This window comes from Zea mays, chromosome 6, assembly GCF_902167145.1.
Source record: "Zea mays cultivar B73 chromosome 6, Zm-B73-REFERENCE-NAM-5.0, whole genome shotgun sequence".
In the NCBI taxonomy this organism is placed as follows: Eukaryota; Viridiplantae; Streptophyta; class Magnoliopsida; order Poales; family Poaceae; genus Zea; species Zea mays.
In genome coordinates, this window is record NC_050101.1 from 127,883,247 (window position 1) to 127,955,335 (window position 72,089).

At 44.9% G+C, this 72,089-nt stretch overlaps 1 protein-coding gene across 6 annotated transcripts; it reads left to right on the forward strand.

The window, feature by feature from the left end:
* The first annotated feature begins 32,213 nt into the window (after positions 1–32,213).
* On the forward strand, positions 32,214–49,457 carry LOC103629977 (autophagy-related protein 2). Of its 6 annotated transcripts, none has more exons than XM_008651077.3 (15): positions 32,249–32,655; positions 33,514–34,529; positions 38,617–38,765; positions 39,914–40,167; positions 40,278–42,952; positions 43,046–43,334; positions 43,420–43,532; positions 44,701–44,893; positions 45,408–45,521; positions 45,612–45,719; positions 45,934–46,066; positions 46,219–46,421; positions 47,336–47,532; positions 48,772–48,945; positions 49,037–49,457. In XM_008651077.3, exons 1-14 carry the CDS (start codon positions 32,470–32,472, stop codon positions 48,830–48,832), a joined length of 5,691 nt encoding a protein of 1,896 aa, XP_008649299.1. In that variant the 5' UTR covers positions 32,249–32,469; the 3' UTR covers positions 48,833–48,945; positions 49,037–49,457. The 6 variants fall into 6 exon arrangements, with proteins under 6 accessions (XP_008649297.1, XP_008649298.1, XP_008649300.1 ...); XM_035960149.1 differs by having other exon boundaries at positions 48,772–48,923; XM_008651075.3 differs by having other exon boundaries at positions 32,214–32,655; positions 40,278–43,334.
* The last annotated feature ends 22,632 nt before the right edge of the window (positions 49,458–72,089 follow it).

Below are 72,089 nucleotides of genomic sequence, written 5' to 3' on the forward strand. Positions count from 1 at the left end.
AGCCAAAGTCCCGGAGGGTTTGCCTCATCCAAACAGTTGCGCGCAATACTGTCCTGCGGCAACATACTCGGCCTCAGCGGTGGATAGGGCAACGGAAGTTTGTTTCTTAGAGCTCCAAGACACTAGGGATCTTCCCAGAAACTGACAAGTCCCTGATGTACTCTTCCTATCAACCTTGCACCCGGCATAGTCGGAATATGAGTATCCGATTAAGTCAAAGGTAGACCCCTTTGGATACCAGATCCCGAAGCAAGGCGTAGAAACCAAATATCTAAGAATTCGCTTAACAGCCACAAGGTGACACTCCTTGGGGTCGGATTGAAATCTAGCACACATGCATACACTTAGCATAATATCCAATCTACTAGCGCAAAGATAAAGCAAAGATCCTATCATAGACCGGTATGCCTTTTGATCAACGGACTTACCTCCTTTATTGAGGTCCAGATGTCCGTCCGTTCCCATCGGTGTCTTCGCGGGCTTTGCATCCTTCATCCCAAACCTCTTGAGCAAATCTTGAGTGTACTTCGTTTGGGAGATGAAGATTCCTTCCTTGAGTTGCTTCACTTGAAATCCAAGGAAGTAGTTCAACTCACCCATCATTGACATCTCAAATTTTTGCATCATCACCCTCCTAAACTCCTCACAAGACTTTTGATTAGTAGAACTGAATATAATGTCATCGACATATATTTGGCATACAAAAAGATCACCATTACAAGTCTTAGTAAAGAGAGTAGGATCAGCTTTCCCAACCTTGAAAGCATTAGAAATAAGGAAATCTCTAAGGCATTCATACCATACTCTTGGGGCTTGCTTAAGTCCATAGAGTGCCTTAGAGAGCTTGTAGACGTGGTCGGAATACCTGTCATCCTCAAAGCCAGGGGGTTGTTCCACATACACTTCCTCCTTGATTGGTTCATTTAGGAAGGCGCTCTTCACGTCCATTTGGAACAGCTTAAAAGAATGGTGAGCAGCATAGTGAAAGGGAAATAGGGTCAAACCTTTTCCTAAATGATTTTGGTGGTTGAATTGACCAACACAAATAATTGGACTAACTAGTTTGCTCTATATTATATGTTCTACAGGTGCCAAAGGTTCAACACAAACCAATAAAAAGATACGAGTTAGGGTTCAAAAGAAAGGAGCAAAAGAAACCGAAGAGAACCCTGGTCTGGCGTACCGGACTATCCGGTGTGCCACCGGACAGTGTCCGATGCACCACCGGACAGTGTCCGGTGCACTAGGGAGGATCGACCTCAAACTCTTCACCTTCGGGTTTCTCCAGGCGCACTCTGCTATAATTCACCGGACTGTCCGGTGCACCAAACAGAGCAATGGCTATCCGCGCAACGGTCGACTGCACAGTGCCCTGATAGAGCTACAGTTCGCGGCAGAAGTCAGAGCAGGCGCTGGAGGCGCACCGGACAGTGAACAGTGCCTGTCCGGTGCCCCAAGCTGTCAGAGCTCCAACGGTCGAAACTGTCAGAACCCTAATGGTTGGGTGATGTGGCTGGCGCACCGGATATTGTCCAGTGGCGCACCGGACTGTTCGGTGCGCCCATCGACAGCAGCCCTCCCCAACGACTGTTTTGGTGGTTGGGGCTATAAATACCCCCCAACCACCACCATTCAAGGTATCCAAGTTTCCAGCCATTTGCATTCAATACAAGAGCTCTAGACTTCACTCCAAGACACAAACAAGAGATCAAATCCTCTCCCAAGTCCAAAATCACTCCAAACACTTAGTGACTAGTGAGAGAGAGATTTTCGTGTTCATTTGATTTCTTGGCGCTTGGATCGCTTTTCTTCTTCCGCATTCTTGTTCTCAAGACACTTGTAATCAAAGCAAGAGACACCAATTGTGTGGTGGTCCTTGCGGGGTCTAAGTGACCCATTTGATTGAGGAGAAAAGCTCACTCGGTCTAGGTGACCGTTTGAGAGAGGGAAAGGGTTGAAAGAGACCCGATCTTTGTGACCACCTCAACGGGGAGTAGGTTTGCAAGAACCGAACCTCGGTAAAACAAATCACCGTGTCATCCGCTTCATTTGCTTGTGATTTGTTTTCGCCCTCTCTTTTGGACTTGGTTTTAATTCTAACGCTAACCCCGACTTGTAGTTGTGCTTAAAGTTTATAAATTTCAGATTTGCCTATTCACCCCCCCCCTCTAGGCGACTTTCAATTGGTATCAGAGCCCAGTACTTCATTAGAGTCGAACAACTCGAAGTGATGTCGGGAGGATCCACCAAGAGGGAGATGGAAACGACCACAAGCCACGGGAAGGCTCCATCAAGAGAGTCCAGCGACAAACGAAGGGAGGAGTCATCTCCCCGCGTCAAGTCACATCGGAGTGGCGATAAGAAGAAGAAGATGAAGAAAGTGGTCTACTACGAGACCGACTCTTCGTCACCATCCACCTCCCACTCCGACGCTCCGTCCATTACTTCTAAGCGCCATGAGCGCAAGAAGTTTAGTAAGATCCCCTTACGCTATCCTCGCATTTCTAAACGTACTACATTACTTTCCGTCCTATTAGGCAAACCATTGGTTTTTGACTGTGAAGATTATTGTATGTGGAGTGATAAAATGAGGCATCACCTAACCTCACTCCACTCTAGCATTTGGGACATTATTGAGTTTGGAGCGCATGTACCATCCGTAGGGGATGAAGGATATGATTCGAACGAAGTTGCCCAAATCCGGCACTTAAACTCCCAAGCCACTACTATACTCCTCGCCTCTCTAAGTCGAGAGGAGTATAATAAGGTGCAAGGGTTGAAGAGTGCTAAAGAGATTTGGGACGTGCTCAAGACCGCACACAAAGGGGATGAGGTGACAAAGATCACCAAGCGGGAGACGATCGAGGGGGAGCTCGGTCGGTTCGTCCTTAACCAAGGAGAGGAGCCACAAGCCCTGTACAACCGGCTCAAGACCTTGGTGAATCAAGTGCGCAACCTCGGGAGCACAAAATGGGATGACCATGAAATGGTCAAGGTTATTCTAAGATCACTCGTTTTTCTTAATCCTACACAAGTTCAATTAATCCGTGGTGATCCTAGATACAAGCTAATGTCTCCCGAGGAGGTTATAGGAAAGTTTGTGATCTTTGAATTGATGATCAAAGGCTCCAAACAAATCATCGAGCGAGGTGCCACCTCCACACCCGAGGTGCAACCCGTTGCATTCAAAGCGACGGAGGAGAAGAAAGAAGAGTCTACGTCAAGTAGGCTCCCCATCGACGCCTACAAGCTCGACAATGAGGAAATGGCGCTCATCATCAAGAGCTTTCGCCAAATCCTCAAGCAAAGGAAGGGGAGATACTACAAACCCCGTTCCAAGAAGGTTTGCTACAAGTGTGGTAAGCCCGATCATTTTATAGCAAAATGTCCTATTTCTAGTGACAGTGACAGGGCGATGACAAGAAGGGAAAGAGGAAGGAAAAGAAGAGATACTACAAGAAGAAGGGCGGTGATGCCCACGTGTGTCGAGAATGGGATTCCGATGAAAGCACCACCGACTCCTCCTCCGACAAGGACGCCGCCAACATCGCCGTCACCAAAGGCCTCCTCTTCCCCAACGTCGGCCACAAGTGCCTCATGGCAAAGGACAGCAAGAAAAAGAAGGTACAAGCTAGAACCACCCCAAGTGTACTACATCTAGTGATGAGGGTAGTTCTAGTGATGATGAAGATAATTTGCTTGCCCTTTTTGCCAATCTTAACATGCAACAAAAAGAAAAATTAAATGAATTAATACGTGCTATTCATGAGAAGGATGAACTCTTGGATAGCAAAGAGGACTTCCTTATTAAGGAAAATAAAAAGCATGTTAAGGTAAAAAAATGCTTATGCTCAGGATGTAGAAAAGAATAAAAAATTGACTAAGGAGCTTAGCATTTGCCATGACACCATTTCCAACCTTAGGAATGAGAACCATGATTTATTTGCTAAGGTTGAAAAATCAAATGATTGTCATGATTCAATTGTCAATCTTAAAAAGAATAATGCTAGTTTAATTGCTAAGATTGATAAATTAAACGAAACACTTGCTAGCCTTAAGATTGAAAATGATAAATTAATTACTAAGGCTAAGAATTTAAATGTTTGCAATGATATTGTTTCCAATCTTAGAAATGAGAATGCCATTTTACATGCTAAGATTGATGAATTAAATGTTTGCAAACCCTCTACATCCACTGTTGATCATGTTTCTATTTCCATGAGATGTAGAGATATTAATGTTGATGCTATTCATGATCACCTAGCTTTAATTAAACAACAAAATGTCCACATAGCACAACTAACTGGTAAAATTAATGAGCATGACATAGAAAATGAAAAATTTAAATTTGCCAGAAGCATGCTCTATAATGGGAGACGCCCTGGCATTAAGAATGGCATTGGCTTCCAACAAGAAGACAATGTTAAGCTTAATGCCCCTAAGAGATTGTCTAACTTTGTTAAGGGCAAGGCTCCCATGGCTCAGGATAACGAGGGTTACATTTTATATCCTGCTGGTTATCCCGAGCACAAGATTAGGATAATTCATGATAAGAAGACTCACTCTGTTTCCCATCATGCTTTTATGTATAAGAGTGAGGCTTCTAACTCTAGGCATTCTACCCATGTTAAAATGCCTAAAAAGAAATCTCCTATTGCATCAAATGAACCAAATATTTCATTTAAAACTTTTGATGCTTCTTATGTGCTCACTAACAAATCAGACAAAGTAGTTGCCAAATATGTTGGGGGCAAACACAAGGGTTCAAAAACCTATGCTTGGGTACCCAAGGTGCTTGTTTCTAATGTCAAAGGACCCAAGACCGTTTGGGTACCTAAGAACAAGGCCTAAACTTGTTTTGTAGGTTTATGCATCCGGGGGCTCAAGTTGGATCATTGATAGCGGGTGCACAAACCACATGACAGGGGAGAAAAGGATGTTCTCCTCCTACGAGAAAAATGATGATCCCCAAAGAGCTATCACATTCGGGGATGGAAATCAAGGTTTGGTCAAAGGACTTGGTAAAATTGCTATATCACCTGACCATTCCATTTCCAATATTTTTCTTGTAGATTCTTTAGATTACAATTTGCTTTCTGTTTCTCAATTATGCAAAATGGGTTACAATTGTCTTTTTACGGATATAGGTGTTACTGTCTTTAGAAGAAGTGATGATTCAGTAGCATTTAAGGGAGTACTCGAGGGTCAGCTATACTTAGTTGATTTTAATAGAGCTGAACTCGATACTTGCTTAATTGCTAAGACTAATATGGGTTGGCTCTGGCATCACCGACCGGGCCACGTTGGGATGAAGAATCTTCACAAGCTTCTAAAGGGAGAACACATTTTGGGACTAACAAATGTTCATTTTGAGAAAGACAGGGTTTGTAGCGCATGTCAAGCAGGGAAGCAAGTTGGTGCCCACCATCCACACAAGAACATCATGACGACCGACAGGCCACTTGAGCTACTCCACATGGATCTATTCGGCCCGATAGCTTACATAAGCATGGGAGGGAGTAAGTATTGTCTAGTTATTGTGGATGATTATTCTCGCTTCACTTGGGTATTCTTTTTGCAGGAAAAATCACAAACCCAAGAGATCTTAAAAGGATTCTTGAGATGAGCTCAAAATGAGTTCGGATTAAGGATCAAAAAGATAAGAAGCGACAACGGGACGGAGTTCAATAACTCTCAAATTGAAGGCTTTCTTGAGGAAGAGGGCATCAAGCATGAGTTCTCTTCTCCCTACACACCTCAACAAAATGGTGTAGTGGAGAGGAAGAATAGAACTCTACTTGACATGGCGAGGACCATGCTTGATGAGTACAAGACTTCGGACCGGTTTTGGTCGGAAGCAATCAACACCGCTTGCTACGCCATCAACCAACTCTACCTTCACCGAATCCTCAAGAAGACATCCTATGAACTCCTCACCGGTAAAAAAGCCCAATGTTTCATATTTTAGAGTCTTTGGTAGCAAATGTTTTATTCTTGTTAAAAGAGGTAGAAAATCTAAATTTGCTCCTAAGGATGTAGAAGGTTTTTTACTTGGTTATGACTCAAACACAAGGGCATATAGAGTCTTTAACAAGTCCACTGGACTAGTTGAAGTTTCTTGTGACATTGTGTTTGATGAGACTAATGGCTCCCAAGTGGAGCAAGTTGATCTTGATGAGCTAGATGATGAAGAGGCTCTGTGCGTCGCGCTAAGGAATATGTCCATTGGAGATGTGTGTCCTAAGGAATCCGAAGAGCCTCCACAAGCACAAGATCAACCATCATCTTCAAATCAAGCATCTCCACCAACCCAAGATGATGATCAGGCTCAAGACAATGAAGAAGATGATCAAGAAGATGAGTCACCTCAAGGGGAGGACAATGATCGAGGGGGAGATGAAGTTGATCAAGACAAGGAAGATGATCAGGGTCAAAGACTGCCACACCCAAGAGTCCACCAAGCGATACAACAAGATCATCCCGTGAACTCCATCCTCGGTGATATTCATAAGGGGGTAACCACTCGATCTCGTGTTGCTCATTTTTGTGAACATTACTATTTTGTGTCTTCTATTGAGCCATACAGGGTGGAAGACGCATTAAGGGATTCAGATTGGGTGTTGGCAATGCAAGAGGAACTCAAAAACTTCACGAGAAATGAGGTATGGCATCTTGTTCCACGTCTTAATCAAAATGTTGTAGGAACCAAGTGGGTCTTGCGCAACAAGCAAGATGAGCATGGTGTGGTGACAAGGAACAAAGCCCGACTTGTGGCCAAGGGATATTCACAAGTCGAAGGTTTGGATTTCGGTGAAACCTATGCACTCATAGCTAGGCTTGAGTCAATTCGTATATTACTTGCCTATGCTATTTACCATGGCTTTAAGCTTTATCAAATGTATGTGAAAAGTGCCTTCCTCAATGGACCAATCAAGGAAGAGGTCTATGTTGAGCAACCCCCCCCGGCTTTGAAGATAGTGAGTACCCTAATCACGTGTACAAACTCTCAAAGGCGCTTTATGGGCTTAAGTAAGCCCCAAGAGCATGGTATGAATGCCTAAGAACTTTCTTATCACTAATGGCTTCAAAGTCGGTAAAGATGATCCTACTCTCTTTACTAAAACCATTGCAAATGATTTGTTTGTATGCCAAATTTATGTTGATGATATCATATTTGGGTCTACTAACAAATCTACTTGTGAAGAGTTTAGTAGGATAATGATTCAAAAATTCGAGATGTCTATGATGGGGGATTTGAAGTATTTTCTAGGATTTCAAGTGAAGCAACTCCAAGAGGGTACCTTCATCAGCCAAACCAAGTACATTCAAGATATACTTACCAAGTTTGGAATGAAGGATGCCAAGCCCATCAAGACACCCATGGGAACCAATGGGCATCTCGACCTCAACACGGGAGGTAAATCCGTAGATCAAAATGATAGGATCATCACTCTATTTATGTGCATCTCGACCGGATATTATGCTTTCCGTATGCATGTGTGCAAGATTTCAAGCCGATCCTAAGGAAGTTCACCTTAGGGCCGTAAAAAGAATCTTGAGATATTTAGTTCACACACCTAAGTTTGGCCTTTGGTACCCCAAGGGATCCACTTTTGATTTAATAGGTTATTCAGATGCTGATTGGGTAGGGTGTAAAATTGATAGGAAGAGCACATCAGGGACTTGTCAGTTTCTAGGAAGATCTCTAGTGTCTTGGGCTTCAAAGAAACAAAATTCAGTAGCTCTTACTACCACTGAAGCCGAGTATATTGCCGCGGGCCATTGTTGCGCGCAATTGCTTTGGATGAGGCAAACCCTTAGGAACTATGGCTACAAACTAACCAAAGTCCCTCTCCTATGTGATAATGAGAGTGCAATCCGCATGGCGGGTAATCCCATTGAACACAGCCGCACGAAGCACATAGCCATTCGGTATCACTTTTTGAGGGATCACCAACAAAGGGGGGATATCGAGATTGCTTATGTTAGCACCAAAGAACAATTAGCCGATATCTTTACCAAACCACTAGATGAGAAAACCTTTACCAACCTTAGGAATGAGCTAAACATTCTTGATTCTTGGAACTTTGATTGATACTTTGCACGCATAGCTAATTTATATACCTTTGATCATATCTCTTTCATGTGCTATGACTAATGTATTTTCAAGTAAAATTCTTATGCTAAGTCATTGATTGAAAACGAAATGGAGTCTTCGGCGAAGACAAGGCTTCCACTCCACTCTATCGGTATTATTTACTCTTCGTCGTCACTCCGCACCGCTCTCCACTTTGGTATAATCATCACTCATATTCATTTATACCATTGGGGAGAAAGTAAAAAGGGCTCTAAAGACTCCATTTTTGGCGATTAATGCCAAAGGGGGAGAGAGTATTAGCCCAAAGCAAAAGGACAGCACCACCACGTCAATTTCAAAAAAATTCGAAACAAATTTTTTAATGTTTTCAATTGGTATCTTTCAAATTAGTTATTCCTCTAAGAAATTCTATCTCAATTGGTATATATATTTTAAGGAGGAGTTTTTTAAAAAATTGGTATCTAAAATATATGATCTTCTTTCAAATGGTAAAAACCCTCTTGAACACTAAGAGGGGAATTTCATTAAGGGGGAGTTTTGGTTAGTCAAAGGAAAAGCATTTGAAACAGGGGGAGAAAACTTCAAATCTTGAAAATGCTTCTCGAAATCTTATTCATATACCTTTGACTATTTGAAAAAATACTTTGAAAAGAATTTCCAAAAGAATTTGCAAAAACAAAACTAGTGGTGCAAATGTGGTCCAAAATGTTAAAGGAAAGAAAGCAATCCATGCATTTCTTATGAAAGTATAAATTGGTTTAAATCCAAGCAACCTTTGCACTTACCTTATGCAAACTAGTTCAATTATGCACTTATATATTTGCTTTGGTTTGTGTTAGCATCAATCACCAAAAAGGGGGAGATAAAAAGGGAAATAGGGTCAAACCTTTTCCTAAATGATTTTGGTGGTTGAATTGACCAACACAAATAATTGGACTAACTAGTTTGCTCTAGATTATATGTTCTACAGGTGCCAAAGGTTCAACACAAACCAATAAAAAGATACGAGTTAGGGTTCAAAAGAAAGGAGCAAAAGAAACCGAAGAGAACCCTGGTCTGGCACACCGGACAGTGTTCGGTGCACCAGGGAGGATCGACCTCAAACTCTTCACCTTCGGGTTTCTCCAGGCGCACTCCGCTATAATTGACCGGACTGTCCGGTGCACCAAGCGGAGCAACGGCTATCCGTGCAACGGTTGACTGCAAAGTGCCCTGATAGAGCTACAGTTCGCGACAGAAGTCAGAGCAGGCGCCAGAGGCGCATCGGACAGTGAACAGTGCTTGTCAGGTGCGGCACCAGACTGTCCGGTGCCCCAAGCTGTCAGAGCTCCAATGGTCGAAACCATCAGAACCCTAACGGTTGGGTGACGTGGCTGGCACACCGGACTGTCCGGTGTGCCCATCGACAGCAGCCCTCCCTAACGGCTGTTTTGGTGGTTGGGGCTATAAATACCCCCAACCACCACCATTCAAGGTATCCAAGTTTCCAGCCATTTGCATTCAATACAAGAGCTCTAGACTTCACTTCAAGACACAAACAAGAGATCAAATCCTCTCCCAAGTCCAAAATCACTCCAAACACTTAGTGACTAGTGAGAGAGAGACTTTCGTGTTCATTTGAGTTCTTGTCGCTTGGATCGCTTTTCTTCTTCCCCATTCTTGTTCTCAAGACACTTGTAATCAAAGCAAGAGACACCAACTGTATGGTGGTCCTTGCGGGGTCTAAGTGACCCATTTGATTGTGGAGAAAAGCTCACTCGGTCTAGGTGACCGTTTAAGAGAGGGAAAGGGTTGAAAGAGACCCAGTCTTTGTGACCACCTCAACGGGGAGTAGGTTTGCAAGAACCAGACCTCGGTAAAACAAATCACTGTGTCATCCGCTTCAATTGCTTGTGATTTGTTTTCGCCCTCTCTTTCGGACTCGATTTTAATTCTAACGCTAACCCTGACTTGTAGTTGTGCTTAAAGTTTATAAATTTCAGATTTGCCTATTCACCCCCCTCTAGGCGACTTTCACATAGGCCAATAATATTCGAATTGATTCTAGCCTAGCTACAGGAGCAAAAGTCTCCTCAAAATCCAAACCTATGACTTGGGCATAACCTTTTGCCACAAGTTGAGCCTTATTTCTTGTCACCACATCGTGTTCATCTTGCTTGTTGCGGAACACCCACTTGGTTCCCACAACATTTTGCTTCGGACGTGGCACCAGGCTCCAAACTTAATTTCTCTTGAAGTTGTTGAGCTCTTCCTACATGGCCAACACCCAGTCCGGATCCTGCAATGCTTCTTCTACCCTGAAAGGCTCAATAGACGAAAGAAACGAGTAATGCTCACAAAAATTAGCTAAACGTGAGCGAGTGGTTACTCCCTTACTGATATCACCCAGAATCTGATCTACTGGATGATTTCTTTGAATCATTGATCGGACTTGATTTGGAGGAACTTGTAACACATCTTTCTCCTTATCATGTTCTTCATGTGCTCCCCCTTGATCCAACCCTTCATCTTGAGCTACTTGTTCCTCATCTTGAGTTGGGGGATGCACCAATGTAGAGGAAGAAGGTTGATCTTGCTCTTGTGGTTCCTGCGGTCGCACATCACCTATCGCCATTGTTCGCATTGCGGCCGCCGGAACCTCATCCTCATCTACATCATAAAGATCAACTTGCTCTATTGGAGAGCCATTAGTTTCATCAAATACAACGTCGCTAGAGACTTCAACTAGTCCTGATGACTTGTTGAAGACACTATACGCCTTTGTATTTGAGTCATAGCCTAGTAAAAATCCTTCTACAGCTTTGGGAGCAAACTTCGAATGCCTACCTTTCTTCACCAAGATGTATCATTTGCTCCCAAATACACAAAAATAGGAAACATTGGGTTTGTTGCCGGTTAGGAGTTCGTATGATGTCTTCTTGAGGAGGCGATGCGGATAGAGCCGGTTTATGGCATGACAGGCTGTATTCATAGCTTCCGACCAAAACCGCTCAGGCGTCTTGTATCCACCAAGCATTGTCCTTGCCATATCAATTAGCGTCATGTTCTTCCTCTCTATCACTCCATTTTGTTGTGGTGTGTAGGGAGCGAAGAACTCGTGCTTGATGCATTCCTCCTCAAGATATTCTTCGACTTGAAGGTTCTTGAACTCAGATCCATTATCGTTCCTTATCTTTTTCACCTTTAGCTCAAATTTATTTTGAGCTCTCCTTAGGAAGCGCTTTAGAGTTCTTTGGGTCTCAGATTTGTCCTGCAGAAAGAAAACCCAAGTGAAGCGAGAAAAATCATCTACAATAACAAGTCCATACTTACTTCCCCTGATGCTGAGATAAGCAACGGGTCCGAAGAGATCCATATGTAGAAGTTCTAGTGGTCTTGATGTTGTCATCACATTCTTGCTTTGATGATTACTTCCTACCTGCTTCCCTGCCTGGCATGCTGCACAAGGTCTATATTTCTCAAAACAGACATCGGTTAGTCCTAACACATGTTCTCCCTTTAGAAATTTATGAAGGTTCTTCATCCCAACATGTGCTAAACGGCGATGCCAGAGCCAACCCATATTAGTCTTAGCGATTAAGCATGCATCTAGATCAGCATTCTCTTTTGAGAAAGCAACTAAGTAGAGCTTGCCGACTAATACACCCTTAAAAGCTAATGAACCATCACTTCTTCTAAAGACAGTTACATCAATATTTGTAAATAAGAAATTATAACCCATTTGACATAATTGGCTTACAGACAATAAATTGTACCCGGGCAATTCAACTAGAAACACATTTGAAATCGAATGCTCGGTTGTGATGGCTATTTTGCCTAAGCCCTTAACCTTGCCTTGGTTCCCATCTCCAAAGATGATAGTGTCTTGGGAATCTCTATTCTTGATGTAGGAGGTGAACATTTTCTTCTCCCCTGTCATGTGGTTTGTGCACCCGCTATCAATAATCCAGCTTGAGCCCCTGGATGCATAAACCTGCAAGGTAATTAAGCTTAGGTTTTAGGTACCCAACTCTTGTTGGGTCCTACAAGGTTAGTCACAACAGACTTTGGAACTCAGATGCAAGTTTTGTCTCTTTTGCACTTAGGTCCCAAACTTCTAGCTACTTTATCATTTTTGCATATAAGGACAAATGAAGCATCACATGTTTGATAAAGCATAGTTGGCCCATTTGATGCTCTCCTAGGCACATGAGAAGCAATATGATGGCGCCTAGGTCTATTCCTACCATGAGCATATGAAGAGCTAGATGCAAACATGGCATGAGAACTAAATACAACATCATGACATACAGGAAAAACAACATGATTATGAAACCTATCATGATGAGCAACATTAGTAGCTTTCTTATCATAAAGATAAGCATGGTTCTTTTGAGAACTACTAGCCATAGGAGCCTTCTCTTTCCCTTTGTTGAGACTGGAAGTCCTTTGACTTGTTAAGTTCTTGGTCTCCTTTTGGAAACCAAGTCTATCCTTAATAGAGGGGTGTCTACCAATGGTGTAGGCATCCCTAGCAAATTTTAGTTTCTCATAATTATCCTTGTAAGTCTTAAGTTGAGCATTAAGACTTGCAATATCATTGTTTAACTTAGGAATGCTAGAAGCATGTTCATTATAAGTATCAATATTAAAATCTTTGCATCTATTGCAGATAACAACATGCTCTACATATGAACTAGCCACATTAAATTTTTCTAGCTTTGTATTTAAATCATCATTCAAAGTTTTGAGACTAGAAATAGAATCATGGTAGGTAGATAGCTCAGAAGACAATATTTCATTTTTCTTAATTTCTAGAGCAAGAGATTTTTTGAACATTAATAAATGTATCATGTTTGTCATACAAAATATCTTCTTGCTTTTCTAGCAACCTATCCTTTTCATTAAGAGCATCAATCAATTCATTTATTTTATCTACCTTAGTTCTATCTAATTCTTTAAATAAATCACTATAATCTACTTCATCGTCAGAAGATTCCTCATCGCTAGAAGAAGTGTACTTAGGTGTATCTCGTATACGTACCTTCTTCTCCTTAGCCATAAGGCACATGTAGCGTTCGTTGGGGAAGAGGAAGGATTTGTTGAAGGCCAAGGCAGCTAGTCCTTCATCATCAGAGTCGGATGAAGAATAGTCGGAGTCCCATTCTTTTCCAATGTGTGCCTCACCCTTTGCCTTCTTGTAGTTCTTCTTCATTTCCTTCTTCCCTTTCTTTTCTTCTGCCTGGTCATTGTCATTATCGGGACATTGTGCTATGAAATGATCAGACTTACCGCACTTGAAGCATGAGTGCTTTCCCCTTGATTTGTTCTTGTTGGAATACTCCTTGTGTCCCTTCAAGGCGGTCTTGAAGCGCTTGATTATAAGCGCCATTTCATCCTCGTTGAGCCCGGCAGCCTCCACTTGTGCTACCTTGCTAGGTAGCGCCTCCTTGCTCCTGGTTGCTTTGAGAGCAACGGGTTGTGGATCATAGAGAGGATGCAGTTCGTTTAAAGCATCATCCACATACCTCGCTTCCTTCACCATCATGCTCCCGCTCATGAATTTTCCGAGAACTTCCTCGGGCGTCATCTTGGTGTACCTGGGGTTCTCACGAATAAGATTTACAAGATGAGGATCAATAACGGTAAATGACCTTAGCATGAGTCGGACGACGTCATGATTTGTCCATCTTGTACTCCCATAGCTTCGAATCTTGTTGACCAGGGTCTTGAGCCTGTTGTATGTTTGAGTTGGCTCCTCTCCCCTTATCATGGCGAACCTCCCTAGTTCACCTTCCACTAGTTCCGTCTTGGTAATCATGGTGGCGTCATTACCCTTGTGAGAGATTTTGAGGGTATCCCATATTTGCTTGGCATTGTCCAAGACACTTACTTTGTTGTATTCATCCATGCATAGAGATGCTAGCAAAACAGTAGTAGCTTGTGTATTTTTATGTATTTTCTCATTGATAAATATAGGATTGTTAGTGCTATCGAAATACATTCCATTTTCAACAATTTCCCAAATACTAGGATGGAGAGAAAATAAGTGACTATGCATTTTATGACTCCAAAATGAATAGTCCTCTCCATCAAAGTGTGGAGGTTTTCCAAGTGGAATAGATAATAAATGGGCATTCGAATTATAAGGGATGCGAGAATAATCAAAAGAATAGTTTTGATTAATCGTTTTCTTGTTCGACGAAGAGTCTTCGTCGTCGTCATCCCTTGGTGAAGAAGAGGAGGCGTCGTTGTCGTAGTAGATGATCTTCTTTATGCGCCTTTTCTTCTTTCCATCTCTCTTCTTGTGACTTGAGCCGGAGTCAGTGGGTTTGTCATCTTTTGGCTCATTGACGTAGAGGGTCTCCTTCTCCTTATCATTGATCACCATCCCCTTACCTTTAGGATTCATCTCTTCGGGCGGTTAGTCCCTTAATGAAGAGTACGACTCTGATACCAATTGAGAACACCTAGAGGGGGTGAATATGTGATCCTATAGAAATCAACTTTAAATGGCAGAAACTTGGTTTATGAAATGTTAGTGAAATCAAAACCAAGGTGTTATGACTAGAGAGAGATGACTTCTTCACTTAATTGCTCTTCACAAAGTGAGTATTAAACTTAGAGCAATTATCAAGTGATTAGAAGCAGAGAGAATCGCACAAGAATAACAATAGGTGACACATCGATTTTTATCTCGTGGTTTGGCCAAGTAGAGCACTTGCCTACTTCCACGTTGTGGCATCCCAATGGACAAGGGTTGCACTCAACCCCTTTCAAGCGATCCAATGATCCACTTGAATGCCACAGTTATCTTCCTTATAGTAGATGTTCCCTTTGTGAGGAATCTCCACAAGTTGGAGTCTCTCACCCTTACAATATTGATCTCAATGAAAAACACAAGAGTAAGGGAGGGAAAGAAACACACACAAAAGCTAGAGTCGCAGCAACGACACGCACACAAGTCAAGAGACGAGCACACAAACATAGCGCAACGAATTCACAACTCAATAAGTGCTCAAATCTCAATCACAATGATCCGGATGGGTGCTTGCGGAATCTAGGCGTCTTAGGATGTTCAATGGAGGCTTAGTGTTCTGCTCCATGTGCCTAGGGGTCCCTTTTATAGCCCCAAGGTAGCTAGGAGCCGTTGGATCTCCATTTGGTATGCAGTTCTTGCCTTCTGTCGTTTGGCGCACTGGACAGTCCATTGCACCACCGGACATAAACAGTGCATGATTTCTTTCCTTCTTTGGCAAAGCCGATCGTTGAGCCCTTAGTCCTCTTGGCACACCGAACACTGTCTGGTGCACACCGGACAGTCCGGTGCGGCCTAGTGGCCGTTGGCTCAGGCCACGCATCGCCTGTTGATCGCGCTACCGACCGTTGACGCGGTCGTTGTTGGCTCACGGGACAGTCCGGTGAATTTTAGCTGTGGCGTCCTCGGCGATTCCTGATAGCAGAGAGTTCATCTCGGAGCCATCCAGGGCACTAGACAATGTTCGGTGCACACCGAACAGTGTCCGGTGCACCCGCAGCTAGTGCTCCACTAGCTGTTTCAGCTGAACTCCTTTTGAACTTGACTTAATTGAGTTCCTGGACTTAGACAAGCATGTTTAGCACATAAAATAATTGATTGAGTGTCTATAACTTACCTTCACTTGATCCATCTAGATATTCCTTCGCTCAACATTATGTTAGTTCGCACATAGTGTGTTGTGCATCTAATCACCAAAACAATATAGAAATAGCCCAAGGGCACATTTCCCTTTCAATTGGCACTTAAAAAAGGATTCTTGCTATGCGTCTCATTGATTGATCCCACTCTGGCAACAACATTGCAGAGAGGATTTATGCAGTTGTTGAAGAATATGAATTAAATAATAAGGTTTTCTCCATTACCTTAGATAATGCATATGCTAACACAAGATAAATGGACCACCTTACACCTTTGCTATCTGGTTATGTTGGTCCTTTGTTATTACATCAATGTTGTGTATGCCATATCATTAACCTTGTTGTGCTTGCCACATTTGAGGAAATAAAACCTTACCTTGAAGATTTTAGAAATGCAATCTCTTTTTTGAACTCATCCAACTAAAAAATTGATGCATACAAAAGTTTTTGTGTTCCTATGGGAGTAAGACCTCATAAGTTTTTGTGTTGCTAGGTTACTCTTTTCCTATCTAGGGTTTCTCATGAGGTGTGAGTTTTACCTAGATAAGTTTTTAATGAGGCATCCATTGCATCAGCTCAAACTTATTAATATGTGAACTAGTCTAGGATGACGTGATCTATAATCTAAGATTTTATTGTGGACCGTGATGTGTAATATGAGATTTTTATTGTGATATGTGATCTTAATCTATGAACTGATGTGTAATATGTGATTTTAACTATGAATAGTTGAAAGGGAAATGACCTTAACCATTTTCTATAATTAGTTCTGGTGCTTCGTTACCATCACAACCTTATGGGCTAATTAGTTTTCCTAGTCTTTGATTCACAGGTGCATAAGTACACTCAACTCAGTTCAAAGCCAGAAACATCTCAAAACCAACCAAAAAGGGGTAAATTTTGAGAATGTAAAGAATACCTAGTTTCACACTTTGGATAAGTTGCATACACCCCCTAGGAACTTATTTGACACGTCTAAGGTGGTTGGAAAGCTCAGGTTTACATAAACACAGTTTTGGAGCGAAGTTTGAGTTAAAACAAGTTTTTAAGTTGGAGAGAGCAAAAAATTCAAAAACCATGACTTAGAATAGTTGGATTGTCACGACATATGTTTGTCTAAGTCATAGGAACACCCTCAAAGATAGCTAAAAAGATTTGAAGAAATGAGGGAAAATGGGCTGCTGGGCAGAAGCTCACTGGATTGTCTGGTGGTGCACCGAACCATCTGGTTCAAGGACTTGAACTCAACCAGTGATAGTCCGGTTCCTGTTGGCACACCGAACATGTACTATTCACTGTCTGCTGGCACACCAGACCATTCAGTGTGAATTATAGTGAACATGCTTGCTTCGGGAAAATTCGGCATGGCAAACTGGACCGTCTGGTGGCGCACCGGACCGTCTAACAGGGGACCAATGGCTACCTACAGATCCAGAACGGTCACCTGCACACATACTGTTCACTATGCAATGTCGACCAGATAGGTAATGTTCACGATCCCATGCACTACCCGGCTAAGCAGTTTTGCCAGCTTTTCTCCAATGGCTATTTAAGTAGTTGGGGACTATAAATACCTCCCAACCAGCACATTGAAGACACAAGACCCCTCCCAACCTACCAAACATTAAAGGGCAATATCTGCACACATTCAAAGCCATTCCTGCACCACATTTCATCGATTTGTGATTGAGAGACATAGCGGTTAGCGCATTCGAGTGTTGCAAGGTCTTGTGATCATTTGAGCTTTGATTGTTCTTCTCTCTTTCTCTTTCATTCTCTTAATTGTAAAGTGAGCTAAGAGGCTCTCATGCTTTGTGTGGAGGCCCTCGCAGGAATTGGTGTCATCGAGATAGTGAACCAAGCTCAACTGGTCTCCGTGACAATTTAAGAGAGGGAAAGGGTTGAAAGAGAGACATCCTTTGTGGACTTCTCAATGGGGACATACACTCTTAAGGGTTGATTTGGTGACAAGGGGATCGTGGGGGATTGGAGGGGATTGAGGGGGAAATGAACTAATTTCCCCCTCAATCCCCTCCAATCCCCCCGTGATTCCTGGTCACCAGATCTGCCTAGTGGTGGAACCTCGGGAAACAAATCACCGTGTCTTTGCATTGATCACTCTTTGCAATTTGCTTCTTCCTGTCCCCTCTCTCACTAGTTCTCTTGCTTGATATTAATTTTGAGTTTGCTACCAAAGTTATCTGCATGGATTGAGCATCTCATGGCAAGAAGACCTATCTTCTGCACTCCGATTTCATAAATTCTCGTTCTAACGCTAACTTTCGGTGAAGTTTGTGTTCAAAGTTTATAATTTTTAGGTTTCACCTATTCACCCCCTATAGGCGACTCTCAATTGGTATTAGATCCCAGCACTTCATTAGAGTCTAACAAATTGAAGTGATGTCAAGTGAACACGCCAAGAACGAGAAGTTGACATCGGGACCCAAGCTCGAAGACAAGGTGACATCGGGTGAGATCAAGATTCCACGACAAGCACAAGAACAAGGAGATAAAAAAAGAGTCCAACGGTTCCACCATGTCACATAAGAAGAAAGGCGAGAAAAAGAAGAAGAAAATGAAGAAAGTGGTCTACTACGAGACTGACTCCTTAGCGCCATCGACATTGGATGCTGGATTAGCCTCCTCCAAGAGCAACGAGCGCAAAAAGAGTAACAAAATTCCATCCCGTTACCCTTGCATTCCAAAAAGCACACAATTACTTTTGGTTCCATTAGGCAAACCACCTCAATTTGATGGAGATGATTATGCTATGTGGAGTGATAAAATGAGGCATCATCTAACCTCACTCCACAAAAGTATTTGGGATATTGTTGAGTTTGGTGCACAGGTCCACAGGTTGGAGAGGAAGACTATGATTCAAACGAGGTCACCCAAATCTAACATTTCAACTCTCAAGCCACCACCATACTCCATGCTTCTTTGTGTAAGGAAGAGTATAACATGGTGCAAGGATTGAAGAGCACAAAGGAGATTTGGGATGTGCTCAAGACGACATACAATGGTGAAAAGGTCACCATGATCACCAAGAGGGAGATGATTGAGGGAGAGCTCGAACGGTTCATCCTCACAAAGGAGAAGAGCCACAAAGCATGTACAACTGGCTCAAGATGATGGTGAACCAAGTCTTCAACCTCTAGAGCACCAAGTGGGACGATCATGAAGTCATCAAGCTCATTCTAAAGTCACTGGTTTTTCATAATCCGACACAAATTCAATTAATTCGTGAAAATCCTAGGTACGAAAAGATGTTTCCCGATGAGGTGATCAGTAAGTTTGTGAGATTTAAACTTATGGTAAAAGACTCCAAGCACATTAGAAACATGGATCATGGTGTTACCCTCATTCCTGAGCTACCACCCGTTGCATTCAAGACAAAGAAGGAAAAGAATGACGAAACCACACCAAGCAAGGGGCTTCAAATCGACACCTCCAAGATTGACCATGAGGAAATGGCTCTAATCATCAAGAGCTTTCGACAAATCCTTAAGCAAAGGAAGGGGAAGGAGTACAAACCCCATTCCAAGAGGGTTTGCAATTGGTGTTGTAAGTTTAGTCACTATATTGCAAAATGTCCATATGCTACTGATAGGGACAAGGACAAGAAGGGAAGAATAAGATGGAGAAGAAGAAGTACTTACACAAGAAGGAGGGTGGTGAGGTGCATGTTGGGAGAGAGTGGGACTCCGAGGAGAGCTCCACTGACTCCTCCGACGGATTGCTTCCAGGATCTGGCTTTGATACTACTCCTCCTAGTGACCTTGCTCTATGTCTTGAGCTTGATCTTGAGCCTTATAACTTACACCACATAACCATAGATGTTACCTCATTGGTTGTAAGTCATGTCCTTAGATAGTGATTCGTGATGCACCATATCTTTTCTCAACTCGATCAATCCTTGACTTTGCAAGTCTTCTTCTTCACCCTTGGCTTTGGGTTCCTCGGCTTCCTTGACCTTCTTCCGTGCACTCGATACCTCAAAGATCTTCTTGCCTCCATCCTTGTCTTGAGCACTTGTTTCCAAGATATGCACACCAAGTCTCACATAGGCAATGTTCTTCACTTGTGATGTCCACAACCATAATCAACTAAACCTTTGGACCATCACTCTTGAACACTTGTGTGAACTTTACAAGCTTTACACTAAGCACATGTCCAACACTTAACACATCTATCAGTTCTTTAAATGTGTTGTCATCCAAACCACCAAAACCAACAAGAGAGCTTTCACAAGATCTAGGGTTCTTTCTGCGAAGAAGACGCTCTGCGCCGTTGTGGACCGTTTGGCCCTGCGTGCGAACCATCCGACGCCGTGTAGAAAGGAGGCGCTCGTACAGTGAGGTCACTGACCGTCTGGCTCTAGGACGTGGAACGTCCGCGCTCCCACAGAGAGCACTGCTAGGAGGTTCACCCCTAGTGTTTGGCCTCGAATTGGAGCCAACACACTTTTTGATGACTCCGCTGAGGACAAGGGTGTCTATATCTACTAAAAATCGACCTCCTAAATAGCCGGTTCTAAAGATCACACCAAAGTTTCTCCAAGCAACATCATGAAGCCGACTCTAGAGAGTACGTCGACTGAAGATCAACAACAATTTGAAGATTACATAAAGCAACGACAAGCCCAGGAGCGTGAGGAGGCAAAAAATATATGGTGCACTTCAAGGTAGACCGACACTAGAGGATTGTCCAGCAAGGGGAGATCGAGATGACATATCTCCTACCTTCATCGCAAAACCCTAATGTGAGTAAATCTAACGACATCCAATCCCTTAAACAGTACATAGATTTACAAGGAAATCAATTACAACAACGCATAGGGGTAATAGAGGAAACTCACACATACAATAGAAAATATGTTGTTTCTAGTTTCCCATCACACAAAGTCGTGGTCAAACCTACCTCACCAAAAACATCGGCTGCAAAGGGTTCTCACAAACTCCATTGTATGGTATGCCGATGAACATGTGCGCAACATCATTATTGGGGACTTGCTCTCAAATGCTATAAATTGAGAACAAGACAACACCAAAAACAGGTTACTTGTTAATGCCCTTCGTCCTTCGAAGCATTATTTCCCCAAGGATATAATGATCTTCGGACGAAGGTCATGAAGGACATACCTTCATGATCTCAACATACATATATGTATAAAATTTAACAATGAATGGAGCATGTAAAGCATAAGAAACAGTATAAACAATAGCATTATCACATATATTTCTTAACATATAATCGCAAATTAATATAAGAACAATATTGAATTACATTTGATATCTTCGGCTTGACAGAAAGCAAAGGTACGAGTGTGACGCAAAAGCAAAATGCCAAGTAAGCATGAACAGTACGGGGGTATTGTTCATCTATTTATAGGCACGGGACGTAGCCCATGTGAAATTACATCTATGCCCTTTACATTTGCTAATGACTATAAGGTAATTCATGGAGGTCTAAATAGCCTTTTCCCCTTTAAGTCGGTTCACTTTCCTGCTGTCATGCCGAAGCTCCCTTGCGCGTAGCTTCGGCGCTGCATCAACCTTCGTATTGTTCGTGCTTCTCACACTGTGGTTCTGATCCGAGTCCGAAGGTACCTGTTCAGGTATTACACTCCGGAAACATTGTTAAATCATGTTTTTGAGGACCTTCGAAAGACGAAGGCCCCCCAACAGTAGCCCCTCGCAATATTAATTTGTTAGAATAACGAATTCAGATTGCGATATGGACGAAGGCCCTAAGCCGAAGGTCCGAAAAAACACCTTCCCTTTGCTAGAATAGCAATAGTCAATGACAAACGGGACCCTCCAACTTGGAGCGCGTCGATCGTATAAATAGGAACTCACCCTGAGCACATTTGGTACGCTACTTGCCACTTGTTTTGTTTACTCAGTTTTTAGCTCTTGCTTGCCACCGCCTGCTTAGTTTCTCAGACTCCCTTAGCTTCGATTTTAAGGACGTGTTTTCATCATACCCGAAGAAAAGATGTCTCAAGATAAAAAAGTTGTTGCTGAGACGAAGTTGAGCGAAGAGGAGAAGCTCCTTGAGGAGAAGACTGCCGGATTCATTGAGTCAATTGCAAAAACAAATACAGAGAAGATAACTAAAGAGATACTAGAAGGCTTATCTGAAGACACTGATGATAGCGACAGCTATGATATGGAAAGTGGATGCGAAGACTCTAAAAATCGGCCCTGGCGACCAAGTCATGCAGTCTTCGGGAAATCAACTATCAAACAGAGTCATCTTGATAATATAAGAGGAAGGTATTTTCGAGATAAGTCTATTGTGAGGGCTGATGTAGACAAACTCGTTCCTGCTCCCGAAGAAAACGAAGTTGTAATCTACTGAAGCTTCTTCAAAGTTGGACTTCGGTTCCCGTTGAGCATATTTGTGGTTGAAGTTTTAAAGACGTACCAGATTTTCCTTCATCAGATTACTCCCGAAGCAGTTATTAGAATGGGGATCTTCGTCTGGGCTGTGAGGAGTCAAGGTCTAGAGCCAAGTGCAAGATGTTTTTGCAGCATGCATGAACTTTCGTACAAGATGAAGCCCTGGGGTAAAGAACAATATCATAACAATTTTGGATGCTATAGCTTCGTTGCTCGCTCTGGCGCAAGCTACCCGGTGCCAACGTTTCGGAAGAGGTGGTCCGGGGCCTGGATGGAAGAATGGTTTTACGTGAAAAATGATTTGAAGGCGAGAGAAGATGTTAAAGAAATCATCATGCGACCCACCTGGTCCCGCTTCGGTCTCCGAAAGCCGAAGGTAGAAATTGATGAGGCAGCCGAAGCATGCCGAAGGGCCTTCAGCACAGTTTGCTCTTTTATTGGGACAAGAGACTTAGTACAAGAGCATGTAGCCTACAGGATATGGCCACTGATAGACAGCTGGGAAATGCCAAAAGAAACAATCACTAACCCTAGCGAAGGTGGTTTGGTTCGATTGAAATACACCTTCAGGTTTGGAGACCAGTTTGTCGAACCAGACGATGACTGGCTGAAGTGTGTTGAAAATACTAGTGATGAGCTACTTGGAGCATACTCCAAGTCTGAAGATAATGCACTATCTGTGGCCTTTGGGAGCCGAAAAAAGAAAAGACTAAATAGGGTTTTTGATGCTATTGGATTTGTGTACCCTGACTATCGCTACCCGTCGCGGGGGTAGAAAAGAAAAGGTGCAACTTCTGGAAAGGTTGCTGCTTCGGCTGCTCCAAGCGAGGCTGCGCTGAAGAGGAAAAATTTTAAGGTCCTTACCCACCGACCGCGTTACATTGAACCGGCCACAGTGCCTGAGTTTGGCGGGGAAACTTCTGCAATTGTTGAAGTTAAAGAACCTACTCCTCCTACACAGAAAATTGAAGAGCTGGCTGCAATGCCAAAGGCACCCTCAGCCAAATTAGCTGAGCCGAAGACTGATAATATTGAGGAGACAAGAGTCGAAGGGACAAAAACATTAAAAGTTTTAAGCCCTTCGGTAGAAGTAACAATATCGCAGGCACAAAAAGGTCTTGCGGTGACCCCCAAGAGAAAAAGGATGGCCAATGTGCTAGATGTGCTGGAGACGATAAAGGCTTCAAGTTCTATTCCTTCAGGGAAAATTGCCGAGGCTTCGAAAATACAAATCGAAGCCGAAACAAGACCGGCCGAAGTTGAAGGTGCAATGAGCCAAGCTAGTGTCGAAGCCGGGCCTTCAGTGCCTGCTGATGAACAACCTTCAGAATTCGAAGAGAAAGCCGCTGAAGAAGAGGTTACAGAACAGAGTTTGCCTGAGAAAACTCCCGTGTCTGGTCCCAAAGCTTTGAAAGAAAATATTGAATATATCATCCGTCATGCTTTGGGGAAAAAGCTCTCTAAATAAGAAGAACGAGAAGCTCAACACTATGCCCAGAAGCTGAAATATCCAAAGGGGACATTAGTTTTCAACGGCAGCGGAGAAGAGGATTTCTTGTATTGTCTCCCAGACAGCAAGGAGATATATGTCTGCCGGGAGATGAGCAGAAGCTTCGGATTCTCGACATTAGAAGATAGGCTTTCAGTACTGTCGAAAGATGAATTGGCCGACAGTTTAGCATATAACAGCATAAAGGTGTGTAAATCAATTTTTGTATTTTAAAAAATGAATTATTTCATTTATTTGTACTTAATACTATGCTTCTTTTGCAGGGCTTGATCCTTAGCAATGCCCTCAGGGCACAGAAAAATATCGAAGACGAAGGATGCACTATAGCTCTGAACAACCTTCGTTCAGAAGTAATTGAACTAAGGAACGAAGGTCTTGAAAAAGATAAGATATTAATTTCATTAGTGAACAAAATAAAAGAAGACGAGGCTACTTCCAAAGCCCAAGCTGAAGCTCAGAAAAGTGAAATTGAAGACCTTCGGAAACAGCTGGCTGAAGCCAAATTAAAATGTGATGTTGCCGAAGCCGAACGAGATGCCAGTGAGTACTGAAAAAATTATTGTGAAAAAACAGTTGCAGAACTTCGCTCATCGAAAGAAAGATTTTTTGAAAAATCTGTGGAATGTGTAAAAAAGATAAAAACTAGCTTCACCAACGTAGGCGCGTACTCAAGTGAAGACAACTTCATACTGGGCGATCCTGAGGGCGTAATTGAGTGGATCAGCGGTGAGGCCGAAGCCTTTGAAGAAATTTTGAGTGACCGCGGGGACGTCTGTGCCTTCTCTGGTGCGAGGGGAGTTGCATCTATTTTGGAGAAGGCAGGGTGCGAATATGTTAAAACTTTGGCCCAAACCGAAGCTGCCTTCTCTATTGACGATACGAAGGACCCTTCGGCCGAAGCAAGCTCAATAGGTGGAAAACTTTTCACTGATATCTGGGAAAATGGCGGCCGAGGGATGGTCCATGAAATAATGAAAAAGAGCGAAAAAGATATTCATGACACTCGAGAAGCAGCCAAAGCAGCTGAAAAAGCTGCGGAGCTCGAAAGACGGATAGGTATTACTTAATGACTTTTAACTTTGTTGTCTATTTTTGTGACTTCGAACTAATTTGTGTCTTCTACCGCAGCTGAACTATCTCCTCCCCTAGAGCCATTCAACCCACTGGCCAACCCAGAGACAAAGAAAGCAATAGAAATTATTAATATGGCCGAAGCTATTGTAGACGAAGTTGTCACCAAATTACTAACCGAAGCTGCAGAAAAGGTCCTGAAGGAAGAAGATTAGCTATTTGTAAAAACATTTCTAGAATATTAATGTAACATTTGCTGAACTATGTTTGTAATATTTGGTGCTTATAAGTTTGAATGTAATATATGAATGGTTTGTAATTTAGTTCTTTGTGATGCATGAAACTTTTATGTACATACCGTTTTTGAGCCTTCGGCGAAAAAACACCTTCCCTTCTTTTCATGCTTCGTAAAGAAGAGCTTTTATGCTTCGTAAAAAATCCTCCAAGCGTCGTAAAAACATTAATGCTTCGTAAACAATAGATTTCTTCCTCCACATCAGAGCTGATGAAGTTGTACTTCTTCAAAACTTATTTTGTGCCTTAGCACAATTTCACTTTTTCGAAGCATTCTCCGAAGATCAACATTGTATCCCCTTCTTGTGCCATTGATGCAATATGATGTATGATGTTATGTTATGCGAAATGATATTTATGTCGAAGACACACACTGACACCCCCATAGTGGAATACACAATCTCTTTGCCGCTTATTTTTCGGCTTCACCGCTTATTTTTCGGTGTATCAGCGCTGACTTTTCGCTGTAAGTTCTGCATTCACTAAGGAACATCTTTTGAACTTCTTCGCCTTCTATTTCGGCGGTATTCGCGTTGACTTTTCGCGCTTCGCCTTATATTTCGGCGGTATTTGGCTCTGCATTCCCTTTGGAACGACTTTTGAGCAGAAAACTTACACTGCGCTCCCTTAGGAACGACTTTTTGTAGCTTCGGCAAACTTACGCTGTGTTCCTTAGGAACGACTTTTTTGTAGCTTCGGTGGTACTTGCAATGTGATTTTTAGCCCCGCGTTCCCTTAGGAACGACTTTTGAGCTTCAGCGATTTTTGGACTTCGTGAGTCTGTGGAGAAGATATATATCACTGTGGCAAGAACGAAGCTATTACAAGAAATTGAAAATGGCAAGAAAACTAGGTTTACAATAATTGTTCCTTATTAAAAAAGAAAATGACAATGAATGTAAAAACTGTTTCAGGGGTAGGACATCTCTCAATAGATATGTTTCGATTCTGGCACAGTACTGTTGATTGTGCGAGCTTCGGACTCCTCCGTGAAATCTCGCTGGTGATTGGTCTGTTGGCTCCCTTCTAGCTGCTGGCCTCGTGAATATGCAGGTTGTAGTGGTGGCTGAGGTGGAGGCTGTGGCCAAGATGCCTGTGGCTGGCTAGCCGAAGCAACAGAAGCTGCAGGATGGTTACCCACATACTCTGGTATGTAGGGTGAGTGATACGAAGCAGTATGCATGACCTGCTTCGGCTGGTTCTGCTGAGTTGCGGCTTCTGCTATTTCCTTTTGTTTCTGAATGGTGACATGGCACATCCTTGTAGTATGGCCCTTGTCCTCACCATAGAATAAGCAATAAATTTTTCTAGGCTGATCCCCAAACCTTCCTCCGAAGCCCCTGGCGCCTCTGCCTCTTGGAGCTGGCGGCCGAAAAGAGCTTTGTTGCTGCCCTGAAGCTTGCGAGGAATACTGTGGCCTCTGTTGTTGACTTCCTTTGTCATCACTCTGAGTAGAGTTGTGAATTGACCTGGTGGATTCTTCCTCCGAAGCCCCTGGTCATTTCAGAGAACCTGTATGCTTCCTCCCTTCTTTGGCGGAAGTCATTGTCAGCTCGGATGTACTCATCCATCTTCTGGAGCAGCTTCTCCCAAGTCTGTGGAGGCTTTCTAGCAAAATACTGGGCAGTAGGTCCTGGACGAAGCCCCTTGATCATGGCCTCAATGACAATTTCATTGGGCACTGTAGGCGCTTGTGCTCTCAGATGCAAAAACCTTCGAACGTATGCCTAGAGATACTCCTCATGATCTTGTGTGCATTGAAACAGAGCTTGAGCTGTGACTGGCTTCATCTGAAAACCCTGGAAACTTGTCACTAGCATATCCTTGAGCTTCTGCCATGAAGTAATAGTTCCTGGCCGAAGAGAAGAATACCACGTTTGGGCCACATTCCGAACTGCCATGACAAAGGACTTGGCCATGACAGCTGCATTGCCTCCGTATGAAGATATAGTTGCTTCATAACTCATTAAAAACTGCTTCGGGTCTGAATGCCCATCATACATGGAGAGCTGAGGTGGCTTGTATGATGGGGGCCATGGGATAGCCTGCAGTTCTGCTGCCAAGGGAGAAGCATCATCAAAAGTAAAGGTATCATAATTAAAATCATCATACCATCCATCATCGTTGAACAAGCCCTCTTGATGAAGTTCCCTGTGTTGGAGCCTTCGATCTTGCTCGTCTTGAGCAAGATGACGTACTTCTTCAGTGGCTTCGTCGATTTGCCTTTGAAGATCAGCCAGTCGGGCCATCTTCTCCTTCTTCCTTTGCACTTGCTGATGGATTATCTCCATGTTTCTGATTTCTTGGTCTAACTCTTCCTCTTGGAGTGTTGGACTAGGGGCCTTCCTCTTCTGGCTTCGGGCCTCTCGAAGAGAAATGGTCTTCTGATTTGGGTCCAGTGGCTGCAGAGCGGTAGCCCCTGTCGCTGAATCTTTCTTTGGTGGCATGACAAAGGTCAGTGCTTGCCGAAGGTGGTCGAAAAGGGTTCACTGGAGGTGGGCGTCAATGTTGGGGACTTGCTCTCAAATGCTATAAATTGAGAACAAGGCAACAACAAAAACAGGTTACTTGTTAATGCCCTTCGTCCTTCGAAGCATTATTTCCCCAAGGATATAATGATCTTCGGACGAAGGTCATGAAGGACATACCTTCATGATCTCAACATACATATATGTATAAAATTTAACAATGAATGGAGCATGTAAAGCATAAGAAATAGTATAAACAATAGCATTATCACATATATTTCTTAACATATAATCGCAAATTAATATAAGAACAATATTGAATTACATTTGATACCTTCGGCTTGACAGAAAGCAAAGGTACGAGCGTGACGCAAAAGCAAAATGCCAAGTAAGCGTGAACAGTACGGGGGTACTGTTCATCTATTTATAGGCACGGGACGCAGCCCATGTAAAATTACATCCATGCCCTTTACATTTGCTAATGACTATAAGGTAATTCATCGAGGTCTAAATAGCCTTTTCCCCTTTAAGTCGGTTCCCTTTCCTACTGTCATGCAGAAGCTCCCTTGCGCGTAGCTTCGGCGCTGCATCAACCTTCGTATTGTTCGTGCTTCTCACACTGTGGTTCTGATCCGAGTCCGAAGGTACCTGTTCAGGTATTACACTCCGGAAACATTGTTAAATCATGTTTTTGAGGATCTTCGGAAGACGAAGGCCCCCCCAACAATCATCATAGTGACCACCGCTCGCACCTAGCACGCAACCGCCTCTTAGCACGATCGGACTATTTGCGCCTTATCTTGGACCGTCTGGCCACTACAAGGACTGTCTGACATCCTTTGCCGGACCGTTCTGCCCCACACCAATCTACACGCAAAGCCCTCTAAGTGATGCCATATGCGGTCGGACAGTCCAGGTATAACCCTAGACCCCTCAACCCAGGCTTGGGCCGTCCGACGACACACGCCAGACTATCCGAAGTACAGATAGACTGTCTAGTGCAATATCCTAGATCGTCCATCTATGTGTATGTATAACATTGAGATACACCTTACCCTCAATTTTCACAGTCATCTTAGGAATTTTACGCCACTTTGTCTGCGATACATTATAGCCACACGATGCCACCTCCCATCACCAAGTTAGAATACTCTTCGGTCCCCAAAGAACTAGAGAGATACAGGTCTGCGAAAGGTGACACCGGTCACACTCCAAACACGCACTTAAAAAATACATGGGCTAGAGGACAACATAATGAAACCCGACCACCTACACCTTTAGGCCAAAGAGTCGATGGGCTCCCATTGGCTGCTATTGACATATTGAGAGAAGAAATAGCTGGTCACACGGGACAATGTATCAAAAGCCATACGATAGCGATTTGACAACATCCCATACCCACATGGGACTAGAATACCAGAATTTGCAACGTTTTCTGCGAACATGGCAAAAGCACGCACAAGCACATATGCTAGTTTCTAGCACAATTAGGAAAACTGGCCGATAGGGAAGCGTCCCTCATTCACATATTTTCATTGTCCCTAACTCGTACTTTTGCATGGTATGCCACCTTGCCACCTAGAACCGAAATTTCATGGGGAGATCTAGAACCGAAATTTCATGAGCACTTATTTTCAGGGAATACGAATTAGAATTGGTTGATTTAGCAACACTGTGGTAAGGGCGGAATAAGTCAGTTAATAATTACATCCGAAGGTTCCGTGATACCAGAAATCGATGTTTCTAGATCCATGTAACCGATAAACAATTGGCAGGGTTAGCATTTAATGGGATGTGTTCATATCTAAAAGAAAAATTAGAAGGCATCCAATCTTTTACATTAGCTCAATTGCACTAGCGGGGACCAGAACTTTGGTAAATGGTCTCCAAGTTCGGAAGGGCCTTATAGAGTTACACATGTGATTTCTGGGAATGCATACATATTACAAACATTGCAAGGCGATGAGTTGCCCAAGGCATTGAATGTCGCTTTCTGAAGTAATATCATATTAGTGTATGGCAAGACATTTAGAAAATAGATGAATTTATATTAAGTTATTTATGGCTTGTCCCATGTGCTTTTGGTTCACTTAAGCTTACCCAAAAGGCAGGGGCATATGTTGAGCACCATATGTGGTACCTGAAAAGACCGGACGGTTCGACCATGAGGCCCCGATGGTCCGTGACCCGAACAGTCCGCGATAGGATAATTCAAGCAATAAAACCCTTTTCCATGTGTGCTTATCCAATTAATCACGCAGATTCTATTGGGGAATGCCTAGGAACAGGTCCAAACCCCCCTATATGTATGAAGGGGTACAACCGATTGCGCGCACCTACAATTGATCCAATTAATTAATATATCATTTCCTTTACTTTCTCGCCCTAGGTGTAACAGTAATTCCTTGACCTATGTGTTCATCTCTAGGCGACCCTACGCCGTCTAGGGATGCCCCGGGTGGCCTGCTAACCCCGGAGCATCCCCTAGAACTCTCCTCCCCGACGGGGTCCCTATTGGAAGGCAATATCTGGGGTTCTTCGCCGCGAAGAAGACACTTTGCGCCGTCGCAGACCGTTCGACGCCGTGAAGAGAGGAACTGCTCTTGCAGTGAGGTCACAGATCCTCCGACCTTAGGCCGTGGACCGTTCACGCTCCCATAGAGAGCACCACCAATAGATTCACCTCTGATGTTTGGCCTCAAATCGAAGCCAACATTAGACCTGGATCGGGCTCGTGCCGGGCCGAGGCCATACCGTCCGTTTGTCCATCTATACTTACAAGATATGGTGATTTTCAGGTTCTTTGTTTGACTTGTGGATTAGGATGGTAGACATGGAGGGTAATATTTATAGGGTTAGTTCCGTTAGTTATGAGACCCATTTTGAGTCATAAATCTAATATCTTCCACCTCCATAACCCGCGTGACCTTGACCCCCACAACATGGCCATCCCCCACCCTAAGGTATAATCAGATCAAATACAGATGATATTACTTGTTCCATATTTGTTTCATATTTTCTCTTTAGATTCATATTAGATACAGAAATTATCAAGTTATGTTGGATAATATTTAAATGGATATCAACATCTTAAACATCCAACTTTAAGTATAAGAATATAGATCGGATATGAATCAGATACTGAATACCTAGACTCGCATACAAATCGAATCTTAACCATCTTAAACAAATCAATTTCGAATACGAATAGGTAATAAGATTGTCCGCATCTGATCGTGTAAAATAGGAGATTTGCACTATAGATTATACTGTTTGTAGAGTAAATTTTGAAATAAGAGATGTGATAGGGGATGTGATAGGATAGCTGTTGAAGACAGTCTAATCGTACCTTTTACATCCCTATATATCCCACTCAGCCACCCCCACCACACCACGTCCTTTGCGGGACGGGCTAACGAGAGGATGTGCACCAGGGATACAAATCCCGCTCGGGATTCGACGAGATTCGCCATCTTTTCCTGTTCTCGCTACTAGGCGAAATCGAAATCCGGTGAATATTTCAAAGAATCCGTTTCAAAATTTGAAATTAAAAAATTTCATAAAAATTAGGAAAAATATGTAAAAAAGACTAGAGGGTCCCCAGAGCTCAAAATATATTTGAAGTTCAAATATCCATCTTTTGACGTGAAAAAATAATTTCGTTTGGACCTGTTAACCTAAAACCCAAACCCATTAAGAAAATGGATACATGTGCTTGCCGAACCCTCCACAACTCCACTCTCTCTGCTCCACTCTCCCTCTCGTGACCAGGTAAGGACCAGGTAACGGAGACATGCAAACCATAAAAATAGGATCCAGTGGATTTGCAGTAGTTGTTTCAGTTTGTTCATTGTTGTTACATTACTTAGAAATTACATAATGTTCATTGTTGTTACATTACTAGTTCCATAAGACTTCATATGTACTTGTATGTTACTATTGTAACCTTCTATAGCTTTGTGTTGCATTGGGATTGCATTTTCTATTTGGATTAATATGTTTTATGTGATCTTGGACATTACATTATTTGTATGTATATATTATTAGGCACCGTGCAACATGATTTTAACAATTTATAAACATATCTTGCCAAATTTTTTAATTTTTTCTAAACCGGCGAAATCCGCCGAGAAAAAAACGAAATTCCCTGACTCAAAACTTGAAATCATAAACCGTTCGAAATCTATGAAATTGGAGGGAAGTTCGCTGATTTTCCGTTCTCAGGTGGCGAGAAACGAGTGAAAGAATGAGACCTGATACGCGCCGACACGAACTTGGGCGGGACGGGTAGAGACTAGGGGCACGTTTGCGACCTTGGCCCGCTGGTCTGGCTGTGCTCGCGGGATGTAACGTATGTGTTTGTGTGGCTTGACTTGTTTTGGAGCTCGGTTCTGTGCGTGCAAAAGTGACTCTTCAACCTGCCTCCTAGGAAACGAAGGCAGGCTCCGTTTTTTGGAGCTCGGATGCCGGTGGCGCAAACCAGCTCCTCGTGGCTGCTTCCAAGAAACAAAAGTGACTTTTAACCTGGCTATCTACATGTGGCAAATATCAGCTCACTTGAACTAGACTTATTTGTTACAATTGCAGAAACAAATATGTTGTATCAGTTAAGACCGGCTAACTTCGGCCTGGTTCACCCGACCCGACTGAGCCGGCCTCGTACGGGTCGCAAACACGCACTAGAGAGCTGCGCCGCGCCGTCACCCGTCATCATCCTAACCGGATTGGACCCCACTTGTCTGGCCCCATCCGACAGTGGCACAGATTTCCTTTGCGCGAGCATAAATAGGCGATTTCCCAGGGTGTGCGATACAAGTATGCGGCAACTCTGACAGTCTGCTCCAGTGCTCCTCCAGGGTCTAATACGAAAAAGCCGACTTGTTATCAATCGAACCAAGCAACTATCGCTTCCGTCGCCGGCGAGCCTCCTTCTCCGCAACCACCGACGCCGCCGCGAAAGGGGAAGCGATGGGGTTCTTGGACGGCTTCCGTCCCGACACGCTGCTAAAGCGCGTCTGCAAGTCGCTGCTCAAGAAGCGGCTGGGGGATCTGATCCTCGGCGACCTGGACCTCGATCAGTTCGACATCCAGCTTGGCCACGGCACGCTGCAGCTCAACGACCTCGCTCTCAACGCTGAGTTCATCAACCGTAAGGTGCGTTTTCTTCCCTCCCGCTTGTGTATTGTTCTCCCCTGTATATTGGAGCCGTCGCATGTGTATTGGAGCCGTCGCAGTCCGCTTTCAATAAGGCGCAGGGGAGGCTAGGTTTTGCGATAGTTTCATCGCCGATTGCCACACCCTGTTTTCTGGATGATCGAGTTTTGGCGTGGGGAAGCCCAGAACTTGGTACTGAAGATAGGAATAGTTGATTTGATTGCCGGGTGGGTTTAGTTGTTTGATTTTAAATTCTGATCATGATTGACCACTATTCGAAGTTTAGTTGGTATTGAGGCAGGGGTTTTGGCTTTTTTATGCTGGAGCTGAAGATTGGTGCCGAAAAGAAGTTGAGCTGTAGAATTTTTTTTGATTAATGTCTGTGTCAATTTTGACTAATCCCATTTTGTTGTTGCATGGTATGCTTCAGTATTTTTTTATTAGGTTAGTTTGTACCTAAAAGTTTACGGAATAGCAACATAATAAGATCTTGGGGGCAGGAGAAGAGGCTATGCACCTTTGTTGTAGTTCATTCATATGAAGCATCTTAAATTGAAATACATTACAATGTAAAGTTTGCACACACTGAAATGCCGAGTGTGGCTAGTGTTATATTCAATTTAGCAGAAAGCATCATGTGACCAGTTAGTCTATGATTTTACTTGCTGTTCTTTGTAGCTTCAATACCCTTTGCTCACTATTTTTTCTTCTAATTTGATTCACTGTTGTACTTAGCACACCACAATCATTTCTTATTTGAATGCCCCCACCAAAAAAAGTTGTGGAACCTGCGGAAGTGAAATTGTTTGCTTCCTGTCTTATAGTGAAATCATCAGTTAATTTTCTGCATTATTTCAGTTATCAGGATCCCCTATTACGCTGAAAGAAGGATCAATAAAATCCTTGCTAGTAAGATTCGCTGCTAGCTGCGAGATTGTTGTTGAAGAATTGGAGCTTGTGCTTTCTCCATCTGTTGCAAGTGAAGTTGATGATGTGCATACTGAATGCTCTGTCTCTGGTAGTACTAGTGACACACACACTTTAGTCAAGATCCAAAGAAATGAATCCGATAGTAATCAGTGTTCCACTTCTGTATCTCGAGATGTGGATGATGGTGTAAAGAGAATTGCCAATGCCGTCAAACGGTTTCTGACAAGCTTTAATATCAAGTTAAAGAATGCCTATGTCATATTTGATCCTCAAACCAGTTTGAGTAGTAGATTTCCAGAAACTAGTCGATCTCTAGTTTTCCGAATTAAAGAGTTGGAATTTGGAACCCAACTTGGTCTATTTAAACTGGACAACTTTTTAACTTTCCGTGAGGCAGTCATTGAGTTTTTGAAGATGGATGATGTCGACACACTGCTTCAAAATGATCTAAATAGAGGAACAGCTGACATTTCAGCACATCATAGTACTACCGCAGTCTTAACCGGTCCCATTGGTGGATTCTCAGGGAAACTCAATTTAAGCATCCCATGGAATAAGGGTTGCTTGAGCTTTGAGAAAATTGATGCAGATGTATCAGTTGATTCATTAGAATTACGTTTACAATTCAGCAGCATCCGGTGGATCATGAATGTATGGGATTCTCTCCAAAGAAAGCCAGTAGACGAACAGAGTTGTGTTCATAATATTGCAGATATCTCTATTAGTGCTTCGAGCTCTGCCTACTGTCCACCTGCTTCAAGCTCTTTGAAGCCATGTTCAGATTCTGTGATAGCCAGTGACTACATGGCACAGAGCACATTTTCTCAAAACAGGCAGGATAAAGTTCAGGATTCTTTCCTTACAAGCGCACACGTGATAACAGACTGGATGGAGCCTGTTGCTCGTAAGGATCTGTGTGACCCTGATTCAGATTGTGATGAAAGGTTTGTTTCTGCCCTGCATTTCATTCCTTGAAATTCTAGTAACTCTCGTAGTGCACCACGGAATTGATTTTGTCATATTATTGTCAATGTTGCTATACCACAATTTGCTTCTGTTTCTATCTTTTTGTGAATTTTAGACCAACTATAATGTCTTCAGAATTAGTCCATTTGTTTGTGCATGTTTTTCAACTGTAAACACTAAACAGCTTTTGTTATGGCAAGTAGAGTGCCGAACAAATTATATTGGTTTGGTTTGTTAAGACACTTGGTGGTGGAACGAAGATGTCCAAAAGGCTATCAAGGAGAAGAAAGATTGCTACAAACGCTTACATCATGACAAGTGTGCAGAAAACATAGAGAAGTACAGGATAGCGAAGAAGTCTGCAAAGCGAGCGGTTAGTAGAGCCCGGGGTCAAGCCTATGACGACCTTTATCAACGGCTGGACACAAAGCAGGGAGAAAAGGATATCTATAGGATGGCCAAGATTCGTGAAAGGAAGACAAGGGATGTCAACCAAGTCAAATGCATCAAGGACGAAGCAAACCAACTATTAGTGAAGAGTGAAGAGATCAAGAACAGATGGAAGGAGTACTTCAACAAATTGTTCAATGGAGGGAATGAGAGTGCTACAATAGAATTGGACGAACCATTCGATGACAACAACAGGGGTTTTGTACGAAGGATACAAGAATATGAAGTTAAGGAGGCGCTAAAAAGGATGAAGGTAGGAAAGGCGATGGGCCCTGATGGTATCCCTATCGAGGTATGGAGATGTCTTGGAGACATAGCGATAGTATGGCTGACTAAGCTTTTCAACACCATCTTTCGGGCAAACAGAATGCCCGACGAGTGGCGGCGGAGTACATTAGTACCAATCTTCAAGAACAAAGGAGATGTTCAAAGTTGTACTAATTACCGTGGAATTAAGCTCATGAGCCATACAATGAAGCTATGGGAGAGAGTCATTGAACACCGCCTGCGAAAGATGACGAGCGTGACCCAAAATCAGTTTGGTTTCATGCCCGGGAGATCAACTATGGAGGCCATTTTCTTACTAAGACAACTTATGGAGAGATTCAGAGAACAAAAGAAAGACCTGCATATGGTCTTCATAGACTTGGAGAAGGCTTATGACAAAGTACCTAGGAGTGTAATGTGGTGGGCCTTGGAAAAACACAAAGTAGCAACAAAGTACATTAATCTTATTAAAGATATGTACACTAATGTTGTGACAAGTGTCCGAACAAGTGATGGAGACACCGATGACTTTCCAATTAACATAGGACTACATCAAGGGTCGGCTTTGAGCCCTTATCTTTTCGCTTTGGTGATAGATGAGGTCACAAGGGACATACAAGGAGTTTTACCGTGGTGTATGCTTTTTGCCGATGATGTGGTACTTATTGAGGAGAGTAGGAGTGGTGTTTCTCAAAAGTTGGAATTGTGGAGGCAGACGCTGGAAGCAAAAGGTTTTAGGCTTAGTAGGTCTAAAACAGAGTATATGAAGTGTGATTTCAGTGCCATGGGGTATGAGGATGGCGATGTTAGTCTTGATGGGCAAGTGGTACCCAAGAAAGACACTTTTCGTTACTTAGGATCAATGCTTCAAAAGGAGGGAGACATCGATGAGGATGTCAGTCATAGAATTAAAGCCGGATGGTTGAAGTGGCGACAAGCTGCGGGTGTCTTATGCGACCACCGGGTGCCACGCAAACTAAAAGGCAAATTCTACAGGACAGCAATCCGGCCGGCTATGTTGTATGGAGCAGAATGTTGGCCCACTAAAAGACGACATGTCCAACAACTAAGTGTGGCAGAGATGCGTATGTTGCGCTGGATATGTGGCCACACAAGGAGAGATCGAGTCCGGAATGATGATATACGAGAGAGAGTAGGAGTGGCGCCAATTGAGGAGAAGCTTATGCAACATCGCTTGAGATGGTTTGGACATATCCAACGAAGACCTGAAGAGGCACCAGTGCATATCGGAATAATTAGGCGTCCCGAAAATGTGAAGAGAGGTAGAGGTCGACCAACTTTGACGTGGACAGAGGCTGTGAAGAGAGACCTGAAGGAGTGGAATATTGACAAAGAGCTCGCCGCAGATAGGAAGGGGTGGAAGTGTGCAATTCACGTGCCAGAACCCTGATTGATAGTTTCGCTTTTCCTCCTTAATCGTTTGACCTTTTCTTGTGTCCATTTTTAGATCTTGCTGGTCCTTGTGGGTTTTATCTCTTTTATGTGTTTCCCCGTTTCGTTGTTTTCGGTTCTCCTTTGCCTTTGTTTCCCTTTTCTGTTCTTTGGGGGTTGAGCTCTGAGGTTTTCATACGGGGTTTCATCTCTAGCCTACCCCAACGTGCTTGGGACAAAAAAAGGCTTTGTTGTTGTTGTTGTTGTTGTTGGTTTGTTAAGAAAGATAGATTAGATTGGTTTGCTTTGTTAGCTTGTTAGGAAAGAGATACGTTATATTGATTTGGTTAGGATAAGGTAAGAGATAAGTTAGATTGATTTATGTAGTTAGGATAAAGAAAGAGATAAGTGATATTGATTTGGTTAGGATATTCCCTTAGGGGTTAAGTAAGCCTCCTTACATAAGGAGAGGAGATGTATCAATCAAGGTTATTAAAACGACAAAACTTTGAAACGCTCATGGGTGAAGTTTTGACTTTTAAACGAAGTTTAAACGTAGTTTTAAACAACATAGGAAAATTTCAATATATCATACTTTCAGACATACCATCATGCGACCAAGGTCTGTTGTCCACTGTCAACACTCAACAGATGCAGAGCAGCAGAGATGCAGACACTGCTGGCCGTCCTCCAGAGCACCAGTGACCCAACGTGGCGGATGCTGGACTGCTAGAGCGGCGGTGCAGCGGCGGCCTGGAGGACGGGGGGACGGGCCGATGGGCAGGCGGACGGGAGGACGACCTGGACCTAGAGCGGCGGCAGCCTGGGCCCAACGTGGCGGATGCTGCTGGCCAAGGTCTGTTGTCCACTGTCAACACTCAACAGATGCAGAGCAGCAGAGATGCAGACACTGCTGGCCGTCCTCCAGAGCACCAGTGACCCAACGTGGCGGATGCTGGACTGCTAGAGCGGCGGTGCAGCGGCGGCCTGGAGGACGGGGGGACGGGCCGATGGGCAGGCGGACGGGAGGACGACCTGGACCTAGAGCGGCGGCAGCCTGGGCCCTGGCCTGGTGGTGCGGCGGACGTGAGGATGAGCCACGGGAGGACGGGGCACGACAGACGGGAGTGCGTGGCGGCCGGTGGTCTGGAGTGTGGCGGTGTCGCGTGCGTGCACAAAGTGTGCGGCGCCGGATGGAGCACGACTCTACAAGGTCTGATAACAGAGATGGTTGCGGGCTGCAGACGTTTTCTCAACTGGGCTGGGCCCAATTCGATGGCTGGGGCGCTGAGCAGGAGTAAAACGTGAAAACCGTGATGTTTAAACTACAAAACGTGGCGTTTAAACGCCAGAAAACAACGTTTTACATCAAGTTATAAAACGTTTCAGCGTTTCAACACCCTTAGAGCGTTTTGTCGTTTAAACTATGTTTTAACCTCGTTTTAATAACACCGGTATCAATCTAATCAAGCAAGAATTAAAAAGAAAACTCTTCCCTCTTGCTCGGCCATGGGTAAGGCCCCCGGCCGCCCCCAACCCTAGCCGCCACCCAAAACAACCTTTTCTTTTATTTCTTCTCATTTGTGGTCACCACAGAACCCAATTATTGCTATTTTCTTTCTCGATTTGTTCTTTGCTGCATTCTTTGAAGTCCTGTATTTATAATTTATAAAACAGGGCAACTTGCAGAGGGCCATTGACAATTTGACATTATTTGCTTGAGTATTTCTCTGCAGCTTTTGATATATATCGAGGAGTTTTAGTGGTCAAATGCACTAGTTCTCTTCTTTGGCTTTAGCATAAATTTCCCCTTGCTTTGGCACTTAAGTAATTCTTCCATAAGAGTTTCTTGCTGTTTTATAAGTTTCATTTATTTATATTGTTGTGGGAAGCATCCTATTTTTTAAAAGAATTTTTTGGGCTGTCTAATTACTAATCCCTTGTTATTTCTGACAGCATTGATCAGTTCTTTGAATGTTTTGAGGAATTGAGGAACTCCCAGTCAAGTTTAGGAAACAGTGGTATATGGGACTGGACGTGTTCAGTATTCAATGCCATAAGTTTTGCATCCACTTTAGCTTCTGGATCTGATCAAGTTCCTAAAGGTATTCATTTTAACTTTGATGTATCACTTTCAGTTTACTAATGGTTATGCCATACCTTTCACTAATGGTTTTGGTTATGAATGAATAATGTTGCTTCTTCATCTGCCAATTTCTTTGACTCTTGAAACTATCCATGTTAAATAGATTGTTTTCCTTAGGAAAAAATGGCTTCCTTTACATGAACAGTCTCCAAAACACAGCTTTTCCCATCAACTTCTGTTGATGTATATGTTCTGAACCAATAAATTATGATATCATGAAAGCATTTGTCAAGCTGAATCTGTACATGCTAAACTCTAAACGTTCATGGAGATAAAGCTTAAAGTTCATTTAATGCTTGTGTTCCAAAGGGCACTTTTTTTGTGACTGGAATATATATCAGATTGTTAGAACCTAAGTATATTGATGATGGACCAATGCCCTGAACATCTGATTCAATTGATGGTATTGTTAAAAAACGTTTTTTTCTTTTCAAATATAAACTGAAAACATATTTTAACTAACAGAGGTAAACTAGTTGACTGAATGTACTGAAAAAGCACCCTTAACGTTGGACGCAGCTCTCAATTCATGCAAAAAACATTGCATTTCATCAAAATCTTGTGTACCATGTTCTAAGTTTGTCCATTATGGTGTTGGCCACACTTTATTATGAATAGCAACAGAAGTGACTTAAGAAGAATAGCTTACTAACACTATCATGGCCATCTGTTAGTACCACAGACATGAACAAAACCGTTAGATTTATTTCAGTTTTTTATGTTTTTGGCCTCCGTAAGGAGTCCCTTGTATTGGGTCTGATCTTTTTCAGACCTTTGTTTCCTTCCTTCTTAGGGGGTGTTTGAATGCACTAGAGTTAATAGTTAGTTGGCTAAAAAATTGCTAGTAGAATTAGCTAGCTAACTAGTAGCTAATTTGCTAAGTAGATACTAGCTAAACTATTAGCTAGACTGTTTGGATGTCTTCAACTAATTTTAGCATCTAATTATTAGCTCTAGTGCATTCAAACACCCCCTTAATATAATGAGTCACAACTCTCCTGCGTGTTTGAGAAAAAAACCATTTGGTTGTAGTATTTTACTATGACATTGAAATTATCAGATCATCCATATATATGACTATACTTTTTACATTTCATTTGGTAACAGAACCAGTTGTCGAGAGGACCTTACGAGCCTCCATCACCGAGATATCTGTTCTTCTTTTGTTCAGTGATGACACAGATATAAAAAATTCCAGTGTTCCTATCAGTGCATTGGATGATATGAGACATTCTGAAATGTTTTCGAGCTGCCTTTCCTCTGAGCATTTTGAGAAATCAATTATATCTCCTGCTACAGCTTCCAGCTTAAATATGCATCATCTCAAAGCCAAGTGTGAGAACATTCATCTTGATCTACAGGTATTCATTTTGTCTGTACTGGTACTGGTACATCAGGGCTTCTTAGTCCATGCATCATTTTAGTTTCACCAAGCTTGGTATTTGATATTTTTTCTTGTTGATATCTGCAGACTTATCCAAAAAATGTAAGGCTCAAGGCATCAATTGCCCAAATTAAACTTGATGAATACTACCACGCCGGAAACAATATTTCAGATGATTCAAACCTTGGTAATCACTTCTTGAACAATAACTTGCGGCAAGGAGTTCAAGCTTCCCTCCCTCAGTGCCTGTTTGCTGTTGGAGATCATTCGGTGGAAACCTATGAATTTTGTGGCAATAGTTCAACTGAATTGACTAGAGTTGAATTGCTAAAAACTTTTGGCGAGTGCACATTCTGTTATGATGTCAGTACCAAAGATCAAGATGGCAATTTAGTGAGCTCAACTTCCATGTCGATCTATTTGGCTCCTTTGCTTTTATGGGTGCACTTTCATACAATATACATGCTACTGAGTTTTGTAAGTAATGTTGAGTCTGATTTGTCACATGGAGAGCATAAAATTCAAAAGCATGGTGACGAAAAGGGAAGCAGATTGACTACCAGCACAACCATGTCCTCAAGTGGAAGTCTAAAAGTTCAGATATCCCTAGCACAGGCAAGAATTGTCCTGTGCTTTCCATCTGAGTTTTCATGGGATTTGAGCCACCCATCTGTCCTGGATAAGTTCCTGGTGATCGACCATACTTCATGTCTGAACATGGTAGAAACTGCATCACACCCTCAAAACGAAATGCAAAATGAGGTTCATCTTAGCAAGTCGTGTACCTCAATACATTTGGCTGTAGGGGACATAGATGTATATTTGGTTAAGCCAGTCAATAATGTATTGGTTGGTAGAATCTGTTCTTCAAGTAGGCAAACTTTCTCTGCAATGAAAATTCTTTCTGTTACTGGATCCAGTTATAATGACTCTGGCATCACACTGATCAGGAGAAAGTATCCTGTAACTGGCCCTGAGATTTTGAACAATGCTTGGAGTTTGCCAAAGATGCATGATGAAAAGATCACTAAAAATCAAAACAGCAAATGGGCTGGCATTTCCCCTTCTTCAAATGATCTTTTAGAGACAGGATCTAGTATGCGCCAGGAGCTCCTTAAGAGCACTGAGCTCTTATTTCATGTTCAACTTTCTTGTGTTTCATTACGACTTAGTAAAAAGGATTGTGAGTTACTAAATAAGCTGCTAGATCATGTCATTAAGGGGATATCAAATGAACAAACAAGCATTTCTGGAAATTCCAAGGACCAATCTGTTCTGATCAATGATACCTTCATTCAAACGTCTGTCCTTTTTGAATGCAGTATATTGGAAATTTGCACTGAATTGAATGAAACAGTGGAAGTTGGTCCTTTATTACAGGCAGAACTAAAAGGATCCTGGAACTCTGTTAAGTTGAATGTTTCAAAATTTTGTCTTTTCTCCTGTTCAAATGTTGGAGGCCTCAACAATGCCAGTTTTCTTTGGGTGAATCATGGTGAAGGTGAGCTTTGGGGTTCTGTTAGTGCTAAGAATGATAAAATCCCTGGAGAAAGTAAAGATTTTCTTATAGTGGCTTGCAAGGACTCTGCCTGCAGGCGGGGTGATGGTGAAGGTACTAATGTGCTGTCTATTGGTGCTGCTGGCTGTTCTGTGACCCACATCAGGAACCCAAAGCTAAAAGAGAATTACACTTCTGTTGATGTTCGTTCTGGCACAATTGTAGCACCTGGTGGCCGTATGGATTGGATCAATGCGATATGCCTGCTGTTCAGTTCAGGCTCAGATAGAACTGAAAAGTCAGATGATAGTAACACACCAAATAGCTATCAGTCTGGTGAACCTTATTCATCATCTTTATTTATCGAGTTGGCTGATGTTGCTGTTAGCTATGAACCTCATTTTAAACATTCCACTCTCAGTGCTGGAGCAGCCGACCGCAAGTTTTTCTCATGCCTTTTAGCTGCATCATCATTTAAACTCCATAATAAATCTGCATCAGCCTCTGCAGCTACTGATTTTGATATCCAATTACGTGATCTTGGAGTCCTCATTTCTCAATCATCTGGTTCAACAAATGGTACTTGCAGTTATGGTGTAGATTACCTTCGTCAAGCAGGTTATACTAAGGTTGTCCAGAACACATTCATTGAAGCTTCTCTAAGATTAGATTCTTCCTTTTGGAAGCTTGAAATATCTGATTCCCAATTTGACATTGGTACATGTCATGACACAACTTATGGTCTTATTGGTTTGGGATCTCAACTCCAGCAGCTATATGGTCCAGATATGCAGGATGCTTTAGATCATCTGCAGTCTAGGTGGAATAGTGTTCAGCAAGCAAACAAGCAAAATATGGCTGCTGATGCATCAGACAAGTCTGAGAGCAGTTTGGAGATTTTGGTCGATTCTGGGGATTACCAGTCAGATGGACTTCTTGATGATATTATTGAGAATGCTTTTAACACAGAGGATTGCATGGACACCAATTTTTGGGAGAACAATTACCATCACTTATTTAGTAGCAGTGAGACGGATGATGGATTTGAGCTGAATGCGGCCACTTCACATGTATTTCCTATATCTACTCCAGAAGGCAATGTTACTCAAATATCACTAGAACAGAACGTCTGTCCTGATCAAATCATTGATTCATATTGTGTGCCTGAATTTCATCAATCATTATCAACTCTATGTGATGAAGAGCATAAATGTACATCTGGTGACAATTCTCATAGAACCCTGGAAAGTGAAGATGCTGGATGGTATAACAATGTTCCCTTAACAATAGTTGAGAATCATGTTTTGAAAAAGAAAAACGAGCAAGTACTTCAACACAAAGTGTCTTCTGTTTGCAGTTTGAATCCTGATGAATATTGTAATCTGAAAGGAAAGGTTCATATTCATGATATAGATGTAAAGTGGCGGATGTATGCTGGAGATGACTGGTTATTACCTCAGAAAGATTTGACTAGCTTAACATGCACAGATGGAAGAAATAGGAGCTCTTCACTGGAATTTACTGTGAGAGGGCTCAATATCCAAGTTGACATGTATCCAAATGGGGATGTTTCTATATCTAGGCTATCTGTAGCTGCTGAGGACATAACTCTTTGTGATCAAAGTATCCATGCTCCATGGAAACTGGTATTTCTATATTACGAAGTTATATTTACAAACTAACTTTAGTTCCATGGCTAATGATTTGTAATCTTCTCATCCTTCTAAAAAGGTTCTTGGATGTTACAACTCAAAGGATTACCCAAGAGAGTCATGCTCCAGTGCATTCAGGTTAGAATTGGAGTCTGTGAGGCCGGAGCCACAGGCTCCTTTGGAAGACTACAGGTAAATGAAGTATTACATTTCGACATATGATTGGATTCATACGATGAAGAAAGACCCTTAGCTTGTTTCTGCTAATCCATAATTCCATACCGAGTTTTGACGTACTCAATTGATTCAAAAGATTATTTATGCCATTCATACCCATAAGAAAACTTTCTTTGGTGAAGTAAATTGTAATTGAAAAACCTATGTAGTGGCTGCAAATCAGTTATGGAATAAGGTAGGATGCCCTTGCTAATTTACCCCTTTGCATAAGTGAGTAAACATAAATGGTAGAGCCTATGCATCACAGGCTCTAAATGGGTCCCACTGGAGTTTGAGGCATAAGGCATTTGTATCCACTACCCAGATGACATTGGTGGTACTTGGTCTGTCATGGCAAAGGGTTAGGCAAGAGGCAGTGTTATGAGCAGCAAATGGCTGCGAGGGTTTGAGGGCGACAACTAGGGTTAGGGGCGCTGGGGAGGCTGGCCGCAGGGCTTTGCCCACGGCCAGCACGGTCGGCAAGAGAAGTGATTTTCTTCTAATCTCTTGCTTACTTTATTTCTCATCCATTTACATAAATAGGCCGGCTGGCCGGCTCCGCCCCTATCTAGCTAGAGATCTCTTTAAAACTCTCCTAAAAACTCTCAACAAACTACTAACTGATAACCTTATTAGATAATCTCAACTATCTCCTAGATAATCTCAACTAATCTTATCCTTTGACCTGCGCTCCTTGCTGCAGCCCCCTTGGGCCCTGACAGGTCCTGACAGGGAGGGAGGGTAATAGGCATTTGAGGGTGTAGGGAGCCTTTGGGAGACTTTTATTGCTTACTCTACAAGTTTGTTGTAGCTTAAAAAGGGAGAAAATAAGGAGACATCTGAAATTGCTTGAAAGGTTGACAAAAGGCCACCCAAAAGACGGCTCTCAAATGTACCGGTGGGTTGTTGCCAGTTGCCACAAGCTGGATCTTAATCCATACTTAACAGTTGCCAATGTTCAAGCCCTGGTTCGTAGCCTCACGACTGGAGAACTTAACCACCATCCTACAAGCATGTTTTCAGTGTGCTTATTTAAGAGAGTTCTTCATAGAAACAATATGAAATAACCTTTCTCACTTTTGTGCTCTCTTGATATTACAATTACAATCAACTCTCTTCTATTGCACTATCCTAATTTTTTCAGGCTCCATCTTGAGATTTTGCCTCTACAGTTGCATCTTGATCAAGAGCAACTTAACTTCCTAATAAATTTCTTCAAGAATGATTCATGTAACAATGATCCTCATTTGCATTGCGAAAATGATACTGTTGATGTGAAGAGCACAAGCAATGGAAGCAATATGGTTGTGGATGAGGCATTACTTCCTTTCTTTCAGGTATTTCCATGTTCATCACCACATATTTTAACAGACTGCCAAGTGAACTACAAACACAATCGTTAGATTTTGTCGTATTTGTTATGGTCTCTTTGAATTAATCTAGGCCATTAGGTGATCTTAAAGTCTAACAGTGTTGGAGTTCTGGCTGGCCATGTGAGGCGCACAAGCGTCTCGGGCCCACCTGTCATTAGGTGGAAGGGACAACATACAAAAGAATCGCTCCTGTTTTTAACAGTAATAATATTATTATATATAATATTATTGTTATTATTAGATTGCACTCAATGAACTGAGACCTGAGTGTAACACTAGCACACAATCATGTTGTCACAAGTATTCTTTTAAGTTAGACATTTCAGGTTAAGCTAGGAGGACAAAAGGCCAAGCTACTGCTAATTTTGTTTGATTCATGTGACAAACATCAATCATATATTATATCATTGTAAACTGCATGGCCAATGTGTCTTCAGCATATAACATTGTGATCTGTTTTCTCTCTCTCTGGTACCAGAAATTTGACGTAAAGCCACTTATTCTGCACATTAATTATATACCCCGTCAGTTTGACCCGATTGCCCTAAGCAAGGGAAATTACGCAGAACTTCTCAACATTCTTCCATGGAAGGTAAATTCTAGTGAAAGAAACACATTTTAGTAGCAAAGAAACTTTCTGACGATTATGTATAACAACCCTGATATGAGATTTATTGCACAGGGAATTGATTTGAAGCTTAAGCATGTTTCTGCAATGGGCATTTACGGATGGAACAGCATAGGTGATACGGTAGCAGCGGAATGGTTGGAAGACATTTCTAAAAATCAGGTCCTTATCTCCCCTTGTGCACCTGTACTCTCAGACATGTATGCTTTTGCATGAGGGACACGGAACATGTAAAAACTTGATAGCAGAAAAAGTATAAAAGAAATATATATATAATATTTTGATTTGCTTGTGCAAATACAGAGAAAATACTATATTTCCACTTGATTTATGAATTAATCCCCCCTTAGTCTGAACTGAAGTATCTGTTGTCTAGGTGCACAAATTGCTAAAAGGGCTTCCTCCAATAAGATCACTAGTTGCTGTTGGTTCAGGGACCAGAAAGTTGGTCTCGTTGCCCATCAAAAGCTACAAGAAGGATCGGAAATTGCTCAAGGGAATGCAAAGAGGTAAAGATAGATATATAGTGTAGAAAATATACAAATTATGTCAGCTAGCATTTCTGCTGGAATTGTGATTATGCAGTGGTACTATGAACTGTTTGATGGTGACACCATCATCCATACCACTAACAACGACAGTTTCATTTCTTGTTTGACAGGCGCAGTTGCTTTTATTAGAAGTGTTACCATTGAGGCAGTAGGGCTTGGAGTCCATTTGGCTGCAGGAGCTCATGATATGCTTGTGAAGACAGAATGCGCCCTTACAACTGTTCCACCACCTTTAGCCTCATGTGAAGTGAAACGAACAAAGCACAACATTAGAGCTAACCAACCTGAAAGTGCACAGCAAGGAATGAAACAGGTACTGAATTCCTCTGCTTTGCAGATCTTAAAAAAACAATTTGGATCTTTGATAATTACTTACATTGTTCTTGTTTGGGATTGCTTTTAACTCTTTGCATCACTAAGAACTATAATTTATGATTTGGAACTAAGTTTGAAATATATTCCCAATGACTCTGAATTCTGAACTTTTAACAGCCCTAAGGCCTAAGGGCCTAACAACTGTCACTTTTCTTGTAGTGCTTAAAAAAACTCCGTCGGTAGGGGAAAGACCGCTCGGCGCTCGCACAGTATTATATTAAGAAGCTTAATCGAAGCCCCAACCAAGAAAGGTTACGAAAGCTGCCCCCCTTGCAGCATGAGGGTCCGTCCCCTATAAGGGCCTGTTCGTTTGTTACGGTTTGAAAACAGGCCCGTCTTTATTACTGGCCCAAATAGAGTGGATCCAGGTGGTTCACTCAAACCTGGTGAAATTGTGTTATCATGGCCAGGATTCTATCCGGAGGAGACAACACAAAGCTTTGTTCCGGGCCATGGAGGGAGGGGAAAGTTCAAACCGGGCCTATTTTGCTTCCAGTTCAGGCCTAAACGAATAGTGGAAATGGCCCCAACTGAATTCCAAACCGGACCAATTTATTCTACCTGGAAGGAGCCTGGAAACAGGCCAATCCGGTCGATACGAACGGGCCCTAAACCAGATCTTTACTCATGCTTTGAGCCCATAGGTCAGTCCATCTCGTGTGCAAACAACCAGGGAAAGCAGCGAGTGACCTATTTTAAGCAGTGAGTGACCTTTTTTAACCTGAACTTAAAATTCGCTCTCATTGAGATTCGAACTCAGGACTTGAGGAGTGCTATTTAGACCACCTAACCAACTCAGCTAGAGGCTATTACACGCTTTATTGTTATTAACATTAATTAAAAAATTTGCAGGCATATGAAAGTTTAACTGACGGGTTTGGAAGAACTTCCTCTGCTATCATTGGCAATCCTATTAAAGTTTATAACCGAGGGGCTGGTGTCGGATCAGTTCTGGCTACTGCAATCTGTGGAGCACCAGCTGCTGCAGTAGCTCCAATCTCAGCATCTGCTCGTGCTTTACATTATGCACTTCTTGGGCTAAGGAACAGGTCAGTTTTTGCACATTCTCAACCCATTCTGAAGTATTTGTTCTATTGTAATTTGGACACTATCCACGTAATACATGAGTACCAAAGAGCTTGGATCTGTCAGCGGAGATTTTAAACACCACACAAGAAATTACATGTGCATGCCATATTTTACATAATGGAAACATAGTCCGACCTTGGCCTCAAACAAGGTTGCAGCCAATTATTACAACTGAAGGCAGCATATTGCCATGACCCATCAGACGACCTCACCTAAAAACACCAACTACTAACTCAAAGCTACTACAAAGTTAAACGCAACGAAGATCCCCATCCAAAATTGCTAAAGAACTATAGTAACATCACCTCCACATGACGACATGAAGACTTAATTAATTTTTGGTCCTCCCTTCTAGGTTGAAGCTGTGTTTAGAAGCGGCACCAATAAGTTGCCTTGAAGGTTACCTGCAAACAAGAATTGGGGGGGACGATTTATTGAAAACCACACCATTCCTACTTAACCAAATAGCCCAACAAATTGCCGATGCAACGGTTAATAGTAAGTTGCATGATCTGGGGAACAACCCACTCGCCCAAACCCCAAACAAATCATTAGCATTCCGAGGAGGTCTCAACCCCATACTTATTTGTAACAAACGCCAAATGAAAGACGCATACAAACACCTGAAAAACAGGTGTTTCACTGTCTCCGGTCCGCTACAAAAGCAACATGTCTTATTACCGTTCCAATTCCTCCTATCCTTTGTTAGAATTACCTCTTTTTAGGTACCACAAAAAAAAATTATTTTCAAAGGAATCTTTAGTTTCCAAAGGTCCTTGTTACCCATTCCCACCCCATTGTTGAGAGATGCCTGATACAAGGACTGAACAGTAAACAATCCATTGGTAGTCAAGTTCCATCTGAAGGAATCCCTATTAGAATTCAAATTAGTATGCGCTACCAGCGATACCAGTTCAAACCATTGGACCCTCAGATGGTGAACCAATCCTCTAGGAAAGGATATGTTTAAGGGCATGCCATATAAACTTGATATTCTACCTTTAGTCTGTTAAAATAATTCAGCAGCAGAAGTGACTAATTCAACGAAGTGGAGTAATTTTGATGTTTTTTTTTTGGTTGTAATCTGGCTAACCGAGAAACATATTTTTGAAGGATCAATTGTACCTTGACTTAGTGAAAGGAATCATGTCTTTGCTGCTAATTTGTGTTAGCAAAACTTTTCTTTTACACATTTGCAGCCTTGATCCTGAGCATAAGAAGGAATCCATGTACAAATACCAGGGACCCTCCCAAGCATAGACGTCATTGGTGGTCGGTTCATTCTTTGGCGAGCCTTACACCATCTCCCTGAAACTGGTTTTAGGAGCTCCTTTGCCAGTCTCGTCCAATGGTGAGGTGCAAACTTGTACAGTGTAAGCGAGATTTGCTATTGCAGAAATTTAATGCCTTTTGAAAATCAGTATTATCTGATGTTCTTACTGACATTTTGATCCATCTGCGCAGGTGTACAGATCGTAAGACAGATTATATTTGGCATCAAAGCCACACACTAAATTGACACATAAGGGTTTAATTAGCACTCATATTTTGCACCACGAAGGCACGTGGAAGTTTTGTAATCCCTCTTCGTTGCATGACTGCCCCCGATGTACATAATGTGGTTGCTGTGTGGGTTGTGCGGATGTAAATTATCTTCATGACTGTCCCCAATGTACATAATGTGGCTGCTGCGTGAGTTGTGCGGATGTAAATATCTCTTTTGCTTTGGTTGCGTGTGCGCGCGCCTCTGGTCCGCTGTTCAAGAGTGTGTTTTGAGCTGCTGCTGCTGGTGTCATTTGCCGCAGCCCATGAACCTGATCATTCTGGCTTTCTAGTGTTATCACGCTAAAATATCTGATATAGAAGTTGTGCAATATTAAGTCTAGCGCCTGACTCCTTCGCCACGATCCAACGGCCTTCGCGTCGCTTGCCACGCACGCCTGCATACCGCACACGGCTGACCTGAAGCTTGTATAAATGTAACACATCAAGACCTAATACGTACGGTTGTTTCATCGAAGCATTCCAGTCTTTCATGGTATCTTTGTTCGAGCGATCCTCTCTCGAGCGTTCGAGTCCACGTCTAGGCTAGAAATAAGCCGAGCCGAAGCTCTGCTTTATCGCTTTGCGAGCTTGAAACTGTAGCTTGGCTCGGATTCGTTCAGGTTCGTGACCCTTCTATTTAAAGTATAAAATATATATTTTATTGTATATAAAATAAAAAATATATAAAATCTAATAACATATTTTAAAACTATATCTAGCTTCTACACTCGACAAGTTCGGCATCGCATCTCATGTGTTCCATCTGTCGTGCCCTCGACGACTGTGACGTCGATTGGAAGGTGATTGGCTTCTGTATCACCAATTAGCTCTAGACTACCATCTTTAAGCTTGTCTTCAACATCTGGACCGCACACCTCTTCCTTCGTCGTCTGGCTCGCCATCGAGGGTCTGTTACGGGGCAACCGGTTGTAGCTCGCCGTCTATCTTGAAACCGAGTTGTAGGAAACGGTGATGCGAAAGAGGGAGGGTGAAGGGAGAGGCAATTAGGACTTCTAAAACTATCTCTTAACTATGCCACAAATTAATCCCTAAAACAAAACCTATGCAAATAAGCAATCTAGAATGTGCAAACTAGGTTTTATCTAAGTGTTGCTATCTCTACCACAAAAGGAGTTTTGCAACCTAAGTTCCAATCCTAAGTATTGTAACTAGAACGGTGAGATTGAAACTTAAGTACTTAATGTAAATGCGGAAGGTAAAGAGTAAAGGTACTCTCGTGGACGACATCGATATTTTTACCGAGGTATCCAGAACCACACAAGGTCCCAACTAATCCTCGTCGGTTCCCCTACGCAAAGGGTAGCCCACGCGATGGCCAAGCACCACAGTTGAGTAACTCTATAGAGAGTCGTGAGCCTTCTCCACATGCAAGGGGTGCTCCGCTTCCAGCTCCTCGGACGCTCCCCGCCGTCTCTACTATTGAGCTTCCGATCGAAACGCTGTGGGCCTCGTTCCCTCCGGTACACGGTGGCGGCCGTGACACAAACACGGTTGTCACAGTCTTGCAAGACTCTCGCCCCACTTAGTACAATATTACAACGGCTCATGCAAGAGCCGAGGGCTTGTGTGGGTTTTTCTTACCTCACTCAACTAACTAGGATTACACCTAGAGCAAGTGCAAAAGCGGTCTAATTAGCCTAAACACCTCGTAAAACACCTATACTAATCACCAAATGAATCTTTTATGCACTTGTGTGTTGGAGCTCTTGGAAATGTGTGTGCCTCAATGCTTGGGATATGTTTCTTGTGCTCTACACACCACTTGTGGCCGGTTGGAGGGGGTATAAATAGTTCCCCTCAAATAGAGTCGTTGGATAGAAAATTGTTGTTTCTGTCATCGAGCGCACCAGACAGTCCGGACATGTCCGATGCCTCAGCCACGTCAGTCGACCATTTGAAGAGCTGCCGCCGACCGTTGGAAGAGCCGTTGCCGACCGTTGGCCATACTGTCCGGTGCACACTGGACAGTCCGGTGCTCCAGCTCCCGAGAGTCCATTTGCAGAGCTCTCTGCGCAGGATGTCCGGTGCACACCGGACAGTCCGGCGGCTTCACACCGGACAGTCCGGTGTACCACCAGTGTGCTGGCTTACTACCCTTTCTTGTATTCTTCAATCTTTTTCCTTGGGCTCTTTTGGTCTTGACTCTTGAGTCTTGGACTTGTGCTTGATTGTTTTGATCTTCTAAATATCTTTTAGGTCTTCTTTTGAGGTGTTGCATCATCAGAGACTCAGTCCAATCCTCTTTTACATCTTGTGAATTAAAATCACAAATATTTGAAGAACATTAATCCACAAGGTTATGTTGATCATCAAGCACCAAAATCCTTAATCAAATGAACCGGGGTCCATTTTCCTTACAATCTTCTCCTTTTTGGCGATTGATGACAACACAACCAAAGAAAACAAATATAACGAATACTTGATGTAAAAATGTAATATACTTTCTAGGATGCATGAATGTTCCCATGATGTGCGATTATGGACCTAAGCTTCCCCATAACTCCATAACCCACATGCTTCCCAATTAGGACTGAAACCAACATAGATAGCACCTTGCAGGGATAAAAAATTTAAAATTTGGTGGTTTTGGTATTTGATATACTTTTAATTGCTTTGGTTCCTAAAACTTCTCCCCCTTTGGAACCAAACACCGAAAAGGAAGACATTAAAAGTATATAAGAAGTAATTAAACGACTTGCCCTCTAAAAAGATTACTCTCCCTAAACAAGAGCTCGCCCCCTTTGAAAGAGTATTCTCCCTTTTTGTATGAAAGAAGACATACTCCTCCTGCCGGAGATCCTCTACTCAGGAAAAGCACATGAATATGAGAGGAAACAAGACATGATGAAAAGACTAACTCCCTCTTAAGTTATGCATAGGTATATGGTGAAAGATATTCTAAAGATACCACATGAAGAATTTAACAACATATGCATATAAGGCAACATGGGGCATATGATTAAGATAAATCGTAGTCTAATCAAAATTGGAGAAGATATGTAAATGATACTATCGGAGAGGAAATCTCCGGCCGGGTGGCGGAATGCACCCGCCCTAAATCCTAAGATGAGGAGGGGCCTAAGCGTTTTGCCTGTCTTGCTAAGTGATGAACGAACACAAGAACACACAAGGATTTAGAGTGGTTCGGGCCGCCGGAGCGTAATACCCTACTTCACTGTGTGATGTATTGAGCTTGAGAGCTTGTATGAAATTGTGAGCGTCTAAGTGTATCTGAGTTTAAGTGAGCTTTAGCCTAAGTCAGCTTGAGTGAGCTTGAGTTGTAACGTTGCGTGCCTCCCCTTTTATAGCTGAAGGGGGTACGTACAAGGGTGTTGAGCCCCGACATGTGGGCCTAGGACATAACGGATGTAATTCTTAGAGCAACTAATGCTGGCTGCCAGTGCAATCTCCTTGCGCGCTGATATCCTCTGCCTGCGTAGTATCGGCGTGTAGCGGAAGCTTCACTGGCAACGTACGAGTGATGATGAGCACAGTGCTCTCCGCAGCACGGGTGCACTGCCTGCCAATGGAATGGACAGGCACGCCGCCTGTGGGGTGGTCTGGTCGCCGCCTGCCAGTGGAGTGGATAGGGCACATTAAATGCCGAGGCGGCACATCCCTGCCAGTGGAACGGACAGGGCTCATTAAATGCTGAGGCGGCACATCGCCTGTCAGCGGGACGGACAGGCGGCGTGCCTTATCCGCAATAAATGCAGCGCCGCACGGCCTAGAGGCCTTACGTCAGGCCTCGCCCGTGGGCTTACGTCACAGGCAGAAGGCCATGCTGCAGCATCGGGGCTCCGCCTGGGCGGGGAGCAGAAGTGTACATGGTATGGTCTGGACACGTGTCGGCTCCGGGTCCCCGCCTGGCCTTGATTAAGGCCTGGGTATTCTTTGTCCCAGAATCCCGGGACCCTGCTGAGGGTGGCCCGGACCCTACGCAGAGAGGTCCGGGACCCGTCCTAGGGGTCCGGTCTATTTCCACGGAGGTCCTAGACCCCGCCCGAAGGTCCAGCCTGTACATGCGGGGGTCCGGCACTTTCCATGGGGGCCCGGACCCACCGTTGATACCTTGGGGTGTATCATTTTCTCCGACCACGTGGCGGTCCTAGGCCCGTCCATGTGGATGGGTCGGGCGCTGTTTACGATGCGACTAGAGATAGCTGCGTAGGCGCCGTGCCTTCACACTGTAGTAAGGGGTACCCCTGTTCCAGGGTACCGACAGTGGCCCCCGGGCCCACCTCAGGAGAGGATACGAGCCTGCAGGTGGGGCCAAAACTTGTATCTTGCATCGACGTGGCATGGCTTGTGACGTACGCGCCGTTAGTTCGCCCTCGGTCATGTCAACTGCCACATTTGTCCCCACGGCTGACTGACCCACGGCCCCGCGTCTGGCGGTTCCATCGGGTCATGCGCGGGGCGCCTCGCTACCGCCGCCTTGGTTAGAAAAAATATCTTCCTGAAGTGACATGCGATCGTGCGGCGGTTCGTTCCCCGTGTGGCGGTTCGCCTTCTCCGCACTCGGAGACCAGTACTCCAGGTGTATGACATGCGAACCCGGGCCCGCGTGTCGGGGACTGGGTCGCAGCGGGCGCTAGGCGCGCGTCGGACGGGATTGCGAGCGGGAGTGCCTTCCTTGAAAAGCGATTCACCCCGCGATCAGTAGTCACGCTTTCGCATTCTTTCCAACCACTGCGCCCTTTCGCCTCTGAGCCCTCTGTGCTTCTTTGTACTCGCGCTCTTCTGCTTTCCGCCGCCGCAGTCGCCATGGCCTCGCTGGTTCATCCCGAGCGTTTCCAGACTGAGGAGGCGCTTGACACGGTGCGCCGCCTGCTCGAATGGAGCGCGCCGGCGTTCGCCGGGAGGATCTGGGCCGGCACCACTCCCCTTGGTGACCTCGCCATTGGGGAGTTCGTGCTCTTCGTCTCCTACCTCTCCTTCGGGTTGGCGCTGCCGATCTCGCCGTTCTTCCTGCTGCTGCTGGAGGAGTTCGGACTCCAACTTCAACACCTCACACCCCACTCCATCCTCCAGGTGGCCATCTTCGTCCACTTCTGCGAGATGTTCGTGGGGGTGGGGGCCTGTACTTCCCTCTTCCGCCACTTCTTCATGCTGGTGAGGTCTAGGAAGGGCAAGGACCACCTTGGTGCCTACTATTTCCAGACAAGGTTAGACCCAACCGTGGCCTACATTGCCATCCTTGGTGGCGCAAGGTGGGAGAACTGGCGTAATGACTGGGTGATCGTCAGCACTGAGACCAACGACCGCCTCGCCCTGCCGAGCGACGGACCAAGGCTCGACCGGAAGCAATGGAGGGCCAAACCGTCCCTCGCGCCGGAGTTCGAGCCCGTACTAGATAGGATCAAGGAACTGGCGGCCGGTGGGCTGACCTCGATGCACGTGGTCGGTGATTTCCTGAAGCGCCGGGTCATGCCGTTGCAGGGGAGGCCACGTCTGTGTTGCTGGTTCACCGGCCCTAGTGACATTGGCAGGATCCAGAGCGAGCCGGGGACCGACCTATCCTAGGAGGTACTGGAGATTTTAGTGAAGGGGATCACCGGCGAGGCCTTTATCCCCGAATCCTTGATACCTCCCCAGGGTATTCCGCCGCTCTGCGATGATCCAGGGTTGCGGATGGCGGTGTTGTCCTGGCTGCCGACCCTCGATGAGAGCGGCGTGGCGGTCCGCCAAACCGACGGCCGGGACCCCCGCTGGGGGATCCATATTCCCAGTGTACCGGCCGGAGGTCCCCAGCCCACCGATGCAGGCTCCAAAGCTCCCCCCACGGCCCCCAGCTCCTCGGACAAGGGCAAAGGTGCTGCGGGCGGCTCTTCCTCTTCGGGCGCCACCGGGAGATCGGAGGGGGAGAGGCGACACCGACTGCGCCGCGCCGACGGGTCTTTTGTCTCGGATCCACCCCTTGATTTGGATCCCCCCAGAAGCGTCAGAGGACGGTTGGCGGGACCGAGGAGGCCGGCTCCCAGGCCCAGGGCGCGCAGAGGCGCGTCAGTCCTCCACCACCACCATCATCAGACCCGCCGCCACCGCCATCGCCACCACCATCAGGCTCGCCTCCGCCACCCCAGGGGCAGCAGCAGCATCAATAGCAGCATCAGCAGCAGGGGCAGCGAACGTCCCGCTTCCAGGGTCGCTGGAAGGTCCAGGGCCCCAAGTAAGTGTGGCCCTTTTTTATTTTTTCACTGGTTTAGTTATCATGTCAACGGGTATTAACCCATTCTTTGCTCATCAGGGCCTCTTCTCCCTCTGTGTCCAAAGTCGTGCCTCCCGCGCCTCCGGCTGCTACCGCCGAGACAGCGCCACCAGGCCCCCAGGCTCCAGCTGTGGACCCGACAGCGGCGGCGCCAACACCAGGCGGTGCCGCTGCGGCGGAGGGGGTCCCTACTACCCCGACGGCTGCCACGGCTTCTGCGACGGCGATGCCGTCAAGTACGTCGTCGGCAGCGACAGCTGTGGATCCGGCAGCAGCGGTGCCAACACCATGGGGTGTCGTGGAGGGGGTCCCCACTGCCCCGACGACCGCCACGGCCTCTGTGACGGTGATGCCGTCGAGTACACCGTCAGCAGTGGTAGAGGAGGCCCCGGCCGCGCCCGTCACCACTATCGAGGTCGATGCAGGGGGCGCATCCAGCTCCAACCCGCCGCCCACTCCGGAGGAGACGAAGGTGATTTTCGGGCGACAGCTCGGATCCGGCGCCAAGCCAGAAGCGGCGCCGATTCCCCTCTCCCGGGTGCTGTCTCGTGCCCATCAGTCCCTCCAAGAGACTGAGGCAACAATCCTGCGGGAGTGGGAGGCGCTTGAGGCTGAACACCAGCGCCTCAGTGACTGGCGCACCCAGCTAGAGGAGCGCACCAAGGCAGCGTCCCGCCAGTTCGCCCTCGAGCGGTCCGAGCTTGAGCGAGACCGCAAGGACTACCGGGAGGACCTCAAGAAGGTGTTCGCCCGGGAGCTGGAGGTGACCCGGAAGGAGACGAGGCTGGCCAAGAAGGAGGTGCACTTGGACCAGAGGCAAGAGGTCATCATGGAGCTCCAGGCGAAGCTGAGTGCCTACAACAAGATGCTGGAGGAGCAGCGGGACAAGCAGTCCACGGCTGTGGAGAACCTAAAAAAGGTGCAGCAGGGGCTCAATGATAGGGCTAGCAGCCTTGCCCTTACCGAAGAGAACCTCAAGGAGAAGGATGCCTCCCTGGATGAGCGAGCGGTGGATCTCGCCTGGCGGGAGAAGGACCTCGCCTTCATGGAGGAAATGCTTGAGAGGCGGGATAAGCTGCTGACTGATTATGAGCTCGAAGCAGAGAGAAGAAGCGAGCGCTGGGGAAGGAGCGGACGTTAGGGGAGCGGGTCCGCCAGTTCGAGGCGGCGTAGGTGGCCCCAGGCTCCCAGGCTGTGGAGGCGATGAGGAAGACACTTGAAGATCTCCGGGCGGAGCATCGCGCCGGGGTCCAACGTATTGCCACCTGGGCTGGCGAGGCGAGCTCGACACTGGTGCCGCTGGGGGTGAGCCCCATCCCGGTGTCGGAGCAGCCGGTGTCCATCTCCGACGCGCTCCCGGTGCTGGATTCTGAAAGGGAAATGTGCCCTTGGGCCATTTCTAAGTATTTTGGTGATTGAGTGCCAACACAAGTGCTTAAATGTGAATTCATGCTTATGGATGGACAAAGTGCAAAACAAGAGCAAAGGTATGTTTCTAAGTCTTAGTACATTGGTTTTGTGTACTAATATACTTGTCTAAGTATTAGAAACAGAAAGAATAAGAAAAGAGAAGAGTTGGCTGTGTACAGCCAAAAGGCTGTTTCTGTCTGGGGCACCGGACTGTCCGGTGGTGCACCGGACGTGTCCGGTGCGCCTCGAGCGAAGTGGCCGCTCTCGGGAATTCGCCGACGGCGTACGGCTAAAATTCACCGGACTGTCCGGTGTGCACCGGACTGTCCGGTGAGTCAACGGTCGGTCGAGCCAACGGTCGGCCGCGGAATCCGCGCGCGACACGTGGCCGAGCCAACGGTCGGAAGGGGGCACCGGACTGTCCGGTGCGCCAACGGCTCCCAGATCTGCAACGGTCGACTGCGCCATTTTTGGAAGGAAATCGGGCACCGGACAGTGTCCGGTGTGCACCGGACTGTCCGGTGCGCCTGATGACAGAAGGCAAGAATGGCCTTCCAGATTTGCTCTCAACGGCTCCTAGCTGCCTTGGGGCTATAAAAGGGACCCCTAGGCGCATGGAGGAGAATAACAAAGCAACCTAAGAGCATTCTTGATCATCCACACTCAGTCTTTGCGCATTCGTTTGTCATTCTCAGTGATTCGAGCTCCGTTCTAGTGAGAACCTTGAGATAGTCTTTTGAGCTCGATTCTTAGCCGTGTGTGTGCGCATTTTGCTGTGGATTTGTGTGTGTTGCTTCCCTTCCTTACTCCGTGATTATTTGTGAACATCAAAAGTGTAAGGGCGAGAGGCTCCAAGCTGTGGAGATTCCTCGCGAACGGGATAAGAAAAGAAAAGCATAACACTGTGGTATTCAAGTTGATCATTGGATCACTTGAGAGGAGTTGAGTACAACTCTCGTCCGTTGGGACGCCACAACGTGGAGTAGGCAAGTTTTGTACTTGGCCGAACCACGGGATAAACCACTGTGTCTTCTCTGTGTTGAACTCTTTGTGGTTATCGTATTGTGCAAGATCTTCTCTCTAGCCACTTGGCATTAACTGTGCTAACGTTTAACCAAGTTTTGTGGCTTAAGTTTTTAAGTTTCCCAGGATCACCTATTCACCCCCCCTCTAGGTGCTCTCAATTGGTATCAGAGCCGTTCTCTTCAAGGAGGGACTAATCGCCCGAAGAGATGGATCCTAAAGGGAAGGGAATCGTGATCAACGACAAGGAGAAGGAGTCCTTCGTCAACGAGCCAAGGGATGACAAGTCCAACGACTCGGGCTCGGGCCACAGACGCAAAGATGGGAAGAAGAAGAAGACAAGACGCATCAAGGAGATCGTCTACTACGACAGCGATGAGTCTACTTCCTCCCAAAAGGACGACGACCACAACAACTACGAGAAAAAGAAACCGGTCAATTCGAACTTTTCTTTTGACTACTCTCGTATTCCGCATAGTTCAAGTTCACATTTGCTCTCCATTCCACTCGGCAAGCCCCCACACTTTGATGGAGAGGACTACGGATTTTGGAGCCACAAAATGCGTAGTCACCTATTCTCTCTCCATCCTAGTATATGGGAGATTGTAGAAAGTGGAATGCACTTTGATAGTTCGGATAGTCCCATGTTCATTAATGAGCAAATACATAAGAATGCACAAGCTACTACTGTTCTTCTAGCTTCTTTGTGCAGGGATGAATACAACAAAGTGAGCGGCTTGGATAACGCCAAGCAAATATGGGACACCCTCAAGATCTCTCATGAGGGGAACGACGTCACCTTGCTCACCAAGATGGAGTTGGTGGAGGGCGAGCTTGGACGATTCGCAATGATAAGGGGCGAGGAGCCAACTCAAACATACAACCGGCTCAAGACCCTTATCAACAAAATAAGGAGCTATGGAAGCACGCGATGGACGGACCACGACGTCGTCCGACTGATGCTAAGGTCCTTTACCGTTCTTGATCCTCATTTGGTGAATAATATTCGTGAGAATCCCAGGTACACCAAAATGTCGCCCGAAGAAGTCCTTGGAAAATTCGTAAGTGGGCGAATGATGATCAAGGAGGCAAGGTACGTGGACGACGCCTTGAATGGACCGATCAACGAGCCGCAACCTCTTGCTCTCAAAGCAACAAGAAGCAAGGAGGCGCTACCTAACAAGGTGGCACAAATTGAGGCGGCCGGACTTAATGATGAAGAGATGGCTCTCATCATCAAGAGATTCAAGACAGCGCTCAAGGGTCGCAAGGGACAGCCAAGCAAGACCAAAGCCAAAGGGAAGCGCTCATGCTTCAAATGCTGTAAGATTGGTCATTTTATTGCTAACTGTCCCGATAATGAAAGTGACCAGGAACTCAGGAGCAAGAGGGAAAAGAAGAAACATTACAAGAAGGCCAAGGGCGAGGCACATATCGGAAAGGAGTGGGATTCGGATCGCTCCTCCTCCGACTCCGACAATGAAGGACTCGCCGCCACCGCCTTCAACAAGTCGTCCCTCTTCCCCAACGAGCATCACACATGCCTCATGGCGAAGGAGAAGAAGGTATGTACTCGAGAAAGTACCACTTATTCTTCTAGTGATGATGATTCTAGTGACGACAATGAAATAGACTATTCTAGTTTATTTAAAGGTCTAGATAGAATTAAAATTGACAAAATTAATGAGTTAATTGATGCCTTGAATGAAAAGGATAGGCTTTTAGAAAAGCAAGAGGATTTGTTATATGATGAACATGATAAATTTGTAGAAGCACAAAAATCTCATGCTTTAGAAGTTAAAAGAAACGAAATGCTTTCTTGTGAATTATCTTCTTGCCATGAGACAATTTCTAGCTTAAGGAGCATTAATGATGACTTGAATGCTAAGATTGCTAGTAAATCTAACTCTTGCGTAGAGAATGTTATAACTTGCACTAGGTGTAAAGATATTAACATTGATGCTTATAGTGAACACCTAGCTTGCATTTCTAAATTAAATAAAGATGTGGCTAGTCTTAATACCCAACTTGAGACTAGCAAAAGTGATTTTGAGAAACTAAAATTTGCTAGGGATGCCTACACGGTTGGTAGACACCCCTCAATTAAGGATGGACTTGGCTTCAAGAGGGAAGCCAAGAACTTAACAAGCCATAAGGCTCCCATCTCCGCCAAGGAGAAAGGGAAGGCCCCTATGGCCAAAAGTACTAAAAGGAACCATGCTTTTATGTATCATGATAGGAGACAAACTAGAAATGCTTATAGGAGTTATAATGCTTATGATGACTTTAACTCTCATGCCATGGTTGCTTCTAGTTCTTCCTATATGCATGGTAGAAATATGTCTAGGAGAAATACTATTCATCATGTGCCTATAAAGAATATTATTCATGCTCCTAGGAAAGTAGTGAATGAACCTTCTACAATTTATTGTGCTTTAAATGCTTCCTTTGCTATTTTAGAAAGGATAGGAAAATAGTTGCTAGGAAGTTAGGGGCAAAATGCAAGGGAGACAAAACTTGCATTTGGGTCCCTAAGGATATTTGCACTAACCTTGTAGGACCCAACATGAGTTGGGTACCTAAGACCCAAGCCTAAATTTGCCTTGCAGGTTTATGCATCCGGGGGTTCAAGCTGGATTATCGACAGCGGATGCACAAACCATATGACGGGGGAGAAGAAGATGTTCACCTCCTATGTCAAGAATAAAGATTCCCAAGATTCAATTATATTCGGTGATGGGAATCAAGGCAAGGTAAAAGGGTTAGGTAAAATTGCAATTTCTAATGAGCACTCTATCTCTAATGTGTTTTTAGTCGAGTCTCTTGGCTACAATTTGCTATCTGTTAGCCAACTCAATATGGGATATAATTGTCTTTTTACAAATGTAGATGTGTCTGTCTTTAGAAGAAGTGATGGTTCACTAGCTTTTAAGGGTGTATTAGACGGCAAACTTTATTTAGTTGATTTTGCAAAAGAGGAGGCCTGTCTAGATGCATGCTTAATAGCTAAGACTAGCATGGGCTGGCTGTGGCATCGCCGCTTAGCACATGTAGGGATGAAGAATGTAGCATCCCAAAAATTCAAATCTTGGAATTTTCTCAAACTCGCTCTAAATTCAAAATGAATTTCAAATTTCATTTCAAAATGTTTGTTTGCGAGTTGATATCAGCAAATAAAATATAGTGGCCTATATTCTCTCCAAAAATCCTCCTCAAAATATCCTACAAATGTTTCTCCAGTGATCCTCCTCAAATTCTTTCTAGAAATACCGCCCAGATATTTCCCGAGTAATCCTCTTCAAGTTCTTTCTAGAAATACTGCCCAAATATTCTACAGATATATCTCCAGATATTTTCCTCTTGAGAAATACCTTCAGAATCATTTTTCAAGTCCCTACAAATATTTTCTTCATAACTTTCCTCATGCTCATACGTATACGTATGCCTCCGGTGTCATACGGTGAGCTCTACAAGCTAATTACACTTATACAAGACAAATACATGCTAACCTCCCACTAATCCTCTCATCCTCCCACTAATCCTCTCATCCCTCCCCCTAATCCCCCCACCATGGCTATAAATAGAGGGGCAAGGGCCTCCTCTCTTCCCACCCCAAGCCATTTCATGGCAACTCTCTCCCCCCCCACACACACCCACTCCATGTTCCACACAAGCACACACTAGCACAAGGATCGTTCGATCGTTCTTCGATCGTTCGTCCCCTGTTCTTAGTTTGTTCGTTCGTTCGTCCGATCGTTCGATCGTTCGTCCGATCGTTCATGGTTCGTTCGTCCGTTCGTCCGATCGTTCGATCGTTCGTCCGTTCGTTCGTCTAAATAATCTTTTTCCTACCGTTATGCTACCGAAATTCCGATCGTTCGTTCATTCGATCATTCGATCGTTCATCGTTCGTTCATAGTTCCTATCCATCGTTCATCGTTCGTTCATAGTCCCTATTCATCGTTCTTCCAAATAATCTTTTCCTGCCGTTATGCTGCCGAAATTCCAATCGTTCGTTCGTCCGATCATTCGATCGTTCGTTCGTTCGTTCATAGTTCCTATTCATCGTTCATCGTTCGCTCATACGAACTATTCACTATCACTATTCACCATTACTATTCATCGTTACTATTCACATACACTATTCATCATCGTTACTATTTATCATTACTATTCATCATCGTTACTATTCATCGATGATATCTATAATTTCTTTTCCATCGCCACTATTCATCGTTACTAATCATCGTTACTATTCATCGGTCATCTAGTCATCCCAAATTTCAACTACTCATCCATCATGCTGTCCAGTCCACCTAAGACCAGCCAGACCCATGTTCCAATCATACGAACTCCGGTGACTGTGGTTTTCCTTCCAGTGGGAACTTCCCATCTGGTCACCCATCCTAGGTTTCTCCAAGTTGAGCACGCTTAACTTTGAGATTCCTTTGAACCAGGCTTCCAAACTCCGATTCCAATAATTCTTGTTTCTAAATTCTTATCAAACTATTCCCTATCCAACCATGTCATCCCTTAAGCCTGGTCCATATTCCAGAAAACTCCCAAAATACTCTTGTCCCATATTCTGCATATAACTCTCTTGTTCATACTAAGTCAGACGATTCATTCGTCACTATTCTCACCAACAGTGAACTTCACTATGCTACACCACATACACCCAGCTATAAATACCCCCAGCTACCCTCTCCCACTCCACACACTCAACACCCTCAACCAAGGCAAACACCCCACCCACTCAGTTACTCCGCTCTGCCGGCTACACGCATAGTGTCGCTTCGCCTCCAGTCCACCCTCCTGGTAAGCACCTCCGCTCCACCACCAGTAATATCACAACACCACATGACACAGATTCTACTCAAGACTCTACCCATCCATATATCGCTTTTCTGACCACTATACTAAATATTTGTTGCTATACTTGTTGGTTTGTATGTTTGCTTGTTCATGTTGCATAGTTATCGGAGCGTTCGTGCCGTCTCGTGGAGGCCAGATCTGCAAGTCTACGCTAGGCGGTGGAGCCAGAAGCCAGTTCCGCGAGCTCCCCTTCCCCCTTCGCCGAATAAGCACGGCAAGCTCACTGGATCCCTTTGATGCATAAATTACCTGTGATTTTTCAACCACAACCCTCAGCCTGTTATTTTATGCATGATATGGTTTTGAGACAAGTTATTATGGCCACCCAGCCGCTTGCCGCAATCAATCCCTGATATATATGTTCTAAATGATTTGAGAACAGGTGTGAGTTTTCAAAAAAAATGCTTTTCAAAATGTGTGTGATGAAGGGTTTTCACCCTTATCACCTTGTGAGTGGGACAATCAGGGACTCCCTGGTTTAGGGGAGGGCCTAAGGTGTTGGCTCAGCTGGTTTAGGCATGAGCAGAAGGATTGTCCCCTCATATAAGGACCGGTTTGTCATCTTCACTACCTGTACTCTTTAATAGTACAACCACTCGAGACTGTATGGACAGTCACTCAATCTGAACTCGTGCGGTCCGACCCCAGGGTTATGAAGGCTGGGGAGCACCGGGAGGATAAGGAGGGGGAAAGTTTTGTCCGGTTTGGACATGGCGGTGGCCTGACTCCTTCCGGATAACCGTTAAGGTTAGGACGTGTGAGGAAAGAAAGATATTCGGATTCGGATCTCATTGATCATGAGATCGCAGAGCCGGACTAGTGGGTAAAGTGTACCCCTCTGCGCAGAGTTTGAAAACCTATTCGAATAGTCTGTGTCCACAGGAATGGACGAGTCTGGTATGGTATGGCAATTAATGTTTGTTTCCAAAAAAAAAGAGATGCTTTTGGAAAGTGGTTTTTTTAAAAGGTTCGGCGGTTGAGCCGTTAGCTATGGTGGACGGGAAGTCCAGTAGCTGTTTTTGAAAAGGAAAACCAGTGGGAAACTGCTGAGATACCTGGATGGTTTAGTCCAGGGGATTTTGTTATAATACTGAAAAACTTCCTACTCCTTTTGGAGAGGATGCGCTTTGCAAAAATACAAAATGTTTTTCAAAACAACTCTGCATAAAATATTGTTGTTTCTGCAAAATATCCTGAGCTCCACATATTCCATGCATTATATCTGATTTCCCCATTCCGCGGGTGAAGGTGGGCTGCTGAGTACGTTTGTACTCACCCTTGCTTATTTGTTGTTTTTCAGAAAAAAGGAGATCGGGTAAGAGTTACGACTGTTCCCAACCTTGCCTGTGGCTGTTGGACCGTTGAATTGCTTCACTGCGTATATCGGGCTGCTTCAGCCCCACTCTGATGATATGTCTCGAGTTGTGGACCAACTCTTAAAGTTGTTCGCCACCTTTGTAGGTTTGTCTCGTTTAAGCAGATTTGGTATCATCTGATGTATAAATGTGTTTACTAGCCTCCTGGGACTAGTAATTGTATCACATTTGAGTCCCAGAGGATTGGGGACGCTTCAAAGAACCTACACAAGCTTCTAAAGGGAGAACACGTGATAGGTTTGACTAACGTACAATTCGAAAAAGATAGACCTTGTGCAGCTTGTCAGGCAGGTAAACAGGTGGGAGGAACGCATCACAGCAAGAATGTGATGACCATATCAAGACCCCTGGAGCTGCTACATATGGACCTCTTCGGACCCGTCGCCTATCTGAGCATAGGAGGAAGTAAGTATGGTCTAGTTATTGTTGATGACTTTTCCCGCTTCACTTGGGTGTTCTTTTTGCAGGATAAGTCTGAAACCCAAGGGACCCTCAAGCGCTTCCTCAGGAGAGCTCAAAATGAGTTTGAGCTCAAGGTGAAGAAGATAAGGAGCGACAACGGGTCCGAGTTCAAGAACCTTCAAGTGGAGGAATTCCTTGAGGAGGAAGGGATCAAGCACGAGTTCTCCGCTCCCTACACACCACAACAAAATGGTGTGGTAGAGAGGAAGAACAGGACGCTAATCGACATGGCGAGGACAATGCTTGGAGAATTCAAGACCCCCGAGCGTTTTTGGTCGGAAGCTGTGAACACGGCTTGCCACGCCATCAACAGGGTCTACCTTCACCGCCTCCTCAAGAAGACTTCGTATGAGCTTCTAACCGGTAACAAACCCAATGTATCTTACTTTCGTGTATTTGGGAGTAAATGCTACATTCTAGTGAAGAAGGGTAGAAATTCTAAGTTTGCTCCCAAAGCTATAGAAGGGTTTTTGTTAGGTTATGATTCAAATACAAAGGCGTATAGGGTCTTCAACAAATCATCGGGTTTGGTTGAAGTCTCTAGCGACGTTGTATTTGATGAGACTAATGGCTCTCCAAGAGAGCAAGTTGTTGATTGTGATGATGTAGATGAAGAAGATGTTCCGACGGCCGCTATACGAACCATGGCGATTGGAGAAGTACGGCCACAGGAACAAGATGAACGAGATCAACCTTCTTCCTCAACAACGGTGCATCCCCCAACTCAAGACGATGAACAGGTTCATCAAAAGGAGGCGTGTGATCAAGGGGGAGCACAAGATGATCACATAATGGAGGAAGAAGAGCATCCGGCACCTCCAACCCAAGTTCGAGCGGTGATTCAAAGGGATCATCCCGTCGACCAAATTTTGGGTGACATAAGCAAGGGAGTAACTACTCGATCTCGATTAGTTAATTTTTGTGAGCATTACTCCTTTGTCTCTTCTATTGAGCCTTTCAGGGTAGAGGAGGCCTTGCTAGATCCGGACTGGGTGTTGGCCATGCAGGAGGAGCTCAACAATTTCAAGAGAAATGAAGTTTGGACGCCGGTGCCTCATCCCAAGCAAAATGTTGTGGGAACCAAGTGGGTGTTCCGCAACAAACAAGACGAGCACGGGGTGGTGACAAGGAACAAGGCTAGACTTGTGGCAAAAGGTTATGCCCAAGTCGCAGGTTTGGACTTTGAGGAGACTTTTGCTCCTGTGGCTAGGCTAGAATCAATTCGTATCTTGCTAGTATATGCCGCTCACCATTCCTTCAGGTTGTTCCAAATGGATGTGAAGAGCGCTTTCCTCAATGGGCCGATCAACGAGGAAGTGTACGTGGAGCAACCCCCTGGCTTCGAGGATGAACGGTACCCCGACCACGTGTGTAAGCTCTCTAAGGCGCTCTATGGACTTAAGCAAGCCCCAAGAGCATGGTATGAATGCCTTAGAGATTTCTTAATTGCTAATACTTTCAAGGTTGGGAAAGCCGATCCAACTCTTTTCACTAAGACTTGTGACGGTGATCTTTTTGTGTGCCAAATTTATGTCGATGACATAATATTTGGTTCTACTAACCAAAAGTCTTGTGAAGAGTTTAGCAGGGTGATGACGAAGAAATTCGAGATGTCGATGATGCGCGAGTTGAACTATTTCCTTGGGTTCCAAGTAAAGCAACTCAAGGACGGCACCTTCATCTCCCAAACGAAGTATACGCAAGATTTGCTAAAGCGGTTTGGGATGAAGGACGCCAAGCCCGCAAAGACGCCGATGGGAACTGACGGACACACCGACCTCAACAAAGAAGGTAAGTCCATTGATCAAAAAGCATACCGGTCAATGATAGGGTCTTTACTTTATTTATGTGCTAGTAGACCGGATATTATGCTTAGCGTATGCATGTGTGCTAGATTTCAATCCGATCCTAAGGAGTGTCACTTAGTGGCGGTGAAGCGAATTCTTAGATATTTGGTTGCTACGCCTTGCTTCGGGCTCTGGTATCCAAAGGGGTCTACCTTTGACTTGGTTGGATACTCAGACTCCGACTATGCTGGATGTAAGGTCGATAGGAAGAGTACATCAGGGACGTGCCAATTCTTAGGAAGGTCCCTGGTGTCGTGGAACTCTAAGAAACAAACTTCCGTTGCCCTATCCACCGCTGAGGCCGAGTATGTTGCCGCAGGACAGTGTTGCGCGCAACTACTTTGGATGAGGCAAACCCTTAGGGACTTTGGCTACAATCTGAGCAAAGTCCCACTCCTATGTGATAATGAGAGTGCTATCCGCATGGCGGAAAATCCTGTTGAGCACAGCCGCACAAAGCACATAGACATCCGGCATCACTTTTTGAGAGACCACCAGCAAAAGGGAGATATCGAAGTGTTTCATGTTAGCACCGAGAACCAGCTAGCCGATATCTTTACCAAGCCTTTAGATGAGAAGACCTTTTGCAGGTTGCGAAGTGAGCTAAATGTCTTAGATTCGCGGAACTTGGATTGATTTATAGCATACACGTGTTTATGCCTTTGATCATGTTCCTTATGCATTTTGTTGCTTAGTAATGGTGCTCAAGTTGTACAAACACTCCCTGGACCTCACAAGTCCGTTGCAAAGTGATGCACATTTTTAGGGGGAGTTGTGTTACAACTTGACCCTTTGAGACTAACCATCTGCTTGAGTTTGCTTATTTTAGTCTCAAAGGAGGTTTGAAAGGGAAAAGGTGGACTTGGACCATGAAAGACTTCCACTGCACTCCGATGAGCGGGTAACTTATTCCAAGTTCATCTCATGAACTCTTATTGCCATTTGCTCTTAATTGAAGATTTTGGTGAGGCAATGGGGTTAAAGGGCCAAGATTGATCCCGTTTTGGTGCTTGATGCCAAAGGGGGAGAAAATAAAGGCCAAAGTAATAAATGGATCAGCTACCACTTGATAGATTTTGAAAATAGTAGAATAGAGTTTTTGTTTGTCAAAACTCTTTTATTGTCTCTATTGTCAAAAGTTGGCCTCTTGTGGGGAGAAGTGTTGATTATGGGAAATAGGGGGAGTTTCTGAAATCTTTGATCAATCTCTTTTGGAAAGACTCTCTTTATGCTTCAACATGTGTGTTTGACTTAGGGATAGAGATTTGAGTTTTGATTTGCAAAAACAAACCAAGTGGTGGCAAAGGATGATCCATATATGCCAAAATTGAATCAAAATAAATTTGAGTTTTATTTGAAGTGATATTGCACTTGTTCTAGTTGCTTTATGTTGTGTTGGCATAAATCACCAAAAAGGGGGAGATTGAAAGGGAAATGTGCCCTTGGGCCATTTCTAAGTATTTTGGTGATTGAGTGCCAACACAAGTGCTTAAATGTGAATTCATGCTTATGGATGGACAAAGTGCAAAACAAGAGCAAAGGTATGTTTCTAAGTCTTAGTACATTGGTTTTGTGTACTAATATACTTGTCTAAGTATTAGAAACAGAAAGAAGAAGAAAAGAGAAGAGTTGGCTGTGTACAGCCAAAAGGCTGTTCCGGTCTGGGGCACCGGACTGTCCGGTGGTGCACCGGACAGTGTCCGGTGCGCCTCGAGCGAAGTGGCCGCTCTCGGGAATTCGCCGACGGCGTACGGCTAAAATTCACCGGACTGTCCGGTGTGCACCGGACTGTCCGGTGAGTCAACGGTCGGCCGAGCCAACGGTCGGCCGCGGAATCCGCGCGCGACACGTGGCCGAGCCAACGGTCGGAAGGGGGCACCGGACTGTCCGGTGTGCACCGGACATGTCCGGTGCGCCAACGGCTCCCAGATCTGCAACGGTCGACTGTGCCATTTTTGGAAGGAAATCGGGCACCGGACAGTGTCCGGTGTGCACCGGACTGTCCGGTGCGCCCGATGACAGAAGGCAAGAATGGCCTTCCAGATTTGCTCTCAACGGCTCCTAGCTGCCTTGGGGCTATAAAAGGGACCCCTAGGCGCATGGAGGAGAATAACAAAGCAACCTAAGAGCATTCTTGATCATCCACACTCAGTCTTTGCGCATTCGTTTGTCATTCTCAGTGATTCGAGCTCCGTTCTAGTGAGAACCTTGAGATAGTCTTTTGAGCTCGATTCTTAGCCGTGTGTGTGCGCATTTTGCTGTGGATTTGTGTGTGTTGCTTCCCTTCCTTACTCCGTGATTATTTGTGAACATCAAAAGTGTAAGGGCGAGAGGCTCCAAGCTGTGGAGATTCCTCGCGAACGGGATAAGAAAAGAAAAGCATAACACTGTGGTATTCAAGTTGATCATTGGATCACTTGAGAGGAGTTGAGTACAACTCTCGTCCGTTGGGACGCCACAACGTGGAGTAGGCAAGTTTTGTACTTGGCCGAACCATGGGATAAACCACTGTGTCTTCTCTGTGTTGAACTCTTTGTGGTTATCGTATTGTGCAAGATCTTCTCTCTAGCCACTTGGCATTAACTGTGCTAACGTTTAACCAAGTTTTGTGGCTTAAGTTTTTAAGTTTCCCAGGATCACCTATTCACCCCCCCTCTAGGTGCTCTCAGATTCCGCCGCCGACCACCTCCGACGCCTGGACCAGATCCTTGGCGCCCGCCTGGAGGCCGAGGGCAGCAGACTCTGTCGGTCAGTAATAGAGTACATCCTGATGTGCTTCCGGAGCCACGACCCGGCCATCTCCTTGGAGCCAGTGATCGCAGGTTCGGTGGCCGATACCGAAGACGCCACCCGGGAGGGCGTACAGGATGCTGTGGATGTGGTGGCCGCGTGCTTCCAGCGGGATCCCGCTGACGATGAGTAGCTAGGCCTGCATGGAGAAAGCAAGGGTCCCGCTGGGAAGCGGCTTGTAATATATTTTGATTTTGTAAGATACTTTTTAAGTACTACTTATCATGCAATATTACAACTTATCTGCACGCTACTTTTCCTTTGTTGTGTGTGTCGTTACCAACTTCTTCCCTGGTACTTGGCCCTCCTGGGATGTGGGATCGATGTGTCAAGGCTGGATGCCAGTATACTTAAGAAGAAATTGGTGACATGGCCCCCAGGAGGTAATCTCGACTAGGACCTGGACCTGCACATAGCCTTGGCTAGGAAGTTTTAGCGGTGCACCCATAGGACCCACTAACTGGTATCTTTTATCCTTTGATTTATGCAACAGGACCGGTAGGACTTGGCCTGGGGAGCCAAGCCGTGTGCCCGGACCCCCTGAACCACAGTTCTAGATACTAGGGCACCCATCGCAGGGCGGTGGAGCGTGTAGGCTTACGGTACGGGGCCAGGCTAAGCGGCTACACAGCTCCGGACCACCCCAGGGGACGAGTACCCATTCTCTAGAACTGGCCCCCAGACTGTCGGACCTGGCTACTCAATGCGGATGTCACTATACTAGCAAGGGAAGGACACCGTATGGGTGGGTTAGGTAAAAATAATGGTTGTAAACTTAAGCAAAATAAAACCATCATAAAACAAATTTGCGGGGTGAATCTTCTCTTTATAACTTGATATTCATGAGCGTAGACCAACAGATCGGGTTTATGAGGGCGGACCTCACCGGGCTGGCGCACATATATGTGCTATCTAGTTACAAAGGAAGAAATCTGAATTCCCTAGTTTTGCTTTTATGGGAAAAACTTACGGAGGTGCTCTATGTTCCAGGGATTGGACAGAGGCTCTCCTTCAGCCGTGGCAAGGCGGACACACCCGGGTCGACACACTTCCGTCACCTTGAAGGGTCCTTCCTAGCTAGGGGAGAGTTTGTGGAGACCTTCTCGGTTCAGTACTCGCCTCAGGACTAGGTCCCCAACCCTGAGCTTCCTACTATGCACGAACCGTTGTTGGTAGTGCCTGAGCGCTTGGTTGTACCGTGCATTTCGGATTGTCGCTTGCCATCTGTGCTCGTCGATGAAGTCCATGTCTTCACGCCACAGCTGTTCCTGCATAGACCCATCGAAAGCCTAGACCCGTGGGGAGCCCATGATGATTTCCGGGGGAAGGCAGGCTTCGGCCCCGTAGACCAGAAAGAATGGGGTCTCCCCGGTGGCTCGGCTGGGTGTTGTTTAGTTCCCCCATAGTACGGACGGAAGCTCACTGACCCAATTTGCACCATGCTTCTTCAAGCAGTCGTATGTGCGCGTCTTGAGTCCCCTGAGGATCTCTGCATTTGCCCTTTCCACTTGGCCGTTACTCCTGGGATGAGCCACGGACGCGAAGCAGAACTGAATGCCAATGCCCTCGCAATACTCCTGGAAGATCTGACTTGTAAACTAGGTTCTGTTGTCCGTTATGATACGACTTGGGACCCCAAATCTACAGACGATGGATTTGAGGAAGGCGACAGCGGCACCCTGGGTGATGCTGACCACAGGGGTGGCCTCTAGCCACTTGGTGAACTTGTCGATGGCGACGAAGAGGTACTGGTACCCGCCGACGGCCCTAGGAAATGGTCCCAGGATATCCACCCCCCATACAGCGAATGGCCAGGAGGGCGGAATCATCTGTAGATCCTGAGCTGGTGTGTGTGTATCTGCTTTGCGTGGAATTGACACGCCTCGCAGGACTTTACCATCTCAGCTGCATCCTAGAGAGCGGTTGGCCAGTAGAAGCCATGCCGAAAGACCTTACCGACCAGTGTGCGGGATGATGAATGGCTTCCGCACTCTCCTCCATGGATCTCCGTGAGCAACTCATGGCCCTCCTCCTGGGTAATGCACCACATGTGAATGCCATTGGTGCCGCGGCCGTAGAGATCCCCTTCCACCACCGCGTAGCGTTTAGCCAACTGCACTATGCGCTCTACGGATACATGGTCTTCAGGAAGGATATTCTCCTTTAGGTAGTCCTGGATCTCAGAGATCCATGCATCGGGACCACTCTGAGATATTGGTTGCGGTGCTAAGGGGCTGGCAGGGCCCCCTGTAGCACACACAGTCTTTGGTGGGTTATGGGATGCCACCAGGACCGCTAGCTTCGAGGTGCTATTCTCGCCCCCTTCGCCCAGTTCGGTAGGCTGGGCGGTGGGTCTCAGTAGCCGTCTTTCGAAAACGCCCTTGGGCACGGGTGCCCAAGTTGATGCCTTCATGGAGAGGTCATCTGCCGCCGAGTTGTCAGCCCGTGGGACATGCTGCAGTTCCAGGGGTGTGAAGTCTTTCTCCAGTTTTCTCACATGGAGAAGGTAGGCTGCGAGCCTAGGCTCGTTGCAGCTACACTCCCCGCGGACTTGCTTGATGATCAGCTGGGAGTCTCCCTTCACCAGGAGTTGTCGGATCCCTAGGGATAGGGCCGCCGACAAGCCGAAGATCAGTGCCTTGTACTCTACCATGTTGTTGGTGGCCTTGAACTCAAGGTGCACCATGTACTTCACTTGATCTCCTCTTGGGTCGATGAGGACCACCCCGGCCCCGCCAACTTGTTGGCGGGCGGATCCGTCGAAGTAGAGCGTCCAGTGGGGCTCAGTGAAGACCGGACCCTGGGTTCCGTAGGTGCGGGGTCCGAATTGGTGTCCGGATCCCCAGAAACACTTGGGGGAGGCGTCCACTCCACGATGAAATCAGCCAGGACTTGGCTCTTTACAGCGTGGCGAGGTAGGAAGTCTAGCTGGAACTCAGCGAGCTCCGCGGCCCACT

Excerpts from the sequence above, each read along its gene's own strand:
- LOC103629977 (XM_008651075.3), top strand. The coding sequence starts at position 32,470 with ATGGGGTTCTTGGACGGCTTCCGTCCCGACACGCTGCTAAAGCGCGTC. Across the intron at positions 45,522-45,611 it reads TCAACATTCTTCCATGGAAG|GGAATTGATTTGAAGCTTAA; the intron begins GTAAATTCTAGT and ends TTTATTGCACAG. Across the intron at positions 46,422-47,335 it reads CACAGCAAGGAATGAAACAG|GCATATGAAAGTTTAACTGA; the intron begins GTACTGAATTCC and ends AAAAATTTGCAG.